A 60,948-nucleotide genomic window follows, 5' to 3' on the forward strand; every position below is an offset into this window, starting at 1 on the left:
GTATCAATATCATTGGTGCAAAATCCATACAGAACTTCACTAAATATCTAGTAATTCTAATTGATGGAACTGTTCCCTGTTATAAATAACCAATGTTTATCCTTCATTTCCCCTCCTGTCGTAGCTCTTTTTCAGATACCATCTCCAGCATCAATAAATACTTTCTGCTTAAGTTTTGTGTTGTTGTCTGTTGTCTATGTCAGCTTAGTTGAACTGTGTAGAAACAAACTCCGACAGAATTGTCTGCCGTTAGACCATAACAAACGTTGGGTACGAGTTACCCATCACTTTCACCGGAACCGTTATCTCAATACAACAAAAGGTTTTTTTTTCCGAATTAAATAATTTAATTTTAGATATTTAAAACCCACAATAATTGTACATGCAAAAATTACATTATTTCTAGTTAATATTAACTTTCAAGAAAAAAAGTTATTTTTATGGTGTTTTTTTTTTGTTTCTTGGCACGGTCTTAGCAGCAGTCATAACAACAAAAAAAACCAAATGTAGTTCCATCTACAACATTTATTCTGTAAGACTTTCGGAGTAATGTTTTATGTTTTGAATATTTAGAAGACCAAAACAACAATGAGTTTATGTAAATACTACATGGATCGCGTGAATTTTAAAGAATATGAGAAGACATCCTAGAGTACTACCGGTGGTAACGCAGTCCCCGAAATTACCACACAATGCTGAGGCTAATTTAACTCATATTTGTATTTCTGGCTGTCAGCATAAACAACTTTTCAACAAGATTTAGCCAACTACTGCCATTGTTTTTTATTCCGTCTGCTTTTAAGTGATATTGTTCCGGGTACATCGATACTGACTTATTAGGAGCAATATGATAATAATCGATTCCTATAAATACCCGTGCTTTCTCTCACCGACTCATTCGTATCATAATTATGATTCAATATGTTTCTCAACGCTCCCTTACTCTCGATTATTTATGATTATTAGTTTTTTTTTTCTTCCCAAAATAATTCCCCCATGTTTTTATATTACCAAGGCGTTGATTTGCTTGGATTCTTAATCAGTACCTCAAAGTATCAAAATCCAAATATTTTAATAACAGTAGTAAATGTAGTTTTTCATCAATAAAATTCTAATGACATGTCACCATGTCCTGTTTTGGATTCAATATTGGAATAGTTGGAAATGAGAAAGCTGATCAGGCTGCTAGGCATCACTTGACCTATAACAAAACGATGCTTGTCTTCGGCAGTATGCTTCAGTGAGGTAGCACTATAAATCGGGAAAAGTGCCGGCCTATCACAAGGAGACTTAACACGAACATACCGCAGCCTCCCACAACACACATACGCATTCACCACACGCATGCATGTCGCACGCACGGGAGGCCGTCCTTAAATGACCTTAGATGTTAATAGGACGTAACAAAATAAACCAAACCAAAATAACAAAACGACGTAAATTCGTATCATAATTATGATTCAATATGTTTCTCAACGCTCCCTTACTTTCGATTATTTATGATTATTAGTTTTTTTTTCTTCCCAAAATAAGTCCGCCATGTTTTTATATTACCAAGACGCTGATCTGCTTGGATTCTTTATCAGTACCTCAAAGTATCAAAATCCAAATATTTTAATAACAGTAGTAAATGTAGTTTTTCTTCAATAAAATTCTAATGACATGTCACCATGTTTGGTTTGGTTTATTTTGTTAAACGTCCTATTAACAGCTAAGGTCATTCACCATGTCCTGTTTTGGATTCAATATTGGAATAATTGGAAATGAGAAAGCTGATCAGGCTGCTAGGCATCACTTGACCTATAACAAAACGACATTAGACTTTCATATTCAAATTGTAATCTATTGATAACAAACCCTATCAAAATGGATTCGGAAAACAATTTGTACCATGGAAGATCAATGTTAACAAACAAATAACCGCGATGTTAAACTTGAAGTTGGCACGTATGGTAAAAGTGCATATTCGATACAGTTTCTGCATCGCTTATATTTGATTATTTACGTGCAATATCTTTATACCATAAAATGTCTTTTACAACCAGTTCTGTTTGAATGAGTGATTTGTGGATTTTAACTTTTTAATTTTGAATCCTTTTAAAAGTTTATAATAAATCCGATGTTTAGTATACTGCTTTCTCCCAAACAATGAATTGATGAATAACAGAGTATGAGGACTAATATTGATCAGTAATTCGTTTTAACAAATATTTCGGTCAAACGTTTGCTTCATCACATAGACTGTTGTAGAGACGGAATTAACATAGCTTCACTATCGAACCACGGCAATCTACCCGTCACAGGAGTCAATTTAAAAGGCCCGTCAAAGGTACATGTATATTTGTAGAATATGGAGAATACTACGTGGCTTCACCTGTATCTTGACAGCTTCGAGTCTATGTGACATGGCGTTATGATTCGTCTGGTATAGTTTTCAGCAATGGACTCGGATCGAAAGCTTCAAGAATACATATACCCCCACCTCCCAAGAAAAAAAATTACTATAGCAGAAATGCTGAGAAAGAACTTCGAACGATGACCCCAGAAATTGAAGAAATTGATAGTGCTTCAATATGCAGCCTGTCGTGTATGTTTAAGTGCAGAATGATTGTCTGAGAAGCACTGCTCGACGAAAGTGTTGGAGAAGTAACAGCAAGCATATTAATTGTCTTTCCATTTTTCTGTAAATACGAGCGTACGGCTGTATTTTGTTTCTACCTCTGTAGCCCACGTGATGACATATGTTCCAGGAGTTGTACATATAAAGCTGCCCGTCCTGGAATCATAATCATCCCCGAAATTTGAATAAATGTCATCAAACGTAAGTATGATTGGTGATTGGTTGACCCGAGTTGTTTCGAAATTTGACACAGAAAATGCCATTTTCGTACCTGGATAAAAAAAATTAAAAAAGAGTATAGATTAGGTTTGCAAATAAATTCGTTGCATTGATAAACAGTGATTTGACGAGGCGAATGAAAATATAAAAAATAAAACTCAATTTGGCATATGTTCAGCAACATCATATTGTGCTATTTCCCCTAATTTTGATTTGAAGAAACGTTTAAGGTTTTATTAGAAGCATGATTATTTAAATCAAAGAAAAAAGAAAGTACTGGATATTTTCAAATTTATCCTATAGATGCACGAAGATCAATGCTGAAAGAGTTGTCTTAAGACTAGCATCTCAATTAAATGGTTGTAAATCTGAAAGGAGACGAAAATAATACACGTGTAAAAAAGATGATGTGGTATCGGACACAAATTATAAGTGCATTACAACTCAGGTTGTTAAATATTGCTTACCCTTTGCTTCAACGGACCCAGGTTGTCCTGGTTCACCTTTATCTCCTTTTACACCTATATGCCCGGTGTGACCTGCAACAATTGGTCTACAGTAATAATGGGTAACACTACAATATCAACAAAAATAAGAACTAAAATAAATTCTAGATTCTAAAAATCATCACCTTGTACGACATGCACAAACCCATCCGGATCTCGAAAAACAGGTGAATTAATTTCTGAGAGAAATTATGTCAAAACTACAGAAATATCTCGAAAAGTATGCAAGAAACAATACCGTAAAACCGAGAAACTACCCAATGATTAAGGGGAAATTCTAATGCGGTGCCTCATTCTATATGTCACTGAAAGGAGGAAAACATGTCATATACGCTAACTGGTTTGTTTTGAAGAATGGCTGATTAGCAATCAAAGCCTCGCACCAGAAGACCAAAGTCGATCAGAGGTACTAGTCGTTGCCGTGAAGATTAAAAAACATCATCTATGACTTGAGACTGTTAGGCAAAATAAAGGATGGATTTAGCGTAAAAAGCTACAATGATCTCGCAGTGAAACTTATCCGTACCATGCTTTTCGTGGGATGTGACTAGGCGTAAGCAAAAATGGTTCACGTTCTGTTTTTAGATGTTTATTATTTACCTTACTTGCGAGTTGTTGACGTAACTGAACAGGTTTGACGGAAATTAAATGAAGATATACCCACATATGATTATGAAGTTTAGCTTGAAACATTTTAACATCTATAAAAAAACACATAAGAGACTTTGAATATTTCTATTTCCAATTAGCGACAGAAAGCACGCAAACCTGTCGGTCCTGGTACCCCCTGAGGGCCTGTATCACCCTTTGAACCATTTCTGGCCTGGTCTCCTTTCATTCCTTTTTGTCCTTAATAATGAAAACAAAGTCCAACGGTTATTTTTGTAGTCAAATATCAAAATGATGAGCTTGAATACCTTAGTAAATTATCGTCGAAAGTTTAAGTGACCTTTTGGCCATTTTGACTGATGAATATGTATGTATAAGTATTAGATCTTAATTTTATGATATGATGGCATACATATGAACCTATTATGAAATAGCTTGTACACAAGCATTTTTTTCAAAGTGAGAATAAATATTTCATCACTTGGGTCGTTCATGAGATACTTTGTACGCAATATCTATGCTTTGAAAAGACTTTGTACGAGTCCCCAACACAGTCCATAATTTATCATATAATTTGTATTAGCCCCCCAAAACACATACGCACTCACCACACGCAATGCATGTCGCACGCACGGGAGGCCGTCCTTAAATGACCTTAACTGTTAATAGGACGTTAAACTAAATAAACCAAACCAAACACCGGTCCTAATGAGATTGCAAGACATGAACTAGTTCCTTCGGAATATTCATTACATCACCGAAGAGTCAATATATGCTAGCTAAGGAATTAGCTTAATTCATGCTCGTAACTCATATCAAGACCTTTTTATAATATTGCCTTTAATTATGCCAATATTTCTAGGCTAATATTAATGGGAACGCGTATCCTTAATAGCGGTATAATTACTACATTTTCATTGGTTTCTGATGACGGAATTGGATAACAGGCTTCTGCTGGGTTGAAATGGCCTGAAGGACACATCTCTATTCTCAATCATCTGCCATATTGGATTTTTTAAACACACATACATACTGGCAAAGTTTTTTTCAATCCCAAACTCACCTTCCCCTTGTTTGTGGTTGGAATGAATAAGTGGTACTAGATTGTCACCTTGATAATTAATATAATAAGAATGTTGTAGTCTTTTTTGTGTTAATTATATTAGTGTAATTCCGAAATGTACGTCCTAAATTCAGTTCAGTCCACAGGTTTTAATATAGTCTTTTTATCTCTGTTTCTTAGCCCAGGACTGGATCTTTATTTTTTTTATATTGATTGTAGTTGCCATTATTGTACGGGTGCAACTACTTTGCAATCATAAGAATTATTTCTTCTTAGAACCCTGCAGGTAGGGCGTAAGAATTCTACCTGCTGCCCCCATTGCATGATCGTAAGAGGCGACTTAACTTGGGATCTTATCTTTTCTCTTCTTTCTTAACAGCTTTCCTCTTCCTAATGTCTCCCTTGACAATGCCTCACTTTTGCCTTTTAGTTTCATTCATTTCAACATATTTTATTGTATAACATCTATACAAATGGGTTAGACAGCAGGCTTGGCCTATATAAGTCTTCCCCAATACAAACAGAACAATAGTAGAATTAAACTAAAACAATTGAAAGTGAAAAAGTATAAGAAATATGTATATAAATTAAGTCAATGGAGATGAAATATCTATGGAGATGAATTTTTTTTTATGAATATATTGATTTTTATATATGGTCAAAGGGAGGTAATTACAAAAAGAACTAACAATTAGTGGAAAAGGGAGGTAATAATGTTCTAGTATATCCTTTGTCAAATTATGATCATGTTACAGAGTTATAAAAAGATTTTGTTCTCAGTTAATAGCTATTGCTTAGATACAGGATTGGCACCCAGCCTTAAATCCAGCAGCACTATAGATGTTCAGGCATAAAATGTCTTACTCCTTCTTCTGTAGCCATCCATCTTAGTGTGCTAGATTCAGACTGAATGCCCCTGCATCCAAGCAAAGCTTTCACATATTAGATATAATAAACTGTGTAATTATACTTTGGAATAAAAAGATTCTAGTTGAATATACTAGTTTTGAATTAAGTAAATCAGAGATATTCAGGGATCAGCTGACTTTTGAAGCAGGTCGCAGGTTCACCACATTCTTATATCAAGAATATGAACAATATAGAATATATGTAAATACAGGTAAAATAATAATCAAAAACTAATTGAGCGAGTCTGGGTCTAGAAAATAACATTTTGGTTAAGTATGGTTAATTTTGAGTTTAATCAAATCTCTTACTATCTTTAATGTATTTTTGAACGGCATTCAGAATGTTGATATTAATTTCATCAGACAACAAGTAATTTCATGTGTTAATATTATAGTGGTTAGATGATGCTGGTTATTGATATTTTGTTTCAACTCTTGCCTTTGCTGTTCATATAAGCAGCATTCAAAAAAGTAATGGTATGAAGTTTCATCCCCTTGATTACATCTGCACAATGGTGAATCTATGAGATGATCATTAAAACGGTCAAAATTTAAATTACTTGCATTGTTTCTAAGTTGCCAAATATAATATTGACGGGAGTGATAAATTTCTTAAAAACACCTAGGGATGGGTGATTTAGAATTTTAGTGTTAATGGAATTAAATTCACGTAGCATAGTTGGGGAAAAGCTGTTATAATAATTTTCTGATCTACATAGTTTCCAGTCCAAGTTCTCTGTATAATATATTATGTGCAGTTCCTTTCCTAAGTCCAGTGATAATACGTGTAGCTTCTAACTGTATTGATTCTATCAATTGTTTACATGTATTATTGCAATTATCCCAAACTACGGGCCTTTTAGTTGAGGGTTCGCCCCTGTCAGGAAGGCTTTGGGTTCTGTCCCCTGGCCGAGACATACCGTCTTTAAAAATGGTAGTTATTACTCCTGCTTAGCGCTCAGCATATTTGGAGTGGGACGACTGGTTAGCCCGTTGTCAGTATAATGTGACCGGGTGGGGTGTGCTGCTGGGTGTCTTCGGCAGTATTCTTCAGTGAGGTAGCACTTTTAATCGGCAAAAGTTCCGGCCTATAACAAGGAGACTTAACACGAACATACCCTAGCCTCCCAAAACACACATGCGCACTCATCACACGCATGCATGTCGCACGCACGGGAGACCGTCCTTAAATGACCTTAGCTGTTAATAGGACGTTAAGCAAAATAAACCAAACCAAACCTTAGAAGCCACTAGGTTGCTTTCTTAGTAATAAATTTAAATATCACCCTGGTGGGTGGCAATTTCAATTTCATATACATGTACTTGTTTGAGTTATTCTTGATATTTGGAGGGGCATAAAATGTTTTATTATGTGACTCCAGTATTTACTCAACGCTGATTGGTCTTAACTGCCCGCACAGGCCAACATAAAATGCGATATCCACCTGCAATGACTAAAGTCTGCACGAGAGGTTAATATTGAAATCCAAAAACCCCGCTGTAAGGCTCCAAGGTTAATAACTGAATCCAAAACCGCTGCTGTTGAATATTGACCAATCAGACGCCAGTAAGAAAAATACTTCGTGGAGTGTAAACATGGCAGATAACAGAGACGCCTCACCTCACAAGGCACGATTTCGAATTATTTCGGAGGAGGAAGTTGTTAAATCATTAAATGAATCAATTGCTCCACATGTTTCAAACGCGCAACGAGGTGAAAGGGTCCTGGAAGGATGTCGGAGCACCTCAATGTCGACCCCTTTCACCGTCTCCGTGTCATTAAAATGCATTAAAACAAGTAAATATCATTCATTTAATAAAATAGTTATCAACCTTTTTTCCGTGTGAATACGAGGATATTTCAAACTTCGAAAGAGATATTTCCCTTCGCCTGCGGCCTCGGCGGAAATATCACTTTCTCAGTTTGATAAATCCTCGTATTCACCTGAAAAAGGTCGATGATTGTATATTGTTACGTCGTGTTATCTTATATTGACTCCTGCTTGAATATTAATTATGTCATCTGTGCTGTGATGTGTTTTTTGTTTGTTTGTTTGTTGTTTTTAATGAATATAAATCATGTAATAAAGTAAATGGAGACTGTCGTTTCGGGCATTCCATGGTTTTACGGACCTGCCCTGAACTATATCCCCCTCCGAATTCGGCAAGGGAGGCCGTCATTAAATGTTGATAGAACGTTTAAAAAATAACACCAATCCAAATCGGAGAATGTTGTCCAGGTCAGGTCCGTAACATCATGGATTGCCCTCAACAAAGGTCTGCATAGAATTAAACCACTATATCATCATTCACTTAGCGAGTTTAAACAGGCATACTTGGCCATGGCATTGCATGTCCCTACCAGCCCCCACTGAAATAGTTACAGTGACTTTGACCTAAAATCACTGAAGTTCTAACTTGGCTGCGATGTTATCGTCATTTATCATTGTGTGAAGCTTGATTAAAATTCCTCAACGAATGTCGCCGTTAAAGCGTAAACTTTGGTGTTTCATATTTACCACCTACAGGATGAGCGGAGTGGAAACCTATAGCTCCGCATGACTTATCTTGAAAGTCCATCAACACTGAAATGTCGATATGACCGAAAAGGTGGAGTTTGAATTGCATTGTTTTACAGCCCATCAACACTTTGAGTCATTTAGGGCCAATCAGCATCAGATTAAACGGGGTACAAATGGATATCAATAACGTATTTCTACACACGTATAGAGTTTGAAATGAAAATTTTGGCTATGACTGCTCGTATCCTGTACAGACGAACAGCTTTTATATCCAATTAGTGTGTGTTAACGGTTTCGAAAATAAATTTTAGTCAAGGTATGCTGTTATAGAAACTTTCTCATGCAGGCTGTAGTATATCAAAACAAGCCTATATTGATTCCTGGTCATTTTGTTGGTGAGAGGAAGTCGATTGCTTAACATGCGTCTTTGACTACGCCTTCTGATTTTGGAGACCGCACCACGGCATAACACGGTCATACTTTGTCAGTTGGACACATCGCCGAAGTAGATTTACTTAGTTCCTTGGTTACTTCTGTCTTGCGGATAGGACGCAAGAATTGATGGAAATTTTGAATTTTTATACCCCCTTTGTTTTCAATTTTACTAAAATTTGGTATGTAGTTAGATGATCCAATGAGGCTTAGCTCTATGCAACGATGTTTGCCGAATTACCAGTTCTAATAGGGTTATGCCCCTTTTTCTAATTCTATTTATTGTCTTTATAAGAAAGGAATTTAGATTTAACACGGTTTATATAATTGAGTGAAAGTACAATATCATAATTTAACTTTTACTTGTATTTCTTATGTCAAGTGATAGGTCGTTTGAATGAAATTCTTTGGCGTTATGTTTAGGGTAGTGACATATTTATATCCGTAGCCTGTGGCGATCAGAAAGTGTCATTCAACCTTTTCTAAAGGTTCGAGTTTTGAGATTACTTGTTTAGCCATTTTCTTCAATTAAGTACTTAATTCAGGTTCGAATCGCCTTTACCGTCAAACCCATCGTCCCCATTGAATCCATTTGTTCCTGCTTCTCCTTTAGGCCCACGTTGACCAGGGTCACCTTTATCCCCTTTCTGTCCCTTTGTAACTGTAAAGGCGACAGAAAATGCAGAAATATTAATAGTATATAATTGTATATATTAGGTTTTTGAAAGATTCATTAAAGGAATATTTTTTTGCATTCATTGTATAGCAGACCAATTGTAGTGCGAAATTGCCGTTCAATACGATATATCAAACGTGCAATAATAATAGAAAATGTATTCGTAAACTAGCATAATCGCACGTGAAGTAATACATATATTAAACTCGTTTATTACTTCGTGGGACATTACCAATCGTGTTAAATCATATATTAAAGTGTACCCGGAACGAAAAACGATATTTAAATATGTTATTCTATGTAACCACCAAAGAAGAATGTCGCAAACTGTATCAAAATCGGTTGGCCGAGTGCCGAGATATCGCACATCGAAGTACGCGATTTGCACCTGTCGGCCGACTGCTAATCAGAGTATCGGTCAGTCACGCTAATTTGGAACTCTTCAGTTTATGACGTCACAGGTTTAACGGAGACACTGAAGTGGTGGCAAGCAGTATAGGCGGCAGTGTGAATAGTAGCAACACAGACATGTCTGAATACGATCTGGATATAAGATTTGAGGTTGATGACTTTCGCGAATATTGCCGACAAGACGTCGGATTCCAACAATATCAGTTTGAGCTTTAAAGACAATTAGTATGCTTTGTTACGCTTGATTACCTCCCCTTGGTATTACTCATTTCGCGTTCCGATCGAAAACGAGGCGGCCGGTGTTGACTTGTTTGTTGACAAAGATCAGTCATTTGGTTTGGTTTGGTTTGGTTTGGTTTATTTTGTTTAACGTCCTATTAACAGCTAAGGTCATTTAAGGACGGCCTCACGTGTGTGCGACATGCATGCGTGTGGTGAGTGCGTATGTGTGTTTTGGGAGGCTGCGGTATGTTCGTGTTAAGGTTTGGTTTGGTTTATTTTGTTAAACCTCCTATTAACAGCTAAGGTCTACGTCTCCTTGTGGTAAGCCGGATCTTTTGCCGATTTATAGTGCTACCTCACTGAAGCATACTGCCGAAGACACCCAGCAGCACACCCCACCTGGTCACATTATACTGACAACGGGCGAACCAGTCGTCCCACTCCAAATATGCTGAGCGCTAAGCAGGAGTAGCAACTACCATTTTTAAAGGCTCTGGTATGTCTCGGCCAGGGGACAGAACCCAAAGCCTTCCTGACAGGGGCGAACGCTCAACTAAAGGCCAAAAGTGAGGTATTGTCAAGGGAGACATTAGGAAGAAGAAAGATCCCAAATTTAGTCGCCTCCTACGATCATGCAATGGGGGCAGCAGGTACAATTCTTACGCCCTACCTCAAAGATTCGCTGTACCGGCTTTGGCAGGTAAGAGTATTTACGTGAAGAATAACGCACAATTTGGACAAAGAGATTAAATTCATTATTAATTAATGCATTAAAACCATACAAAGGTTTTTTGTTTAACATCAGAAGGTAAATAACAAAACAAAAAACGATACAATGTGCGTGTTGTCAGAGGGGGCGGGGTTGTTTTTGCAGATGTTTAATGTTCCTATCGGTCTTTTATAAGTAGGACAAGCACAATGTTCACTGTTGTTGGTCGGTTAACGACAGTTGTCTTGCCAGTAGACGTATCTACGAGTCCGATACCAGGAACGTACATACAGGGATTGGTAGCCTACCAATAACTGTCTCTGTCTATCTATATTGATAACGACGTATGGCGAGATGACATCGAGTAAACTACATAACCATTGCAGCCATTGTGACCACATTCCTACTTCTCGTCAAATCCTTTCAATTTTTGAATCAGTAAAATTTGAATAAATTCCACGTGCACTGATTAAGTCTCTGAAACATATTTTGTCATAAAGTTATTAAAATTTTGCCTAAGATATAGTTTATTTTTAGCAAATTTTCCAAAAGAACTTTTTTTCACTATTGAATCAATTAAAAACGGAATACATTTACATTGCTTGTGATCAATTTTAATTTTAACCTATTTTGAAAAGTTAACTTAATTGTACATCAATTATCAGACCTTTGATGAAATTATCCAAGTTTACCTAATTGCTGGTATAGTAGTAGCGATATAGTGGTAATCACACCTTCACGGTTCAGTGCACAAATACAAAACTCACCGTATGTCAGTATCCAAACTAGAAGAGTTGCTAATTCCTCTATGTATGTCCCTGTATATTTTTTTCTGTTATACAGAACGACAGTGTTCCGGACAGGTTGTATCCCGGGCCAATTTAACTATTTATAGTAACGTTTTTTTTAAATGCCAATTGATATAGGTCGTTTCCATTTTACTCCGTCCAACCTTTTTAAATATTAAGATCTATGCATTTACATATGCTTAAATATTTTCAATAATCCATATCCACGGATATGCCGAAATCCAAAGGGAAGCAGTGTTGTGTTTATGAATGTGACAACTTTGCCTTCAAGAAAGATGCGACTAGCACAGAAATACATTTTATTCAAAGACCAAAAAAAGGTTTTTGAAGACAGGAAATTAAAGCTGCGCTGGTATTCTTTGATAAATATATGAATTCAAATACCGTTTGAAGGAGCAAATTTCCATTGCACTTGTAAGTTAAAACTGGACATTAAAACCTGACCAGGCATCAAAAGTCTTCTCATGGATAACTGTACATACTCCTAGAAAAAGTTCATTGAAGAGGTCAACAACCATGAATGAGACTGGAATCGGTTGTGGATGATTCTGAGAATTTGCATGTTTCTGAACTACATGTATTTGGTTCGGTAAGTTTTTTATACCATTATTTTTTAATCAGTTTTAGATAGTACTAGTAGGCATGTACTAACAAGCTTAACGATTTTGTCGGGGGAAGGGGGCTGGTTAAAGAAGGCAGCATTTATTAGGGATCCATAGAGATCTAAACTAGCTAGAAGAAAGAGTTCGATTTACTTGGACTGCCCCACTTAAAATCCCCTACCCTCACCCAAATTTATTTTTGGTGATTTTGTGAATATTTTCTGGATGATTTTTTCCTGTATTTACATTACAATTCAATTGCACAAAAGTTGACAAGCACAAATTAAATTTATTTGGAAACCAGTAAGAATTTGTTGATAAAACAATGTCCCAATAATAGTAATGTAAAACGTTTATATACCATTTATCACAAGCATTAGACCAGTTCTAAGCTGTTCACAATTTTATTACCTGTAATCATTGGTCCATTTGCACCAAACAGAAGATTTCTCATTTCTGGGGAGTATATAGCCAAGCAGACGATATAGCACTTCACATTCACATGCCCAGCACTAGTACCACATAGCAATGAAGAGTGAAGTGACTTGCCCCATGCTGGGGCTTGAACCTAGGTCCTCTGGCCGGGTTACAAGTCACACTCGCTACCATTGTGCCTCCTCCCTCCTAAATTTCCAGTAGGGAGCTCGAGGGATAAATGCTGTAAAACTAAATGTAATTTACCTAATGTATATATGGAGTTTAGATTTTTTAGTTTTAAGGATACGAAAATTAAATGTATAATAAATTAATGCAAACTATATTTATTTTGTTTTAGGAAATTGGAATTCAAGCAGGTCCTGGCACTAGTGTTGTAGGCTGCCAGACAGATGATGGTGATGTGATAAATGTCTGTGATCATAACCACTCTACTTATAGCGATATACTTATAGCGACCACATTTACAGTTTTCATGTCGATGATGATGGCGAGAATGAAATTGAAAATCTACAGATATTAATTGAAAAAATGTCATCACAAATAAATGATATGGAATCAAAGATCGATTGAATGAATATAAAGGGAATCGTTTTTCCATTGAAAAGATTAAAGATGGCCCAAACATTGCTTTTTTATACAGGATTTATCAACTTTGTTTGAGTGTATATTAAAATACTTATCTCCAAAAGCAGAACAAATATGTTATTGGTGAGGTAAAGGTGAAAACATTGGTCCAATAATGATGCTAGACAAAATGAATACAATGTCCAGCAACAAAACTTTCAATTGAGGAATTTTCTAAGATTCTTGTTAGACTGAAAGTTGGACTTTTTGTTCGCGACATTGCATATAGATTTGGTATATCGCAGTCTCAGTTTTCTAAAATATTTACTACATGGATAATTCTTTTATATCTTGAACTACCAATGATGTTTCCTTTTCCATCACAAAAGCTTGTAAGAAAAAATCTGCTGATAGTTTTGTTTATTATCCTTCAACGCGAATTATCTTAGATGTACCGAAATATATGTCAAGGTTCCTTCTTCTATGATTGCTCAATCACAGACATGGTCATCATATAAGCGCAATTATCAATGCAAGGTTATTGTTGGCATCAGTCCAAAATTTGATTTAATGGAGTAATTACATTTGTTTCTGATTTGTGGGGAGGTAGAGTGTCGGACAAACAAACAACAAAAGACAGTGGTGTGCTAACATTGTTAGAATCAGGTGATAATGTTATGTGTGATCGAGGGAAATTATTAGGGCATTCCTAATAGCTATGTTGAATTCCAAAATTTTGATAATACACTGTATTTGTTTGCTCATCTGAGAAAATAAAAACTTTTGAATTTTAATTGAAGTTTTTGGTCATTCATTCACCTAACTTTGAAAACATTATTAAGGTTAAGAGTACCTAAGCTAGAAATGTACTAAAAGATGTGGGTATAATTATGTAATTATCTTATTGGTCCCCACAACACGTTTTGCAATTTTGTCATTGTAAAAGTTTTAAGTTACAAGACGTTTATTTTAAGAAATTATGGTGATATTAAGTTATAATATATATCACCGTGCATTATAATTTATCAATATATACAATACTAACTGGAAAATTTGATGTACCGGGTAATTAAAATGTTTTACATCAAAAAAATTATCATATCAGTGTTGACATGAAAAACTCTTCTTCGTTTTACAAAACCTTGGCTGCGGTACTTTTTACCTTAAATTTGAAATAATATAACATATACCATGTAACATATATGTAGTTAAACAATTCAAAATGTAACACATTGTATTAATTGTATATAATATTTAAAAATTATTTTAACTATAGTTTGTCATTACAAGGGCCCTCAGTACAACACATGAAGTCATGAATCACCGAAATTTATCTTGCAACAAGGCTTTCGATAACCTGCTGATTATTAAAGCCCTCTGTTGTAATTTTGACAATGAGCAGAATATATTTACTATTCAAACCATGAGCAGTGGCCTAACTATTTAACCACTTGGGGGTGTTTATTTAGAAATAACTTCATTTAACTAAATTAACTGCTTAGAAAGTTGTTTTAAAATGGAAAGATTATAAATATTCATTTTGGTATTTCTAATAAAGGTCTCTATTTTCCCCTCAGATTCTCAATCTTCTTCCAGTCCATAAGAAGAGGTAATCCCCGCTTTACCCTCCGTGTCTGTCCACGATTTACCTTTAGTCACAGGTGTCTGACTCGTTTTATAAAATATTAACATATAAGAGTACATATCAATATGATTATTTTATAAAACGAGTCATGTACCTGTGCTTTAGCACTGGAATGGGGCCTATAACGCGTCATAATCGACGTAAACAGTGGATCAAAACTTAAACTGTCAATATCATATTATCACCGACATTAGCGCTTTCTAACCGGGATTTTAAAGCGATAGAACGGACACAAGCATATTCTTATTTCCGGTAATACTTTCTTGATAATACCGCAATATATTTTTCAGGTTGGGAACGGAACTTTCAATTTACGCAAACTTTCGATATCGTTGTCACGAAGTTGCAATTGAACCTCAGCCTCAGCGTCAACAGTTTTGTCATCGTAAATGTCAACACCGATTGCCTCGTTTTCGAATCGGAACACTCCTGTACTTTCGTTTAGAAAGGTGGTATGAAACTAGCGCATTTGGTCAGAAACATCCTTGTGGAAAGGGGAACAAATTTTGCATAAATGACCATTCTGACCCCCCAAGGGGCCAGAGGGGCAGGGCCAAATAAGGGAAATTGAGGCAATTTCTTTAAACCGCTACTAGTCAATCAGTTTTTATTAGATGTTGACCAAATTTGGTCAGAAACATTCTTGGAGGAAGGGGAACAGATTTTACAAAAACGGTGACACTGAACCCCCACGGGCCACAGGGGTGGGGCCAAATAGGGGAAATGGAGGTAATGCCTTGAAATCGTTACTAGTCATAAAGTTGTGAATGGATTTGAACCTAATTTGGCCAGAATCATCCTTGGCAGAAGGGGATAAGATTTTGCATAAATAGTGACTCTGACCCCCAAGGGGCCGGAGTGGCAGGACCGAATACATCCTTTAGGGAAGGGGAACAGATTTTGCATAAACGGTGACGCTGAACCCGAAGGGGCTTTAGGGGCGGGGCCCAATAGGGGAAATTGACGCAATTCCTTTAAATTGCTACCTTTAAATTGCTTCTTCTCATAAAGTTATGAATGGATTTGAACCAAATTTAGTCTGAAAAAGCCTCGGGGGAAGGGGAGCAAATCCTGCATAAATTACTAGTCTGAGCCCTAAGGGGCCAGAGGGGCGGGGTCCAATAGGGAAACTAGAGGTAATTCCTTTAAATCGCTACTTACATAAAGTTATGAATAGATTTTAACCCAATTTGGTCAGAAACATCCTTGGGGAAGGGGAACAGATTTTGCAATAATGAAGATTCTGACCCCCAACGGGCCAGAGGGGCGGGGTCGAATAGGGGGAATAGAGATCATTTCTTCAAATCGCTACTAGTCATCAAGTTATTGATGGATTTGGACCAATTTGGTAAGAAACATCCTTTGGCAATGGGGAACAGATTTTGCATAAACGGTGACACTGACCCTTCAGGGGCCAGAGGGGCGAAGCCCAATAGGAGAAATAGAGGTAATTTCTTTAAATCGCTACTAGTAATAAAGTTATGGATGGATTTTAACCTAATTTGGTCAGAAACGTCATTGGTTGAATGGGAACAGATGTTGCATAAAAGGTGACTCCCAAGGTTCCAGAAGGGTTGGGCTCAATAGTGGAAATAGAGGTAATTTCTTTTAATCGCTATAATAGTCATAAAGTTATGAATATATTATGGTCAGAAACATCCTTGGGCGAAGGGGAACAAATTTTGCGTAAACAATGACACAGACCTCCAAAGGACTGAGGGGATGGGGCCCAATAGGGGAAATAGAGGTAATTCCTTTAAATCGCTACCTGTCATAAAGTTATAAATGGATTTGAACCCAGAAGCATCCTTGGGGAAAGGGGAACAAATTTTGCATAAATGGTTGCTGTGACCCTCCATCCCATAACCATGTATAGCATCGCTGGACGTTAAGGGATAAACACAATCATGTTGTAAAAAAACAATCCCTGAGGTTTTTTCACATCCTTACAGAGTCTGGACTTCGTTATTTCTTTAAAGCAGTTGGGATACCACACTATAACCATATATAGCATTGTTCGAGATTGACAAATAAAGCTATGTATTAACGAATTGAACATGAACATTATTTTGACATTTGGACAAATTCAACCAGGTGAGCGACACATGCCCCATGGGCCTCTTGTTTTAAATAAAATAATGTGCCATTTTATTTGCAAATTAATATTCAAATAAACATACCAACAATACAACAAATCTGCAGCTGGATACTATGGTTTGTGAGACAAGATGATATACACGTAGAGTAAACGTATGCATTGCATTCTATACAAAACCTGCTTTAAGTCATGAAGGACACTTAATTCAGGAAGTAATATATTATATAGAGTCATCATGATCTACAATAGACTAAATATCTTCCGTATGAAAACCAGTGTTGGAGCCTACAACGTACTTCTACATGTACAGATTGTATCCCTTATTTCACATGTCAAGGTCTCGGAGATTACCGACGATTAAATGCTTGAGAAAGATATAATTAGTATACGGTCGTTGTCAGTGAAATTATATAAAAGTGCTTAATATTATTGATAGTTTAGGTACAGGTACATATCATAGGTACTTATTAAAACCATAATTTTAGCTCCATTTTTTATGATAAAACATACAATTTAGTTCATCGTAACATCATTATTAATACTAAAACTTATTAAACTCGCCATGATAAAAGTGTATGATTTTTTTTATTTATTTATTTATTTTTAATTATTTTTTTTTAATTGTAATTATCGTGAAGTGATTGAGATCCTTGTGATTTTACTTTCCATTCCTGTGTCGCAAGTCATGTCTTCTTTTTAAACAGGACTTTAAAAGATATACAAACATGTTCGGAGAATTTCGAATTCTCAAGTTTGAGTGGGTAGGTATACCGCTAAATAATTACCAGGTGTGAAATTACGGTCCACAAGCTCGTCACACCTGTTCCTGCACCACAGGTGTCTGTGATTTCTGGTTTTCTAATCGGTACGTGCCGATAATTGCTTGTGAGTTGACGCGTTTGGTTTCCATGCACTTCAAAAAAGTTCCGAAGATATGCTTTTACTGGTTGTACGTAAATTGAGCTTGAATTTGGTTAAGAATTGCGTTTATGCTATAGGGAATACATTTTCAAGTTGTTGAAATCAAACACATTATTTTTGGAATTCAGTGAGTTTCATTTTCCCTACAAGCAAAAATTTGTATCTCAAAGGTTTGCCTATAAAATAATTAACCTAAGTTGGCTCATTCATATACCAACGATGTTGAAAATTTACTCTTTGAGTCTTGTCTGGGAGTTACTAATCTTTTATGAACAAGTTTTATCAATTTTGGACAATTATCCGAAATGTTATACATGTTACAACGACCCGTAAAAATATAAAATTATTCAAATTTTACATGTTATGTACGACCCGTTATAATAGAACATAAGGAATCGAAGATGATACACGTTGCATGCGGCTCGTTATAATAGAAAATTAGCAAGATGTTACATGTTGTTACGGCTCGTTATTATAGAAAATTAGTAAGATGTTACATGTTATATATGGCCCGTTATAATGGTTTCGGTAGCACTTGTTATTACCTAATTCACAAATGTAACACAAAAAAAGTTTTTTTAGCACTTGCATTATTGTTGTCTAATTCGCATTAATTGCAGACACGTGTTCACGTTTGTTTCTATATATTTCCTATATGGCGGCTCTGACCCGTTAAACCTGTGACGTCACAGGTCAGAGGTCACTGTTTTCGAGAAAAAATGCAATTACTCTAAAACTAAAGTCGCTATGAAAGTCGGACTTTCGGCATTTTTAGTTTCATCCTAAATCACGTTTTTTAAGCTTAACATAGCAAATCGTTCCGGGTACATTTTCTGATATACATTTAAACACTTCAGAATCATTAAAATGTTGCAGTTGTCCAGATTTTGTAAACAGGAAATATTATATAGAGGATATCTAACAGTGTCTTCAGTATGTAATAACAAATACATTTTACGAGTGGTGCTAATATGTTGATATATTTCATAAATGCGCAGCACGGGTGAAAATATAATTGAAATATTAGCTCCAAGAGTGCGCATGGATCAGTTTTTAATTTTACCCATTGTCGTTTGCAAGTAGTGTTTTGATTGGTTAAATCAGAAGTAATATTTTCACCAATGAAAAATATCACTTATATAAAATGAATAATTTTCGATATTTCACTGGTAAAAATGTAATAAGAACATGTTTATTCTTGTTTACTCACGTATACTTCGCTCATTGTAATGGGAAGTTTCTGTGGTCATTCGTGAAAAGTTGATCCGACTTTCCTCTCCTGAATCGGCCCTCCTGAAATTATTCCTTATATAGATTTTAAAGTATATAGCGGAATAATAGATAACGTACATTAACAATACTTTCGGTACGCGTTCCGTTTGTCTTGTTTACAATATGCTGATTTTTTTGATTTTATTTTGATTTATTTTTTTGAATTAGACCATTCCAATTTGAAATAGCTTTAAGTTAGAGCAAGTTTACCTGAATTGTTTTATCTCATCTGAAAGCGCTTGGTATTTATATTCCAAAAGAGTATGTTGCTGTTCCAGATCTTTGAAATCGGCACTGATTTGTTGGACGATTCGTTCTAGAGAGATAATCCGATTTTGCAAACTTTGAAAATTCGGATCAATATCTGCATCGACGAAAAAGGCGATATTTAAAAACGACGTTAACACAGAGAGGAACATATCTGAACTTCCCGATCAGACTATCTGTTGTGTAATATTCATTATAATAACTTCGAAGGATTCACCGGTATGCTGAACTGTAAGTAGGTTAGATAGATAACGAAATGACATCGGGGTCACGTTACTGGTCATCTTATCTCGTATTTGAGACTTCCCCACATAAATTCGTTATGTTTATAACCTAGAATATGTAATCGTTGAAACATTGAAATCTATTACAAGTGTGTAGAAGACATCTGTCCAGTCTATATTTTCAATAGTTTAGCACAAATCGGTTCATGTGCTGGTAGTAAATTATGTAATACAAAAATGTAAAATATATACTTATAGAAACTAATAAACAAGTTAAAAGAAAAACGTTTCAAGAGGCTCTCGAGCTAACATCGCAGTGGTAAATTATGATAGCATAACACGATGCCTTAAAATACATTCGTACTATCAATCTCTACTGACTAATATGGACTGCCCTTGCAGGTAGGTCGTAAGAATTGTACCTGCTGCCCCCATTGTATGATCTAATATGCGACTATATTTGGGATCTTATCTTTTCTCTTCTTCCTGAACAACTTTCTTCTTCATATGTCTCTCTGGACAATGCCTCACGTTTGGCCTTCAAATGGGCGTTCGCCCCTGTGAGGAAGGCTTTGGGTTTTGTCTTCTAGCCGAGACATGCCAGAGTCATTAAAACTGGTAGTGCTACTTAGCGCTCAGCATTTTGGATGTGGAACGACTGGTTTGCCCGTTGTCAGTATAATGTGGGCCGTCCTTAAATGACCTTAGCTGTTAATAGGACGTTTAACTAAATAAACCAAACAAAATGCAATTTGATTAAAATCTATCGGGCCGTGCAGAAGTACATCAAGTGATTTATCTATTAGATTCTCTTGGGACTAGGCCAATTATTTTACAGTATTCAGACCAAATCCTTTCATTCCAATAGAAAGTTTTTTAAGACTCGTCTTTTATAATAAAAAAAGGGGGGGAAGGAGGGGGTCTCTTTAAACCTAACTAAGGATGCTTCAGAAAAAACTTAGACAAGGTCCATTCTCGTCCATGGCTATTATTAGAAAAAAAGAAAACAGAAGGGCGGCGAAAATATCAGCACAAGGACTAGGAAATCAGTGTTCATGTATGTTTTTTTTTAAATCTATATATAGTTAAATTATAGGGGAAGTATACAGGAACAGCAGAAATCCTGCACGTAAAATTGTTGATCACTTTTCTGTCATCCCTATTCAATGGACTTTCTACGTATCAGTTATAGTAAAGATGGAGAAGTAAATAGTTGTTACATATTTAAATTTGTCCACTATCAAAAGATTATTGAAATAAGAGATCGTTTTAGCCTGTGATTGCAAACTGGTGCCGTGATTATTTGCTCGGGTAATCCGTTGTTAGCCTAATCAGTATTTTCTTTATTTTTGTAGCATTTTTGTAGAATTTTTTTGTTTTTTTTGTTTTTCTCCCAAGTGTTAGCCATGCAGGGTAAAGGGTTAGATAGGCCTAGTTGGTCGGTACCTACATGTAATGCCCCTAATTTTACAACACCTGTAACTAGTCATACGGACACATACTTGCCTCGTATGAGGACTGACCCGTATACAGATTTGTACAGTCAGTCTAATTATTCCACAGGTAGCGAGTTCGTCGACTATAGGCAGTACGATACAGTTGACATGACTGGTACGACTATGGCTCACAGGGTGCACGTGCTACTGTTTTGACAGGTGTGACACCTATAGCTACGTATAGTATGGATGACAGAACGGAGCATGACTTGTTAGATTCCATTGACAGTAGTAAACAGTCAAACATAGGGAAGTCTGTGTCATTTGTTGATAATTTACCTAGGAACCTAGTACAAAGTACACCCATTACAACAAGGCCTTATTACCGTAATTACTATGACAATTACGACGACGTGTCTTGTACATACAGTCAGGCAATCTCGAGACCTATTCCAGCGACAATGGTTACAGTCTAGGAAAGATCCATGGAGGGTTGGGTCAGATGATATTACTAGACATATGCAGGGGTCTCCTGGTGTGTACTATCGGTATGCTAGTGAACCTCTATGGGATACACCTAGTCAGAGGGAGGTTGATGGGCAATATAATTACCGTACAACAGGTAGTTCAGGTGCTAATAGAAAAAGGCGACAAAAAGATCCCCAGGCATTTGATGGGTCCTCAAATTTGAAAGATTTCATTGTTCATTTCGAGCAAGTATCTAAATGGAATAATTGGGAGAAGGATGAGATGGCCCAACAACTTAGCATGTGTTCAAAAGGGAAGACACAAATGATACTATCAGAACTTACCCCTAGTCAGTTAGAAGATTACTCACAACTTAAGTATGTACTATACACAGGATTTGCACCACCGGGAAGGGAGGTTGCTCACAAATGTGAATTCAGGAGTAGGATAAAGAAGGAGGGTGAATCTATAGTGGCTTATGGGGAACATCTTAGGGCTTTAGCAGCACTAGCTTTTCCTACATTATCAGGTTAATCGCCAGATTAAACATTATGATTGTGGGCTAAAACCTAGGACTTACTCTGTAGGCAATTTTGTATGGAGGTGGTACCCTGCAGCCTTAGCATGTAAACTAGGTCAAGGTTGGACAGGACCTTCCAAGGTTATCAAGGTCATATCAGAAGTAACTTATCAGATACAAAAAGAACCTAAAGGTAGATCCGTAAGTGTTCATGTAGACCACTTAAAACCTTATGAGGGGGTAATTGTTCCGAAGGCCTGGATGGAAGAGAACGAGACTTGTTCATCTGATTCAGAGCCTGGAATTGATGTAGATGTAGGTGACATGACATCAGAAATGGGGAATGTTGAAACTCCAGTGAAAACTCCAGTTAAAACTCGTGCTGGTCGGGTGGTAGTCCCCAAGAAAATATTTTCACCATAAGTACAGGGCCCGGTTCCACGGAATGTCTTCTACCATCTCCTTTTCTTTCCTCTCCTTTCTTTTTCTTTCGTTCAATTCTCTTTTCCTTAAAAAGAAGTAATAAAGTAACAGTGAATTATATGAGCATGTTTGTTTAAGTTGAATAGTTTATATATACCATATCATTATTATATAATGGTTAGTTTATATTATTATACAATAAAATTAACTGTGACTAAGGGAAGTTTATATGGATTATAAATATAAATATACACTTTACGTCTAGTATTGTTTTATCAGTACTAAATTTGTTGATAGCTAGCAGTATTAAATTTGAAATTGACATACCTGAAATTGAGTTGAATATGAGGTATTATCACTCGGTATATACTATAGCGAGCACATATATATGTATTATATACTAACTGATAATTATTCATTTTATAAATGCTTACCATTTTCTTGTAATTTTTGTGTCTTTAGATATGGATGTACTTGATTTGACGGTTGAAGTACGTGAGGTGCAGGCCCTGGACAGGGATTTAAGACCTGTCTGGAGGGAGTCTGGCATGCCTTGTCCTGTGGCATCATGTAGTACAGACATGATCTACACCAAGTACAGGAATCTGGTGGCGCATTGGGTGCAGATTCATCGTCCTTACATCAAAACGTATCCTTGCTGTGTTGGCACCTGTGCCAAGAGTGTTATCAACAAACAGCAGCTTCAGAGGCACATGACAAAATCTCATCATCTACCTGTTGATGTGGCGAGGACCAATGTTGGCAGGTGTCAGGGTTCTATGGAGTCTAATTATCGGTACATCTCACCAGGGGAGCCTCAACTTCCTGTGGCTGAGGTTTCTCGTCGTACAGCCAGCTTCCGGGAAGTTGCAGCTCTCCGCCGTAGGGAGGCTGAAAATGTGTCAAGTGTGGAATCTGTGAAGCTCTTCCCGGAAGTACATCAATCACGGGACGAGACCGTCGACGTGGACATCGATGGAGATGAGGTCAAGGTCACAACCTATGTGAGGGGATGGGGGCAAGACCACACACCCAGGGAAATTAACTTGCCAGACTTCCTGTGGAATAGTCAATAAAATATTAGAATATATACAGGGTGGACTTATTCCTTCATTTCTTTTTTTCTTGTAAATACTGACTGTTATATACCCTGTTGGACGTGGTGTCACTTGTAATATTTTGTGTACATGTGTTAAATAAATTATTAATATCGATGCAACTGTGCTACCGCGTCGCGTGTGGTGTGGACCCTGATGTCGCGATCAGTTGGACTTGGACAATATTTTTTGATCATGAAATAATTGCCTTTTTTTTTTAATGGCGTGATTATGTTTGAATTTAGTAACACTTTGATACATTTTTATATATTATATTATATTGTTACCGTTATATATTTACTTGAATGTGTGTTAGTCGTTTCATATTCCATTGCATGATCGTAAGAGGCGGCTAAATTTGGGATCTTATCTTTTCTCTTCGTCCTTAACAACTTTCTTCTTCCTAATGTCTCCCTTGACACTGCCTCACTTTTGGCCTTTAGTTGAGCGTTCGCCCCTGTGAGGAAGGCTTTGGGTTATGTCCCCTAGCCGAGACATACCAGAGTCTTTCAAAATGGTAGTTGCTGCTCCTGATTAGCGCTCAGCAAATTAGGAGTGGGACGACTGGTTCGCCCGTTGTCAGTATAATGTGACCGGGTGGGGTGTGCTGCTGGGTGTCTTCGGCAGTATGCTTCAGTGAGGTAGCACTCTAAATCGGCAATAGATCCGGCCTATCACAAGGAGACTTAACACAAACATACCACAGCCTCCCAAAACACACATACGCACTCATCACACGCATACATGTCGCACGCACGGGAGGCCGTCCTTAAATGACCTTAGCTGTTAATAGGACGTTAAATAAAATAAACCTAACCTAACTTTCATATTCCTGATTACATACTGAGGCAGCAATTATAGTTATTTCTATTTGTTGAGATCAGACTCTGCATTTTTGCATGAGATGGTTTTAGAGAAAAATGTTGTTCAGTAATGTAATAGGGATAGGCATGATATGTTTGTGTATATAAATAGTTATCTTATATGTCGTATATATATATGTTATAGGCAAATGTTACCTAGTTTAATGTTTTAGGTTGCCATTGGCCTATTTTTCAAAGAGGGGGGGGGGGGGGGGGGGGGAGTGTAGCAGGAATGAATTGTGTAGGTTATATATATTAGAACATACCTCGTGTTTCACTTACCGTCGTTAGTTATATACCGGAAGTCTAACTACTTCCGTTAATCTATTCTAGTCTGCACGTGTATTTCGATAGCCAGACGGGTGCGTTTAGTCGCAGGTCAGCTCATTCTTTAGCTTCTTCTCTCTCTCTAACTCTAACCGTGATGTAGTAGTGTAGGGTACTTTATATTATTAACATTGTAGTCACATATTCTGTGGAACCGGGATGGGGTGGTTAATTACACACACATCTGTATACCGGTAGGCGAAGTTATAAGTAGCTACTGAGTAGGACAGGGTTATATATTAGGTGATAGGGTAGTAAGGGTACGTATATTTCTAGGTATTATTGTTTGTATTTGCGTATGTATAAACTCGTCAAATGTCCACGGGGTATACTAAATGTGTTATTGAATGTTTATCTGCCTTTCTTGCTTATTCCACTTATAGGCTATATATTACTTATACACAACGGAACCTCGAGTACAGAACCTGGGTACTATACTTCACGACTAGACAGGTGTACCTCGCCTGTTACAGATTACAAGACTAGGAAATCAGTGTTCATGTAAGTTTTTTAAAATCTATATATAGTTAAATTATAGGGGAAGTATACAGGAACAGCAGAAATCCTGCACGTAAAATTGCTGATCAATTTTCTGTCATCACTATTCAATGGACTTTCTACGTATCAGTTATAGTAAAGATGGAGAAGTAAATAGTTGTTACATATTTAAATTTGTCCACTATCAAAAGATTATTGAAATAAGAGATCGTTTTAGCCTATGTCGGTGGCATATTACGGTGAAATTATTTTGAAACAAAAAAACAGTAGCCAGTCTCCCTTCAAGTACAATTTAATAATACACTCGTATTTTATGATTTGAAATTGTATGTTTCACCCTGTAAGTTTCCCGCTACATATAACATCATTTGGTCTTCTGGGTTGAAAAGTAGCATACAGCCACGTGTTGGTTAGTGTCTGTCCAGTGATTTTCCAAATACAGTCCAGCACATAAAGCTAGAGTCCGTATTTGGTCAACATTGTATTTACAGCTTACTCCTTTGCCTTCATGGAAATAAAGGCGGTCATCCTTTGCTAGATTTAAGGTAATCCCAAGTCCAGCTGCAATACACAAGATAAACATGTTATTCAAATCATGATTCGTGTAGTTCACAGCTGTTTTGGTTCGAATATTTAGTCGCAGGGGTCAAATATGCTAGAATCTTGATAACCAACTGGTCCACAACCTATTATTTGGTTCTAAGCATGCTAGGGAAAAGGGCTATCAACTTTGTTCAAATTAATGAACGTCCTATTAACAGCCATGGTCTTTTAAGGACGTGACTGGTTCGTGAGGTGGAGGAAATCCGCAGTACCTGGAGAAAACCCCACGGCTTACAAAAGAACCCCTTAACAACGCAACTCTATTTCATAATGAATATGTACTTTTCTATCAATCTTTCATCGGTCAGTTGTATGTGGTCGGTGTTTTTATTGGTGTTCGGCTTTTCTTTTCACTGCAATAATAACTTAGTTTTGTTGTCTCCCTCTACCCTGAAAATAATCTTAAGATTATTTGCATACGTGTAAATAAGCACCAATCCGTGTAAACGAATAATATTTTCAAAGAGGGATTAGTTGGGGATTTAATTTCGTTTATTTCGAGGTTTTAGGAAACTCACGAAATAAAATCCCGACGAAATTGTGACCGTACGAAATAAAATCCAAAGTAATATATATGAAATAAATTAGAGATCTTAAATTGAAAGTCAGTGGTATGTCCGTATCAACATAATATAGACATATATATCATTATCTGAAACAATGAATGTCATTGATTATTGCATTGCCTGAACGACACAGCTGAAAAATTCAAATTTATCTGTACTACCGGCCTGCCAATGTGAGTATAGTCTTACAATGCCGCGTTCATTGTGTATAACTATCAGGCCTGACTGATATGATCGACCTCTATCCAGTGACTAAATCTCACTCCACCCATGATTATTTACCTCTGTTTTGTCGCATCACCATCCACTCGAAAAATTTTACCTACCATACACACAATTACTAGTATATTACTCGTTTATTATAAAACCTTACCCCACCAAATGTATCCCAAAAAACTAGCCACTCTTTAATAGCTTATATATGGTCAATGTACGTATTTAGAATACGTACGTATATGATGGAGCTGATTCTCTTTGGATATCCCATACAGCGTGACGAAGCTAGTTTCCTTGTGATTGTCATTGTGTATATACTCTGCCTCCAGATTTAGAGTGTCCTTGTTTATAGAACAGCCAAACTCCCTATTTAGGCGGGTTATCGCATTGAGGTATAAGTCTGCAGATATTCCTGGTGTACATAAATAATAAAATCTTCATTTAAATGTTAAATCGGACAGGATGTTGGATGTTTAACTCGTTCAGATGTCTGGCAGAAAAGTTATTTTTAGATGATTGTAAACGAGATTATATAACAAACAAAAACAAAATGTTATCGTATATTAAATCAAACGTGTTTGATGTTTCTTTTTAGCCTAGTAGTTTCTGTGTCACCAGCCTAACTCTCATTTTGAGATTGTGACTTAACCAGGATTTGTATGACGAATATGATCGAGGATGCAAAAGACGCTTAACGCTCTGGAACAACGGGCCTTACTGTTTGCAAGTATCCTAGCTATTCTTAAATTTACTGCTGGCGCATCGCGGTTGGAAACGTTCTAGGTTGATAACGTACTACGAATGTTGAGCCAACAGATATATCGGTGTGCTAATTGATTTGGAAACAATACCCGATGATAAAAAGAAATACAGAACGTTATGTAGTTCGGTGTAGCGGGACGTAAGTCGTTCAGTATTCAGTAATTATTTATCATTTGTACGACGGGTTCATTTTATAGTTGGGTATAAATTGTGACAATGGGCAATAGACGAAACAACATCAAACTATTGAAAATGTAAATATATATATTGGTTCACTCGCGATTAGTTAAAATGAAAAAGTTGCAATTTTTACTGGAATCTTATGATACAGACCAATATAATTATGTTGGTTCATCATTTTGTATGTGCTTTTTTGAAGGTTTTAAAAGATCCTTTATACTAGATATGCTGTTGTATAAACTTTCTCTTGTAAGTAGTAGATACCCTCTCTGAGTTGTAGATCAATGTAATCGAATAAAAAGTGTTCAGCGGTAAATGGTACCATGCACGCTATGCGGGCAAAGGCAACCTCGTCTCAGCGGTTGTCTCTGGAGCAAGGTGACCATTGACCGATATATACTTTGAGTGTAATTTATTATCTACGCATTTACTCTATTCAGTTTGCCACTGTGACAATAAACTTTAAAGGAAATTGTTTCATATCGGTAAAATGAATTTTAAAATTGTAATCGACTACGGTATACAAAACGTCTTCAGGCAACATCTTAAACCATTAAACAAGTTGGTAGCATCAAAGAAGATATGTTACTATTTGAACATAGCTGGCGCTGTGGACGTACCGGATGAAAAGGACAAGGCCCACCTGATAGGGTTACAACACCGAGAACACAATCACCGCCCCCTTACAACCATCGCAACCGCCGTGAAATGAGACGCAAGACCAGTACACCATACACCTCTGGAGTGTGTGTTCGTTAGCCAATAAAAGATCGGAGGAGGAGCCTAAAGTCTGGTGCCTGTCAAATATCGTACATACCGACCGACTGAACAAAGGTACACCAGGGATATTCATAAGAACTTGTCAACCCAAACGGTTATGATTCGTGTTGCGCCAGCAGTAAGAATATCAATGTGCATAAACTACAATGTTTTTTATATATATGTTTGTTGCCTTGGAAACAGGTATTTGGCAAGCTGCTGTTTCGCAAGTGTGACACATGTACAAGAACAATGATACAAAGTGATGCTCTTACAATTTAATAGCGGAAAGTTTTTAACTGGCTTACGTAAATTTAGAGATCAATAGTCTTACTTGCATGGACTGATGAGGGGAACATAGTTTAATTTTGTATTGTTTTACGCCATATTAACAGCTATAAAATTTTGTAAGGACGACCTCCGCGCTGTTAAAGAGATTTATGCGTCGTGAATGCTTTGTGTATTGGGAGGCTGCGATATGCTCGTGTTTGACTCATTCAGATAGAGCGGAACTGTTTATGAGCTACCTCGCTGAAGGATACTACCAAAATCAATCTCGTGCAAGTGAAATTCGGTGATTATTGATGAGAAGTAATGCTGATGAAAGTGTTACAAAACTACGTGGCAGTTAACTTCTTTTGCACGAGATTAACTTCCTTTCCTCTTTCCAGTAAGCACCAAAATTCTAAACATGACCGTGCTCTATACCTGTAGGGTCAAGGTATGCGTTTTCTATCTGCTCCTTATTTTGTGTGATATCCAAACTTATGATGAGCCGACATCTGTCTGAAAAAATTGCAAAACAACTTTCATATTGAAGCAATATAAATAATACCATCCAGATATTGTTGAAGTGCTATATATCCCTGTGCTATCCACATGAATTTGCATGCATCGCTTTGTCGTAATTAAACCGGTGCTGCTGTTTCTTTAAACCCTTTTGGGCGTTAATTAAATTTTGTGTCGAACGTTGCAAAGACTTTGAGGAATAGCAAATAAGCAAATCATGAACACAAATGATTTATAAATTGAATAGTCTGTACACTGTCTGTGATGTGTGGAAGTATTACAAATTGACACATAATAAAACGTTTCTAAAATATCACATCATTGAAGAGAAATCCTGATATTGCATCGGTTGTGAAAGTTTTGAAAAGAGGACCTATGATAATATGATATGGCGATATTAGAGTCAATACCGGATGTAAAATTTCAGCCTGAGCCTTGGTAAGCAAGTATTAATGTTATTAATCAAATAAATTGTGAAGTGGACGTATATGTTACTCCTGAAAAAAAAATTTATTTACGATTTGGAAAATTCAAATTGTTGCATTTTTCATAGACTTAAGATCGCTAAATCCTTCACATTTACCGGTTGTCTAAACATTCTAGTCACCACGATCCTATTCGAGTGACCAGATACCAATCAGGGAATAACATTTGGGTACAAAAATAGTGCTATATTGCCAGAATACCCATATTTCATGTATCGGAATAGTCAATATTCGCAGACAAAAAGTAGGATAGCCTGGCCATGTGTAGCAGACAAGGCAGAATTGCAGAAAAATCTAATTATGGTCATTATACTCATATGTCAAAACAAGATTAATTCTGTCATTGGGATAAAGATACTTGATTTAAAATAGGTTTCCGAAAAAAAAAATGTGAAGACATTTTGTCATTTTTGGTATAAAAAAAATATCATATTTCGCAATGTTCGAGGTTTTTTGAAGTTGTTACCATATTTTTCACATATCTGAAAGAATCAGTTTACTTGAATATCACTGTTGTGTTAAAATTATTATATAGATCACAAATATACATACTTTTGTATCGGTAATATGTAGTGTTAACTGGCTTTGTTTACATGTCTTTTCAGAATGTGACACTTCAACTGTACACTGCAACTATGAAAAATATTTACCTGTCATAACGTTTGATAACAATTTAAGCCGTCGTATTTGGTCCTGATATTTCTGGTTCTGGAATCCACCACCAAGCCACATGATAACCTTTACCCCTGGCATATCCCTAAAGGGAGACAATTCTTAATTGACATGACAAAATGAAACGCAAACATTCCATGACCGTATAAACATATAATTTTTTTACTGTTATGTCACCATTAACGAAACAACCAGATCGTATACAGATGAAAACTTGTGTTTCAATACAAATACTTTGTGAAACCATTCGTATTTAAATTTCAACATTCCTCCTTACCATATATTAAAATACGGGTCATGAAGATGACTTTAGGATGTACACCTTTGTTGTTTCAATCGTGTTCGATACTCGTTTTGATCTTGTTTAAGTTTGTTTTGTAGTGTTTTGACAAAATTTTACCTATCTAACAAAGACGAATCTAACGAAATCAATAAGGTAAAGAAATACTATTTGTGTCGGTACTGCTAGCATCCATACTTATCTGACAACATATAATAAAACTGTATGGATTCGTCCTGTTACATGTCAAAACAGCAAAATCAAAATTACATATTATGGTAAATTTCAAATTTCCAGAAATGCAAACGAAAAATTAAATAGTTATGAAATAAAAGTTAAATACGGGATTTTTAGACATCACAAATGTGTACATCCTTTAATGATTTTCTCGTCTCTGATTATAACTTCATCCTCCCTCCTTATCAAAATAGATGTTAAGGATCACATTTTGATTTGAAACTTTCATGAAGGCTCATTTGTTTACTTGACAAAGGAAATGTACGTTTCCTGAGCCTTGCAAACAGTTATCAATAGCACGTTGTGTTGAAGATAAACATCTTTCAAAATAAGTATAACTTTCGTTGCTAAAAAAGCAAATTACTTATGTGTGAACATTAACTTAATACAATTTATCAAGCTGAAAATTTCCAAAGAGAAGGAAAAATGAAACATGCGGTCTATTGCACTATATATTACCTTAGTCGTTCTATTCCTACGTCGTAATCTCCTGGTATACTTTTAATGCATAACTTGTTTCCATATATCCCGAACAACTGGTCAGATGTCTCGGCTAGAAATTCTACAAGAGCACATTCTCCATTAAAAATTATTTTGCATATTTAATGTACAACATCAAAGGTAATGTAAAGAAGGCCTTCCCTGTTTACGAGATGAGTGTGTGCAGTGCGTGTTTTAGAAGGCTGTAGTATATTGGTGTTTGTCTCCTTGTGATAGCACGAAATTGATATCTCCTTAACTTAATTAACCTGCAGTGATCAAATAAAGACAGTTTAACAAATTTATGTTTTGATTATCATTCAATATTAACTTATTACAATGTCATTTGAATAATCGAAAAATATCGTCTGCACATGTAATCAAAGATTACCCGCTACCTGCTCAAGTGAGGTTTTATTTATTTACACATTTGATTCAAAGTACGCTCAAAATTCTAATTGTATCTTGCAGACAAGAGAGGCCGTCCTTAGCTTTTGATATTACAAAGCCAAACATTGCATTGAATGTGGTGCGTACGAATTAAAATTGCCTCACCACATTGCCCGATTGCCCTACGGAAAGGGTGTTACCTGCTGCCCCATTGGCAAGGTGGCGAAAGGGACGAAATTGCGGATATTACATGAAATATTTTTCTAACCAACTCTTTTTTTCATGATGCCTCCGTTGACAATGCCTCACATTTGAACGTTCGCTCTGTGACGAATGCCTTTTGGGTCTGTCCCTTGGCCGCGACATAACTGAATATCTTAAAATGGTTATTTGTACCCTTGCATAGGGAAAAGGTTGGTAACTTCGGACAGTTTTCAGAAAGTCAAAAGCTTGCACGTGTAACGGTTCGAATTTCCCTTCAACCCAGGTTCTTAATTTACTTAATAGTACCTTGCTTTGAATATATAAGCCACACAAAAACTAGGTACAGGTCCTACATTTATTCAATAGTCCATCATTGGCAATATAAAACTAGTAACCATAACTATTTACAGCACCACAGAATAAAACCATCTTCCACACTATCATACACGAGGCAGCTATTACCCGAAAACATAGACTGAAAGACAGAAGGAAAGTAACCAGCCAATGGCTTCTGTTAAGTGTAAGGAAAGTATAGAAAGGAAAGAATAGAAAGGAAGTAAACAACCAACTTGCATAGAGATACCAGCCAATGGCTTCTATATCTTCATAAACTTCCCACACATACTCGCTACATTCACACATATAAACTAGCACCCTTTTCCATTCACAATGGTGCACATATATTAGCTTACACTGTTTCCAATATAAAATACACAATCATAGTTACACGCACACATTCCCAAACTATATACATACTCTCATACTACATAAATTTTACATTCTGAACACATATATTCACACTCACAATTAATAATTAAACTATAATTCAACAAAATGCTCTAATACATACACAAATATATACTTCTACTAAGGGACACAACTCTCAAACAAAGGTACATAACTCGCAAAATCCATTCCTGTTACACACGTATACCTCTAAGATAAATACAGTCAAACACGAACGGGTCCCCGCTATGTTGTTTTGTTACAATCATCGCGTTTTGATACACGAATTTTGAATGGCTGGAGCATAATTCGACTATAATATACAAAACACAAACCGGTCAGGTTGAGGCGGATATCCTTATTTTCTTTATCCTTATTATTCCTTATCTGTCATATACCCGTTTTCCTGCAATGTCCAGTGGGGCCTTGCATTCACACATGCCATTACGGTTACGGTCGTCCTGTTCTTGGATGAACGTCCATTAACATTTCTCATGGACTTGTCTGCGATAACTCTGGGTGGGTTGTGGTTAAAACTCCTACTTCCAGATATAGGCTGGTTTGTCCTTCAAGCCGTGGTCGTTCTGCAGATTTCCAAGATTATCAAAATACTTTTTGACAACGACAGGGTTTATCTTGACGCCCTCGATGCTGCTAAATTTTCCGGTGTTCTAATTGTCAATTCTGGGTGGCGTTTTTTACACCTGCCCACCAGTCCTTTGTAGGATTAATATGTTTAAAGGGTGTTGTCCTTAACCTTCTGCATATCTCACTGTTCGGGATAACAGTTGACTCATTGTTACCCCGACACCGATTCGAGAAGCATCTTTCACAGCATCAACGATTTTCTGTTCTACTTGTTCCGGGAGTGCAGGTTTTCTCCCGGGTTTATTTGGGCTCCAATCGTTCACTGATCTGGTCCATTAATGTTGATTTCGGAACACCGTACTCCTTAGCAGCTTTTTTTTTTTTTTATAGACATTCGTATTTCTTGTACTGCCTTTACGGCTAGCAGTTCCTTGTTGAAGGACAAGTATTTTATTTTCGATTATTTTTTTTTTTTTTTTTTTTTTTACTTTGACTTTGGCATTTTCTGAAATAAAATTATTGGTGTTTGATACAACTAGATTGACATGAACCCAAATCATATATGACAAAGAACACCCCCCAATTAACGATATGTTATATCATATGATAGATAATAAATTATAATATATATATGTTTAAGTCAGTAACATGTAGGTACCAATGACAAAAAAAAAAAAAAAAAAAAATCGTATTAATTTGTAATTTAAACTATTTCATGGATAATATGCACCGAGACAACCGGAATAGCGGACATTTTTGCCAAAATGATTGCAATTAATAAATGTCCGATATTAAACTCCTTGGTATTTACTGAGTAGTCTAATTTCGGACACCTTTATTGGTTTTATTGCGATAAATAATTAAATTTCATCATTTAATCAAATTTTATATTGTAGTTAAATATACAATGTCACAAACATTTATTCATTCATTTCAGACACATTGATACAAACATTCTTATATTAATAACTGTGTGAAGAATTTTGAATGATACTGAACTTCAAAATTTCCCGGTCACCGAACTCCAGGCCACCAACACAAAAATCCGGAATAAATTACCGTCATGCCGTTTTATACATTCGACATTGAGGTCTTGTAAACGTTTGTTTTGACGCGGAAGTTAGCGAGTCCGAGGTTGCCAACTTCTCTAATATTCAATATTTACTGCTACTACACTGATACATGCTACAGTGGAACTTCGTTAATTCGAACTCGACCTGACCACGAGAAAACTTCGAGTTATCAGAGTGTTCGAATTAAGAGAGTTGTCATTCTTGGTGCAAAGTTTGGTCAATATTTGTAAACACAATATAATCATTATAACTCCGCTCTGTCGCTCATCAGTTAAGTGCAAGGACTGGTCAATACATGTAAATGTATATGTAATATTTCGTTCGGTCACTCGTAGTTTGGTGTAGTTTTGCCGATATACAGTCGCGATAAAGTTTCTTTTGCTTAGTCTCTTCAATAGCGATCTGATGTACATGTCATGTTTGCAAAAGGAATAACTATAAAATGGTATTCAAGTGAATAACAATTTATCAATGTTATATTAAATAACCGTTTAAATTTTAACAGATTATATGTAAAACGTAACAGAACCATTACCTTGTATTGGACATATAAAATACTGTTTGATAGTCCTACTTACGTTTTACCGACAACCACGCCATTTCAATGTGTATTAGCACAGGAAGTCGGGCTGCGCATGCGTATAAAATGTTATTATTACTGAGTTGGCATGTTATCCGATGTAATTGACAGCGCTGACCGTTACAGACGTACTCTGAACACCTTGGTAGTAATTGCGCTATTGTTTCAGCAGTTTACAGATTTGAGAGGCACCGGTTTTATTTCTACAACTGTAAAAACATCCGCCGACTAGATCTACCGGTGTGTCAGAGATTAATTCCGCTTGAGTGAGCGGGAAGATGAGGTGTTGACTATCGTGTGTACTGTTATCGGCAGAAATTATCTTATGTAAGTAAAACAGTGCTTTTTATCACCTACAGTTATTGTTATAATATTCCACCGACAATTTCTTTAATGAATTTATGAAACACTTATAATAGAATATAATAATCGGTAGGTTTGTAGAACCCATACAAACAGAATTTTGATGTTGAAAAAATGCCGGCGTTTACCACAAAAATGATACTTCTAGTTATTCGATAATTTAGGTAGGATTTTTATTGTTGGGACCAAAATTTCACTTCGTATTATCCGAGTTTTTCGAGTTTGTTTTACTAGGATAAAGAGAAAATTCGGCCGGGACTGACGAAGCACTTAGAGTTACGCGGGGTATTCGAGTTTTCCGAGTTCAAGTTAACGAAGTTCCACTGTACATGATACAACCTGGACACTCAATCCGGTCATATTATATTGACAAGAGTCGAACCTGTCGTCCCACTCCATCAATGCTGAGTGCTAAGCAGAAGTAGCAACTGCCATGTTTAAAGACTCCAGTATGTCTCGACCAGAACTGAAAGCCAACCAGGCAGGGGCCAAACGTGAAAGGGAGACATTAGAAACAAGGAAGCTATTAACAGAAAGAAGAGAATAGATAAGATTCCAAATTTAGTCGCCTCTTACGATCATGCAATGGGGCAGCAAGTACAACTCTTACGCCCTACCTGCAATGTATTGATTAAGTGTAAAAGTTTATATGTTACAAATATGACCTCTTCCTATCGCACGGTCCAATACTAACATTTGATATCTTGATTTCTTCGAAATATTAACGCGGTCCAAAGGCGTTCGATTTAGCAGAGCTTTACTTATTTCATTTACATAAAACAATGGAATTAAACAATGTTCAAGCAAACACGTTATATCCACACATGCAATATATAAATATATCCTAGTATCGTTTTATTTAACCAGATGTAAACCAAAATATATATACATTTATACTAATCGCTTTAGTAAAACTAAGCAGAGGAGTTCTTTGGGCTTTAATATTGATTGGATTTTATATTGTTTAACGGCTCATCAAGATACGTTGGTTTACGGACGGCCTCCACATTTGATTATGGTGAGTGCGTTTGTACCGATAGGAAACCGCTATAACAGGAAAACAAGAGACTCAGAAGGCCTGTATCGCTCACCTGGATATTTCAGTAATCATGGCAAAATAATCTCAAGTACCATCATAATTATTCTCCTACTCTTTTGCTGATTCTACCAATAATGGTTCACACAAAGTTTCATCAAGACTAGTAGCGATTTAACGGGAATGCTGACGGACACTGCGCGATGACATAAGCTCGCCGGCCCTTCGGGTCATGTGATATAAAAACAGAAGTGGCAAGTAACTCCATACCTTTTGAAATGTCAACCGGAATATATGTAACACTTTTATACTTCGTAAGCAGGGCGTCGATAAATCCTCTAGTTTTCTCGCTGTTACCACTGCCCATATCAACAAGAGTCGGAACTTCAGATACATCTTGTAGTATTTCCTACTCAAAAATGAGCCTTCGTGAGTATGTCATTATCTTACTTAAATATCAGTAATACAACTGATTTACTCATATTACTACCAGAAATAAAAGCAATGAAAATTAGTCAATTACCAAAAACGTCTGGTAAATAAAACCAAAAGATATAAATTTGCTTGTTAAATTATTACCAAATAAATGTTATGCAAATGTCATAAAAAACGTCTTTTTTTTTTTTTACGTAACAACATGCCTGATTCCCGGCGTGTTCACTTTCTTCAGATAAAGGAATATTTGAGTTGTGTATCATATTACTCCCGATGAAAAATATGAAATTTTGTGGGTTTTTTTAGTTGCTAACAAAAACGAACACATCGCCTCAATTAAAGTTTCAATATACATGTACATATCCAATTGATTAAAAATGATTTGTTCACCAATCATAGGATATATTTCTTTTATTCGCGAGATTTATCTTACCTCGATGTTGGCGGAGAGAGTGCTTATCTCTGACCTGTAGAAGTAGTAGTAGGTGTTGTCAGAGAGACATCGGTCATTGAAGACGGACCCTGCCTTATCATAACGGTACCAGACCGGAAGATACTTCGGGGTTGATGTCAGACCCACACGTAATGCAGCCGCATTATCCATAGGAACGAACACGTCACTGCAATGCAGAATTCGATATTTAGTAACATTTGTAGCATGTGAATAGTGTAGAAGCATTAAATTAAACACAGTTGTGTTTTTGGTCCAACGAGACACAACAAAGACAGAATGACTGAAGGGAAAGGGATATGTTATCCCAGGCAATTAAATGTCTCAATTGGTTCTGATAAGCATTTCCATTAACTGTCGGATATGCAGGTGAACTGTGAATTCGAGCTTTATTTTTTGGGTTCATCTCTTAACTTTCTAGGTGCTTAACGGATAACTATGTCCAAATGCGGTAAAATGAGCCATACATTTCCAGCAGAGAAAATATCTCGAAAATAAGACTGTCTTCCAAGCTTGAGATTGGTTGGTCCGATAAAAATACCAGGATGTGATCACATGTCCGTTATGTTACTTATGTCTTATACTGTCTTCGATACCTTATTCAGGTACATTTCTATAGTCACGAAGTTGGGAGATAGCGGTCGTCAACTTTTAACGTCAAATATAACGTCAATATAAATCCTCTTGAAAATAAACCAGCATCAAAAGAATAAACGCGAAAAGATATTTTATTTTTTTATAAAATCCCCGAGAAGAATAAATAAAATTGACGGCGGTGAGTACTACCTGTCGTAACGCGGTCCTCAACATTACTACACACTGTGATAAGGCTTATGTTGTTATGAGAAATGAATAAAAAAATTCGCAAATGCTTCCAAGCATGCTGAATGTACATGTGTAATACTACCGCATTCGTGCAAATTGTCCATTAGGAAAACTTCTACTTTACTTATCGAGTTATCTAGGACAGTAAGGTCAACCCCTGGGGCCTCATGATCAAAGTTTTCCTTGGTTTTACATATACAAATATGTAATATCATGTCCAGATATTAAAAGCAAAACCTATGACGAATTAGTTGTTTATGTAATGAATTTAGCTAATTTTCTGTTTCAGTTTGATAAATTCTAAAGAATTCTGCAAAACATTCCCATAACGGATATGTTTTCTGACGTTGTGGATCTTTGTCCGGGTGTGTTTGTATGGTAATACAAAGTTTAGCATATCACTCATCGCTATAGTAAATGGATAGGGATATAAATGGCAAAGTAAATATGAAGATTGGCTTGTATAGCTGAATACCCTATTAACAGCTTTGGTCACTAAAGCCGGTATCCCATATTTGACGAACTCACATACGGCTTACCACTTTCAAGCTACTGCAAAACGCTTAAGATTGTAGAAATGTCAGTGTATTCTCATTATTTTTTCTAACTACGGTTAAAAGACGTTGTCAAAGTCAAATTTGTATCCTCTCTACTTTTCAAACAATTGTCAAAACTAAAACCCACGCTTTCATGAAAAAATGACAAAAGGGGTCAATATAAAGCACATGTTCAACATATGTCAAAAAATACCAAGGAAATAATCGATAGAATTTGATCATATACGTAAATGTGCTCAGGATAAGGGAAAGTGTAGTGTTGAAAAGTATAAAAAAAAACTGGTAACACATAACTTACATAACTTACCTGAAACCCAGCTACGCTATACTTGTATTGTGTTCATTATACCAAATTGAATACGAGCACAAATGTTCAAATGACGTACACTTTACCAGCAGTGTGAATACGTGATTGGTGGAGTAGGTCGAACTCAGAAAGTATATGCGTAAACTGTAACAGCCGATTCATTCATGTTTGTTTTTGTACTTGTAAAGTGTGTTATTCATACGAATTATAATCTTGGATCAAACTTCGGCCGGCTAAAAGATACCGATCACAGTAATGTATTTTCCCCTGTGTAAGCTGCTTAGACAGACCTATAATAGCGAATAATATGTAAACATCGATGGTACTTAGGGCACACAGTTTACAGTTTAATCCATCTTCACAATTACATATGATTAAAATATCACCGATGGTAGTTGTGGCAAATCCTTAGACAGTTGTTAGGTCAATATCTAGGTTACAATTTTAGAAAGGAAAATCCTTGTTAACTTTCTAGCTTCTTCAGTCCCTTTAGTATTTATAATATCTAGGGGGCGGTGTTGAAAGAGGTTGATTGATTATAGCTGAATAGCTGGCCCGATGGTCCAAGAACAGATTAGACCTATGACATCAGAATCTCCAGTAACACAGTATCGTGAGGTAATAGGCTTCCGGTACACTGGTTATGGGTAGTGAGTGATTGGATTTATTTAGTTGAGCGTGAGGATAAAAATACAGTTTTTATAGTTGGGGGCGGTGGGGACAGAGGCAGAAGGACAATTGGTTGTCCTCGGGCCAAGACATACCAGAGTCATTAAAAATGGTGGTTGCTACTTCTGCTAGCACTCAGCATATTAGGAGTGGAACGACTGGTTCGCCCATTGTCAGTATAATGTGACCGGATGGGGTATCCTGCTGTGTGTCTTTGGCGGTATGCTTCAGTGAGGTAGCACTATAAATAGGCAAAAGGTCTGGCCTATAACAGGGAGACTTAACAAGAACATACCGCAGCCACCTAAAACACATATACGCACTCAACATACGCATGCAAATCGCACGCACGGGAGGTGGTCCTTAAATGACCTAAGCAGTTGATAGGACATTAAACTATAATATTTTATCAACAGAAGATACTGTACGATCACTGCGGATGTGTAACAAGAAAATGTTGTATATGTACGTGAATAAACAATGTCTGCTATCACTGTTATGCAAGAGTTCACGCCTTGTTGACGTTAACGACGGAGGCTGAACCACTAAACATCAGAATGATAGATTCAGAAGATGACGTCTATATGGAAGACAGACTACAAAGAAAGAGACAGCGCATATATTTATATATATACATACATAAACAAGTAATTCTCATTGTGACAAACATTGATGCAAAATTCTGTTTTTCATGAAATTAATGCACAACCTTCGAGTCTATGTTCTATGATAGGTGTACAAAATATTACTCAGATTATTAAACCATTCTCAGGAAAATCATATTTAAAGATTGGAATAGAAATAAAGAAAGATATGCTAATTCTGGTAGCCTAGCAAAGAACAAAGGAAAGACATCTTTTTTTAAGTACTTTTTTTAGTTTGATGGTATGCCTTTTTGGGCTTAGATAAATTTGCTATAGCATTGAAGTTTTCTCTAGGTTGAAAAAAAAACCAAGTTGAAAGTTGAAATTGAAAAAAATGCTATTTTTTTCAAAGCAAAGACAAAAACCCTTGGTTTTGTTAAAAATCAGAAAGATACATATCCGGATCAAGAAAAGGTCGAGGCCGTGTGAAAAATAGTAGCTCTAAATTGTGTTGAGGAACTAAGAGAGTTTATTGGAATGTGCAGTTACTACAGAAATTCTGAAAGTTTATATAAAATTTCTCAAAATTGCCGAGCCTTTAATTATTCTGACAGACATGCGAATTCCCATGGACGGATAACTGTCAATCAGCATTTGATCAATTGAAGGGAAGTCTTTATGTAGAACCCTTGCTAGCATACCAAGACGTTAACAAACTTTATAGGATGTACACAGATGCTAGTGATAGTGTGTATTGGGGCATTTTTCATCCAGCCTTGTGAAGAAGGACTGAGCATATTACATAATGTAAGGCACATGAAGCCATTATATTATCTGTCTTGTAAACTATCTGACATACCATCTAGTTAGTCCAATAGATATAGAGAGAGCTATTCATGATGCAATACAAAAAATAGATCACTTTTTGGATAACGCTAAATTTGCAATAAGGACTGATCATAAACCAACAAAGTATTTGTTGGAGTCGCCTATGCAAATGCAAGAAAATTAGAATGATGTATACATATATAACTGGAGTTGAGAACACATGCGCTGAATGGTTGTCAAGACCCCTCCCCCCTCCCCTCAGGATGATAGAGCTAATGAGGAAGTGACACCAGATTTCAGTGATATGACTTTTGAAATAAATACATTCCATTCAAATGGATTCAATCCAAAAGACTATGTTAATCCTGAAATGGGTTAACCTATTATGACAACTCCAGAGACAGATATCCGGTTGCCAGGGGAATATCTTGTATTGTATATCCAATCCAGATATTGACCTAGAAGTGTCAAATTTAAGATTGAGCTTCAGAATAGTACCGCAATACCATGATTTGGTTTGTTTTTGTTTAATGTCCTATTAACAGCCAGGGTCATTTAAGGACGTGCCAGGTTTTAGAGGTGGAGGAAAGCCGGAGTACCCGGAGAAAAACCACCGGCCTACGGTCAGTACCTGGCAACTGCCCCACGTAGGTTTCGAACTCGCAACCCAGAGGTGGAGGGCTAGTGATAAAGTGTCGGTACGACTTAACCACTCGGCCACCGCGGCCCCCGCAATACCATGACGAGAGTGGACAAGACATTTGACGCCATAAAGACTGAAAATTGTTGGCCGAATATTACAAGCAGCTATAAGAGTATCTTCTTAGCTGTCTTTTGCCAGAGGCGTAGTTCGAGAAAACAAAAAAATATGAGAGAAAAGAGAAACAAAAAACATGCAGCAAACGTACTTTCGTATCCTTTTGCAAAAATTTGGTTCGATGTCGGTGGTTCTTTTCAGAAAAACACATCAGGAAATAAATACATAATCAGTTTTGTAGATTCGTACAGTGGCTCAACAGAGGTATTCGCTGTTGCTGATAAATCACCATCAACTGTGGCTCACTTATTACTTGAGTACATAATAACTAGATATGATTGTCCATTACAAATTATCACAGACAATGGGAAAATGTTAAAAAAGTGATGAAAGAGACTTGATAGGAAGCATATATATCAATATATGTCAGTTGATGAGGAAACGAAAAAGAAAGATTTCCCCCATACCCATTAGCGCTGATGACACGTGAGGTTCTATCTCGTGCTCAGATAACAAGCTGTTAAGATTATGTGGGATTGCTTGTTAAATATAAATTCATTATTCAGATAAAGATATTGAGAGATTATAACACAAAAAAGTTTGGAAATCAGAAATTGAATAATTTGATAATTTATGAAGAGCTGAATGCATCAATGTTAATACACGTGACAATGGGAAAAGGCCAGGTAAGATAATCACTTTGCTAAGTTATGTAATGGTATCCAGCTGAAGATGGGAGAACATCTGTAGAGAATAACCTCTATACCAACAATAGATATCAACGACAATCTACACCGTTGATCAATTAAACAAGAGACATTCAGGTAGGTGTTTGAATCATTTGTATTTAAAGAGAGACAGAAAATACTTTAGACGTATTTATTCAAAAGTTGAACAAACATTCCATTTGCTTACGTCAGAAGTGGATTATTATACGGATGAAGTTCTTAAAATTCGCTTTTTTGGTGAGTAGTAGTACGTGACCAGAATAAGCTGATAATACTATTACGACAGAGACTCAAGTTCAAGTTCAAGTTTTATTTTATGTGAGTTTCACATGTCAATACAATACCTGATTAAAAAAAATGTACATCAGAACAATAAAATACATATTGACATCCAGCCATTATTGGCTTATGAGACACTAATTACGATTAAAATCTATTAAAAGCTATCAATTATGCTATCCGTTATTGTTAAATTATACAATGATTAAAATATATAGATTATCAATGTCACATACTTATTTTTTGGAGTTCAGAGACTAACGCTAGTCTGTAATAGTTATGGTATTATCAGGCTACACATGAGCCTTGAATTAATTAGTAAATAATTGTGCTGCATATTAATGAGCAAATTGCTCATCTTAATAATTAATTAAATTTCACACTGGATATATGAAAGTGTAGAACATGGTTAGTCTCTGGCTAACCCTCATATATAACAACATACAAGATATTACTTTTAGAAGAATTAAACATACCAGGGTTCACGCAGTATGATATACATTTGTATATACTATAACAATGCTATTGGCATATTTTTCCTGCGATTGTACATGTTAAAAATAGTAGATGCTAGAAAATGTGGCTCTGCGCTCTGCATTATACAATTTAACTTTTCTGTATCACTCATATTATCAAAAGAGCCATTTTCCAACTGCATTTTGGTAAAAAAGCTATGCCTGATATCTGAATAAAAATCACAGCTTATTAAAAATGTTTTTCATCCTCCACCACCCCTTTTTTACAACATATACATAATCGTTGGCATAGAGGGGTTATCGGTTTGGTATATCTGCCAGTTTCAACTGCCAGTGGTAAGTTACCACATCTTTACGAGGCTAGAATGCGACGGTGGTTTTTTTGAATATTACATTCTACATATTTTTCACGTGACAATACATGTTTACATAATCTGTATGTTCTCAACTTATTTCCATTAATATTACCACTATCATTCCAAATTTTATTGAACCAGTTCATCCTATCAACACTTTCTAATTTATTTATTGAATTTATTAGGAAACATTATGGACGCAGGCTGAAACCCTCTATATCCATATCCAGTAAATTACAAAGAAATAATAATTAAATAATATCAGTCCGGTGCAATGTACATGTAGCATTTGGAGATTATTGTTCTTTATATATAAACCGGTTATTTTTCCAATAATTGTCCAACAGGATTTCAAACTGATAAACAGTTTCTGCATTTATGACATGTTGGGGAAGACTGTTCCAGAGATCAACAATTCGATAGCTAAAGAAGTGTTTCCTTGCATCCCGTCGACATCGTTTTTTGAAAATTTTCTGGGAGTGACCTCTAGTTCTGTTATTATTGTCCATTTGGAAAAAGTTTTTCGTTACTCGACTATCATATATATTGTTCATTATTTTAAAAACATTGATGACATCTCCTTTAGTTCTCCGATGTGAAAGTGTTGGAAGATTTAATCTTTCCAAACGTTCCGAATACGATAGCGTTTTAAGTCCTGGGATGAGTTTAGTTGCCCTCCTCTGCACAATCTCAAATTCCAATCAGATCAATATCGTTAATTCTGAAAGGGTTCCAGACGCTCGCAGCATATTCAAGATGGGGCCTTACTAGTGCTTTCAAGAGTAATGTAAACATTGATTCATCTGACATGTATTATTGTCTTTTCTCAGAAGATTTAATTGAGAGAACTTTACACTTCTTTGGGTGAAATTTCAGTAGCCATGTATTTGACCAAATTTGGAGTTTGTCCAGATCATTTTGAAGTATTTGAACATCATCATTGCTGTTTATCTGCCTGTATAGTTTAGTGTCATCTGCAAATAATGGCGACTGGGAAGCTGTTATCTCGGGAAGATCATTTATATATATTGCAAACAGAATTGGACCTAGTATACTTCCTTGGGGAATACTGCTGATTACTGGGTAAGTTTTCGATGATTTGCTTTTGACAATTACACGTTGGCAACGATTACTAAGGAAGTCCTCAATCCATTTAACAAGCTTTTGACTAATTCCGTATCCTGTTAATTTCTTTAATAAACGTTGATGTGGTACTTTGTCAAAGGCCTTCATGAAATCCATATATATAACATCGAGTTGACCGCCTTTGTCTATTATATCTGTCCATTCCTCGAGTACTGCAAGTAGCTGGAGTTGGGTTGATCTGCCTGATATAAAGCCGAACTGTTTAGAGCTTAATAAATCATTTTTGTCCATATGTTTAACAATACTATCCCTTACTAGCTTTTCGAGTGTCTTCACAATTATACTAGTTAAACTCACTGGTGTATAGTTTCCAGGATCAGACTTTGCTCCCTTTTTAAAGATTGCCGTAATATTCGCTTCTTTCCATGCTTGCGGTAGCTTTCCATCTGATAGAGATTTGTTGAATAGATCGGCCACGGGTTCGCTTATATTTTTTCGTAATTCCTTCAACACTCTTGGATTCATATTGTCTGGGCCTTGAGACTTATTTTCATTTTAATTTGAAAGTAGTTTTTCTACGAGTTGAGAATTAACGATAATGTCCTCAAAAGGGAAGGTTATATTTCTAGGCTTAAATTCTGGTAGATCTCCTTGTTAAAATCTAGTTCAGTTAAAACAGTTTTAACTCTTGATTCCCATGATCGACCTTTAGATAAAGACCAAGTATGAATATGATACAAAAGTCTATCGGTTCTGGTTCCCTTCAGGCGTAGCCAGTATCTTATAACTTCAGTTTTTTGTTTGGTTCCACACGAGTTCCGTCCAAGATTACCACGGAGAGCGGCTGACGTTGCGTTTTTACTTACTCCTAGGAAAAAGCGACTGGCACGGTTTTGGACAGCAATAATTTTAGGGTATTTAGTTAGTCCCCAAAGCGATGCACCGTAAAATAATACTGGTTCTACTAAAGTAGTGTATAACTTTTCAAAAACGTTGAACAACATACCTCCTGCTGCGTAGCTTTTTGATATTACTGCACTGAGCGCTCTACTGACCGACTTAGCTAGTTCGTTCGCAGTATATTTCATGTCAAAGAACTCATTCAACCAGAGTCCAAGGTACTTGTACGAGTTTATAAATTTAATATCCGTTTTACCACATTTAAAACTGAAGTCTGGACGGTCTTTTCCTTTTGTGCGGAAATGTACAATATTGGTTTTATCAGTATTAATAACCAGTCTCCACTACACCAGGTATTTACTATGTTCAGCATGGATTGCATGTCTTCCTCCGACTCTGACAGTAGGACAATATCCTCTGCGTACATGAGTACATGATGATTTCGTCTACTGATATACCGAGTTGCGCGTCCTTAATTTCCTGCGCTAAATCATTAATATAGATGGAAAAGAGCGTCGGTGAAATATTACACCCTTGCTTCACTCCGTTGTTGACAGCGAAGAAGTTGGTTAGATTGTTGTTAACACGCACTGAACATGACATATTGTCATAAAGGGAAGTAACTGCACCGTAGAATTTCCCATTGATACCTATAGAATAAACAATGACGATTCACCGAGTCGAATGCTTTCTTCAGATCGATAAAGCAGGCAAATGTATGTTTGCGAGATTTCCTTCTATTATTAATAATACTATACAAAGCATAAAGATGATCCATGCAGCTCCTCTTAGCCCGGAATCCATTTTGTTCATCCACTAAGATATTATTAGTATCCAGCCACTTTGTCAGACGCATATTTAGAATATGTGTATAAATTTTACTAGTTAGTGGTAATAAGGTAATCCCTCTATAAGACATAGGGTCACGAGTGTCTCCATTATTACTTTTTGGAATAGGTTGAATAATACCGCGTTTCCATACATTAGGAATTTTTCCGGAGTTAAAACAATACCAGATAATACGAAAAAGTAATTCGACACATACATCATTCTTTAAAACTTCTGAAGGAATACCATCAATCCCGGCTGCTTTGCGATTTTTAGAATGACATATTGCTTTGTACACTTCCTCTTTTGATATAGGTAGGTTTAAAGGACTGGAATCGTACTCAAGCATATTGGGTATTGTACCATCCCTCATATTCCTTTCATTGGAAAGGCCTAGCTTACCTATTTGTTTCCAAAAACCACGGGAGTCTACTTCATCGCACATTGTTGATAATTCATTTTGTTTCTCCATCTGGTATTTCCTCTTATATTTACGATTTATGCTATCAAAACATTTCCTTTCAGTAAGGTATATATCCTTAAGTCGTTGTTTTTTGGTTCCCGAGTGGGTAGAAATCCATAATTTCTCCTGTTCTTTGACTTTATTCCATTGCTGGTCAAGTTCGTCATTCCAATACGGTTTGTAGAAAGATTTACCTCCCCTTGGTCGATTTTATGCACTTTAGGTTAACTTCCATTTCATGATTTATAAAGTTCGTAAATTCCTTATATGCTCTGTTAGCTGAGTCTTCCTCTGTATAAAGAGCTTCTATCCGTTGAATAGTATTGTGTAATAAGTTCAGGGTATCTGGGTTGTTCATAAAACTTTCCGGAATGTTCTTAGTATTATATCGTTTGGAATCCATTGCTGTATCCGTGTAATGTGTAGTGTCCACATGTTTTGGCATAGAGATATTCCAAATTAACATAGAGTGTCCTGGTAGCTTATCAGGAGCATGTATATGTAGATCCTGTATTACTTGGGTCATCCTCCTTACATGGAATGACTGTACATAATGTAACTGTTCATGTGGCATAATAACATAGTCTATTACAGATAAACCTCTATGCGATACACTTGGAAAATCATTTGATGATCCAATACGTCCATTTAGCATACAAAAATTTGTGTCTACTAAAAGTTCGAGAAAGTGATCTCCATAATTATTACTATTGTGGTCCAATATGGATCTTGGTGAAAGATGATCTACTCCTTCAATGTAATCCTGATCCTCACCGCATCGGGCGTTAAAATCGCCGCAGATGCAGATAATACCTTCTGATTGGTACATGTATATTTGTTGAAGTAGAATGTTAAAAAAGTCAACATGATCCACATTACGGGTAGAGTTAATTGGTGGTAGATACCATACACAAACACATATAGAGTATTTGTTTATAACATCTGTCAGTTTTATCCATAGTATTCCCTCTGCTGTGGTATCCATAATATGCAATGAGAAATTATTTAAAAGTGTTTGTTTGATAAAAACACCTACACCTCCTGATCCCCTTTTAGCACTGCGGTGAATATCCTTTCTATTATGACTAATGAATTTATAACCGTCGATTTGTATCCTTTCAAATTCACGTAGAAATGTTTCCGCAACAGCGAATAAATCAAAATCATAGTTATCAACGATTGACTTACGGAAATCCATGTTGTTCTTATCCTTCAGTGACCATCCGTCACAATTCCAGAAACCAAACTTCAGACCTCCCTAGTGCCACTCATCTCTTTGTTGATACTGATGGTTCCGCCGGTTGTTTACATGTTTATTTCGACCACCGCGCCACCTGTCGTGGTTTCCCTTGGACTGCCAGCTGTCACAGTTCAGTTCAGTTCTTTATTACTTTAAACCATTTGGTTTATCAGTACAATGCATATATATACAGTGCAGACAGGAAAAACAATACCATATGTACAGACACACAACACACTCGCAGCGTACACGTTTGTATAGTGTAGAGAGACATCTCACATAATTATTCTCGATACAATATGTTCTCACATTAAGTTTCTATGTCACACATGTTTCATTATTCCCACCTTACACTATACGTTACTTACTTTCTATGTCACACACAACGTTATATTCTCAATTTACATTTATACGTTACTTACGTAATTTTTCATTATTGTTCTCACAATATATTTATACTTTCCTTACAATACATTCATTTATTATACTCCATTACATTTAAACGTTAATCAATTTACATTCACTAATTTTCTTACATTACATCTACCCGTTTCTCACCTTACATTCAATAACCATCTCACAATACATTGAGACGTTACATTATATTATCTAATCTAATTATCATATTTAATACAACCACGGCTTCGATACTACATTACTATTATTACGATATAAGACTATTTGTGCTCAACTCTCTCGCTTTTTGTTGCTCAATCTGATAAATTTTGCTAAATTTGACAAATCTTTTCTATTATCTGTTTTCATTAATTGCACAAATTTAAACATACTAGGATTTTGAGTATAATACCTCTTAATACACTTACTTCTTATATCTTTAAAACATTCGCATTTAATAATAAAATGATATTCGTCCTCGATATCCCCGCTATTGCACGATGTACAGATTATACGACATATATCTGTATTATTATAACGACCTCTCTCAGTATTTAACTTCTGTGACGACAAACGAATTTTCGATATTTCTTTCGAATTTTGAGTCCCTATAGATTTTGTTAGATATTTCTGTAAACCAAAACCCTCATTAATATATTCGTATAATGAACACTTAGAAGATGACTCTATCTTTTCTATGCAGTCTTGTTGGAATATATCATACATTCTACGTTTTATAATAGCAATATCTTTGTCTATTATATTATCACTATGCCAGATATATCCTAAACCCATTCTATATAATTCTTCTCTGATATTATCTGACCAATCACTTCCCTTCTCAAGCATTTCTTGATAAATAGCATTCAAAATACAGTTATTTGTAGTCTTTAATTTAATCCAATATTTAAAAATTCTCAATTTCCTTACAATTGCCATCGGTATTCTTCCTAATTCCTGATATATCATATAATTTGCTGTACTTTTCTTAACTCCTAATAATCGTTTACAATAACTCAAGTGCAATTTTTTCTATACTTGGTGCTTTGTGAAACCCCCACACTTCACTACTGTAATTTAAAATAAAAACGCGGCTGGTGTCCTTGACCTCGATCGCGATCACTAGTGGTGTGAAAACCCGCATTGTTAGCTTGAATGTTGTCGCGTCGTATTGTGTTGCTTACGGTTTTGTTCTTCACCGGTTTTGTTCCGTATACTCTGTAGTTGTCAAATTTTCCCATTTCTCTTAACACTAGTATATGTTCTCGACATGCTTGCACGTGTGCCAAGCAACAAAGACACGGTAACGGGAGGGGCCTATAACATAAAAGACTATTGTACTGTGCATGGAACATTTTACAGGAACACGTGATGTTAGTTAATATTAGTTTTCAATTATTTCACATTTCATAGATTTTAATGATTACATTCTTGATTGATTCTGTCTTATATGACATTTCGAGAAGACACTATTTCCTTAATATGAACAATACTATTATTATTGTGTGGTGTGATAATAATACTCATTTTATAAGGATGTGTTGCTAATTATCAATAACTATGTGATGATAATTAGTAGTGGTTTTCTTCTTGACTTTTAGAGTGGTTCTAAATCTACTATATGAAAATGATAAATGTGTGTTATTTTTATTACGGCTTTTCACCAACACTCTTTAAACGACTTCTCAATAGCCAAGAGACCAGGGAACTTGATCGGCTACCAAGTATGTGCAAATGGCTAAATGGTGTATAGTTGGATAAAAAGACTGGTTGTATAGTTCGGGGGCAGAGCCGTGTCCTGATGTCATTGTACATGTACTATATATACAATGTGTGCTATCAACTGTTATGCAAACGTTCACGCCTTGTTGTGTAACAGCCACAAATTGCCTTTAAATTCAGACATCTGTAAAAGTCTGTACTATAACCGATATCCTATAACAAAATGCTGTCGATAGAGTTTGAAATGTGCTAGGATAATTACAATTAGAGTTTGTAACACGCAAAAAAGTTATTGTTTTGATTACATGATAAGCAGTAAGAAAACCGTCAACGACGTTACCGCTGTGACAACTACTGTATACTAAGCAATTAGTATGATTATTTAAACACGCTCCGAAGCGTAATGCTTTCAAACATTGCAAAACAGGTCTTGCCTGTTGAGACCTGTCATCTTCAAGACATTGTGAATAAATGATTAATTTTAATGTCTTTTAGTTACGTTGAAACCAACTCGCCTCATTTCCAAACATAAAAGCACATACATCGTTCACAGGTTTGTAGGTTTTGCTCTCAAAATAGCGGCCAGTACGACGCAATATATTTTTTCAGAGTACATGTCTCTTATCGGTCAGCATTTACAAAATTGAAGTCATTTTTGAATCAGCGTTCGCGAAATCTAAGTGATTGAAAGTATTCCTATGCAGTCCTAACATATTTTTTGAAACATTCAGACCGCTTCTTCTCACAAACCAAATTGGCCTAGAATCATTTATTTTCTGAAACAACAATAACAACAACATTTATTACCACAGACATGTGTAAAAGTTCAAAGGAGCCACGGCACCCATGTAAAAGTTCTGGCTCCTGAGACCAGTGTATCCTCGTATAGTGATTTAAAGTTAGTCAACTCTGGTTCTGTCTCGACTTTTAAATATACCACCCAACCCTGGATAATTTAGAGGTCTAAGTCCGAAATATACTATATACCTGACTCTATGAAAGAGAAAGACGAGCCGGCCAGCTGCATGTAAGCCTCTGCCAGACTGTCGTATAATACTAAAATTCCCAGCTATATAGCTAAATTTAATTGTATGCCTCGAAATACACGTGCAGTTTGTCCTAAAACTATAGATAGACCGACACCTGAGCGTAGAGTAATGTACATGTAAGGTGGTTATAAATAAACACATACCCCGAACATTAGCCAATCAGAAACGTCGACAAATACAACCGGAAGGGATTCCCCAATGGGTAACCCCAGATAAACAATATGGACCGATGATCACAACAACACGCACTCTGGTTTACAGGATGTAAATATGGTATTATAAACAAAAGGTAAGTGTTCAAAACCCAAATTTTTTACACATGTAAACATTGGAAAGCTGTCAAGGTTGGGGCCACGAATACCATACATCCAAACTAGTAAAACACTGTTGAAATAATTTATAAATTAACACATACAACAGACACACACACACATTAAATATTAGCTGCGATGACGTAGCTCTGGACGACGGACGGAAATTTCTGACAGATGGTCGTCGTCAGAGCTACGATTCCCTCCCATTGCTCGTAATGTAGCAAAACAGTGAACCTCGAAAATGCTACAAATAGCGGATATCGTTTAACTTTGGAGTAATAGTTCGTATAATTAAACATTTCTGATACAATTTTGCAATGTATTAGCCTACCGTCTAATCTAGAAATCTTTAATTCGCATATTCTGATATCATACTGCTCGTAGTTGTCTCCGCCATGATACTTCTCGAAGAACTCTCGCGAGGATTATAACCCAAATATATGTCTCTGCCGTGATCCATATATGGATGAAGCTACTACGATAAATAAATACATAATCAGAGATATTTAAAGAGGCTTACCCACAGACGGACCGGTAAACGGCACATCTCCGATCACTAAATAAACTTCAGTACACGTTTCTATGTGACAAAATTAGAGGCTTTCTGACTTTATTTCTTGAAAACAATTACAGAATATGTATTTAAAAGACGTTTTAAAACTCAACCTGAGAGGGAAATGTATGGAATATAACGGCAAATCTTTGTAAATCGCCGCTGCCTTTGAAGTTATCACTGTGCGGCACTGTGCACGTGCTTGTTTCTTTGATGTGTCAATCAAATTAGACTTATTGCGGGTTGCGATTAAATAAATAATATTTAAAAATGAGGTTTTAATATCACTTTTCAGCGTTTTATAAGGAAAATAAAATGAAAACTCAACAATTCCAACAATCTGTCATGTGTAAAAAATCTTTTTCTATTAGCCAATTTTTCTGATCTCTCTGCGGGCAAGCCTCTTTAACCACTCTTTTGTAACTCTTGTGAAGAAAGCGAATCTTACTATGCGTAATTAAATAATTTCAGAATGAATTGACTTTCCTTACCGAGATATATTACTCCGAATCTGTTTTTCTGTTGAAATCTCGCGGGAAACCTCATTGGCATCAATTTATTTTGATTTCCTTATAAGGAAATTGACCTTTACACTTGTATCAAAGATGGCGGTATGTTTGAACTGATATCTCCGTGTGTCTTGCTCGTTTTGGATTTTACTATTTATTGTCAAACATTTGAAGTAATGTGCAGGTTTGTTGCTTGAATATTCATAATAGATACCAGAATCATCAATTTACATGTGTTTTTTTTATCCGAGAAAAATTTTACCACTGCTAATACTGCCCCGATGTGAATCACATCGGGGCTTGCTACACTATCGGCAATGGGAGGGACTTCATACCCTGCCGGAGAGCATTGTAGGCAGGGTATGAATATTCGTTCTAATTAAATATATATATACAATTATACATACAAGACAAAAAATACACAAACATCTATACATACATATGTACTCATACATACATATGTGTAAAACAGACTGGTTACATAAATGCATATGATCCCAAATATAGAGAGTATAGCTATACACACACTTTGATCAATAATTTACATACATATACACAAACATACACATTTTTCTCACACGGTAACACATAAACGTAAACGCTATCATAACAGGCACATGTAAAGTCCCATGAACGACATGAACATGTTTGGTCTTTTCTTGTCTTAACTATATAGGATAACATACATATTAATTTTGATACAATGATAAAAATATAAGTCTTCCTGAAATATTTACTGTGTCGAGCAGTTAATTAAAGTTACAAAGGAACAGTAAAATACTATAAAAAATTATACTACCACCATTCATCCAGGGAAATATAAGATGTGTTATATCAAAGTTTTACATTAAAATACAAAATATAAAAAAAAAAATTCACTAGTGTCAACTAGGTGAGCTAGGTTCTATTTTTTTATCTTGATCACCCATAGAGGATTTGTTACATTGTTTTATTTTTTTATTATAGAGCAAAAATACTTGACCATGCTATCCAAGTGTTTTAACATTTTCCCATGCTATCCAAGTGTTTTAACATTTTCCCATGCTATCCAAGTCTTTTCAAATTTTTCATTTGGGCTATAAGCTTTGTCAATTTCATAAATATGTGATCAATATAATTGGAACTCATTTGCAGTGGCTTTTCTTTTCTGTCTTCAGGTATAATATATAAAAATTAGCATGTATCAAAATTTATTTTGAAGAGATGTCTTATATTTTATATTTGCAGGAATGCATTTTTTTTAAATTCATTAGTTTCATGCAATAAAATGATTCCTTTCCTTAATTTTAAACTTTTGTTAAGTTACTATGTATGTCCTGTCAGTAGTTCTGTGTTACATGACATTCATAAAAGAGGTGCTCTATGGTTTCTTCGTTGTCTGGACATAAATAACATAATTCTCATTGTCTAATTCCAGTTATTTTTAGATAGTAGTTTAATGGAAGTATTCTCGAAAGAAACCTGAAAATGAACCATGGAATACTGCTGTTTTTAATAGTTAACAGTGAAAAAAATGTGGTTTAATAGATAATCATTTATCTTTTAGCTGTGTAAGTAAGATTTTTAATGTTAATTAGAGTATTATGTCTCTACTTCCTTTTCTATTTTGTAATACTACTTTAATGTGAAAAGGTTTTTGAATCAATGTATGATGTTGTCTGATGTCATTATCTCTCATTATTGTTTTTTATTGACACGCACATGCTTCTATATTTCAGGTTTCCAATGGTTATGTTAAAAGTCTGCATAGGTTAAACAGTTACAATCTTCTTGAAATAAGTTAACGATATAAACTACCTTGTAACAAATCATTATAGCAAAAGTGGTCGTTATTAATTGTAAAATTTTACCAAATTGGGGATTTTAAAAGATCTTTTATTCTTAACATTTCTCCTGCTTTGGTCCATGCTTCAAAGACGTCTCTTCAAAATAAATTTTGTGTCCGAAAATCTTGAATAAATATAATTCCTGAATCATCTTTTTTTTGTTTTTGTTTTTGTTGTTGACATATTTCTCCAAGCAAGTTTAGCCATTACTCATCTAAATAAATAAGCATTATCTTGATCCATGTAGTTTTTAGGCTATATATGAATTTTTCGAGACCAATCATTTTAGGCCGCCTTCGCCGTAGCCCTGAATAATTGCTTAGCGCTTTCTTCGAGATTAAATTGCATTTATTTATTCAATGAATCAATACGGTCTTTGTTGGAAAAAGGTAGAGATATAAATAAATAATTCAGTTTAGTAATAATTAAATATTTAAGAAATATTATTCTCCCTATAGGTGTTAAAATTCATTTTTTAAAAGCACTTTGATACTTATAAATCAAAATATTATGAATAAAATTTGTTCAAATATGATATAAAACACTTCTTCTAATTATCCAAAAGGCCTAGAATCGGGTTATTGTTATAAAATGAAAGACAAACGAAGAGATATGTGAGCGATGCAGGGTCATTGGATCTCTTGCTAGAAAAGCAATGTAAGCGCTCACAGTACTGTACACATATTAAGTAAATACCGTCCCATTATCAAGTATGACATCAGTAAAAATATACATTTTTGCGAGGTGCAATTTAATATGCGAAAATCACCGTCACGACTGATAAGTACCGAACACATCACTGTTGACAAATTATTACACGGTAATGATTCAAAAGCTTCGCGATTCCCGCTGCAATCAATTAATTACTCTGGTTAATTTCCGATCAAACGACCTTGGCATATATGTGTTACAGTCGGTTATAATAGGTGCACTATCCCTGCAATACTTAAAATTCTTTCTGCAATGACAATGTCTTTCAAACGTTGGGTCAGGCCAGGTAGACCCGAACATGGTCGAATCAAATGCACAGTCTATTTGAGAGCGCTCATCCACGACATTGTAGAGATTGTAATAGGTATGTCGGTGCATACAGTTATTATGAAGAAGGTAGGTAGGCAATATAGTACTGGACAAGGGAAATAGCTTATTTCAGTACTTTCGTTTCTTGCGTAATTCGTTACACAATGTGGTATATCAAATCAGGTCAAAAGCAATAATTCGTTGTTTAGAAGATGATGGCTACATGTACAAACACTTGTATCTGGTAATTCTATGTAGGTATGGGTTATGTCGTATAGCGGCGGTAGTGAACGTTGAAACAAGTTTAAAACAATGAACGTATCAATACACATACATACTCACACACGCATGCACACAAAACATTTTTTGTGACTTTATCTTCAATATCTGTTCGTAATACATGCCTAGCAAATGCTTTTCAACACTTACCTCATTTACCGTGTCGACTGCAATGTGGCGGCCATGACGCCCTATGTCATTCAATAAAGAGTACTAAGGTATGGTAGTACGAAAGCCCAATGTTCTCCAATCAGCGTCAAGAGGATTAAATTACACCAAATTCAAAGGGACAGTCCTTCGTTCCAATGGCAGATATGACATTTATAGTGATCAAGAAATGTTTGCACTCATACCTGGGCCGAACTAATGAAATACATGTCAGGTTTGCATAGAAAATCCGTATCTTATTGTTGCGAGTAGAATACGGTGAGCGACGACAGGTTACACGGTTGACATGTTTATTTGAATTGTTCCTTTAACTAGATGACGTCACATTAATCAATCGTACGTGACGTAAAAGAAAAATCAAGGTTGAGGTCCAGTTTAACAGTATCATTAACACTATGTTCTCGACATCCACATGGCTGCAGAAAGTGCTTTAGTTTGGTTTTGTATTGTTTAACGTCCTATCAGCAGCCTGGTCATTTAAGTACGGCCTCCACTGTGTGCGAGATGCATTCGTACGTTAAAAGTGTTTTGCGTGGTTGCAGTATGTTGTAATGTCCCATAAATATATAAAATAAAATGGTGTGCTGCGGGTTTACTTTATAATATTAAAAACCAGTGTACGGACAAATCAGACAACACAGGATCGGGACAGATAAATAACTCTTATACACACTCACACACACCAAAACAATGCATCATCTTTGGCAATCATCCTCAATCACTATCATGGTCATTATAATCGATGTCATCATCGTCATCATCATGACAATCATTATCTTCACCAAATCATCATCATCATCATCATGACAAGCATTAACATCATCATTATCCTCATCATCAAATGATATCAGTCTTTATAGGTATAATCAAGATGTACCTGTACAGATACTAATTCAATATTATTGACCGTGTCTATTGCTTGATTTTTTCACCTGCTGTGATGTTTAGTGTCCTTTGAAATCTCGGTATTTTCCCTGTTGACCTTTAGTAGATATAACTTACCTATCGATCGTTTTGTGATTTTGAATGTAGTTTCACTTTTGCCGACCTAGCATATCCGTCGTTGAATTGTACTTGTTTAACTTATTTCTAGAGGAATCGTCATGTGTTTGAACAAAGTTTCCTTCTTTAATTGTTTGTATATGTCCAGAATTTGAATTTACGTAATGATGCGACAAATTCATGCTTCATCTATGTCAGAAATGTTATAAAATCATTTTTCCTTGAAACATCGTGGATTAACTAATTGTGGAAAGTGTCTTCCACCACTTCGTCGTCGTTAGACATAATCTTAGCTGGATAAGGAAGTCCACCAATTCAACTTCCATACCGAAAATGCAATGGACTAAGTGGTTCTGGGTCGCTAGTATCCGACGAAATATAATTGTATTAATGGTCTTTCATTTAGTGAAGCCTCAACCTCTGTGGTTATTGTTAAGATGTACTGTGACATAAGTGCCTCCGAGAACTTTTTTGATACATTCCTTTGTTATGCCGATCAGCCGTTTCTAAAAACTGTCTTACCATGGTATGAATTAATACAAATTTCCGCACAGTTCCCGCTTCACGAAGTGAAAGAAACAGAGACTGGCTTAGACGTAGAATATCCTCAGCTCAGTAAGTTTGACCTTGACATTTAATCTTCAAACATGAAAAACAATCGCAAGCAAACACTTTAAGAAAGAGAATTTTATGAAGTATCAGTTTGATTGGCAAAAACAAACACAATTCATTGCATGGAAACTGATTTTTTTTTATATTTAGCAATAGTAACTTCGATCTTTGACACAGAAAAGCTATCCCAAGCAAACGTTTTAAATAAAAAAAAGCACTATGGAATTTGAGTACGATCGGCCTAATGGAAACTCAACTTATTACGTAGAAACTTATTTTCTTTTTATAGTAGGTAACCTTGACCTTGGACCTTTTACACTGAAAAGTAGTGATTTGAACCCAATTTGGTAACTCGACCCCCAAGCGGCCAAATGGACGGGGCCCAAAACATAAAATAGCGGTTATTGATTTAAATCGCTACTTGTCAAAAAGTCATGTATGGCTTTAAACCAAATTTAGTGAGAAGGATTCTTTGGGGAAGAATGAGAGATTTGGCATAAATGGTGACTGACTCTCTGGGGCCTGTGGGGCGGTGCCCAATAGATCCCTGGGGTAAGGGTTTGGTTTGGTTTGGTTTATTTTGTTTAACGTCCTATTAACAGCTAAGGTCATTTAAGGAAGGCCTCCCGTGCGTGCGACATGCATGCGTGTTGTGAGTGCGTATGTATGTTTTGGGAGGCTGCGGTATGTTCGTGTTAAGTCTCCTTGTGAAAGGCCGGAACTTTTGCCGATTTATAGTGCTACCTCACTGAAGCATACTGCCGAAGACACCCAGCAGCACACCCCACCCGGTCACATACTGACAACGGGCGAACCAGTCGTCCAACTCAAAATATGCTGAGCGCTAAGCAGGAGTAGCAACTACCATTTTTAAAGACTCTGGTATGTCTAGGGGACAGAACCAAAAGCCTTCCTCACAGCGGCGAACGCTCAACTAAAGGCCAAAAGTGAGGCATTGTCAAGGGAAACATTAGGAAGGAGAAAGTTGTTAAGAAAGAGAAAAGAGAAGATCCCAAATTTAGTCGCCTCCTACGATCATGCAATGGGGGCAGCAGGTACATTTCTTACGCCCTACCTGCAGGGCAGTGGTGTGTGTAGTGGTTGCAGGATAAAATATATTAAATCAGGCATTGCGAGAAATAAATATGTAAGTATTTATAATGAATGTGAAAGAGTATGCGTTAATTGTGTAACTTGTTATTGTATATAATTATCTTGTTGTCAATACAGGTTCATGATTGCACCAATATATTTTATGGCTTACACTATTTAATGTTTATCATACAATGTTGTTGGACCATTCACAGTGAAATAATCAAGTAACTAGTAAAGTCGTAAGTGATTTGCGACCGCCTTTTGTTCGGCGTGGTAAATAATTTACATTTTCGACATATAAACCAAGAAAGCCACAACAATCAGTGGTTTGGTTACCATTATTTTACAGTCACATTTGGCTTTTCATTTAGGGAAGTAATTACTACTTGATATACATTAATATTATTACAATTATATATTAACACAAATTACTTTTGTTAAACATAAACCACGATATTCAATATTTAGATGTGCCTGTGCAAATCAATATAGCAATATGCTTACGTTATTTTATTATATAAACCATTAATGAACACATGTATGATCATTAACCTATTCTGAAAAGGGGCCGAGGGTCTTGAAGAAGTTCTGTCTGCATCACCCAGGACAATATGTGCGGCGATATACTGAACACCTAATACGAAATTATATATTTGTATACATCTTGTACATGTTATATGTATTTTAAACTGATAATGGAGTTCTCCCATAAAAATCAACTTTATGAATTTTAATATATATCAAAGTTTGTTAAAAGCACATTTCATTTCAAATAGTTTATACCGGGTTTCTACAAGTATCACAATTGCACGTACAAATACGTTCTAATATAAACCTACCTAAAATGAGTCTCAAAATGACCACGTCGACTGTGTGTAGGCAGTGGCCGTCTCAGCTATCCTCCCGTCGAATGCAGGACAGAGATAATGACCACAAGATCTAGACAATACCTGGACACATACAAAGTTGACGTCACACAGGTAAACTGGACATACGTGCACAGCTATAACATGATATAATGAATGGCTCGCCATATCAAACAGAACCGACCGATTTCACACAATTTGTTATACTGTACTATATGCATATGTGTAACAGGGGCCGGACGCGATAAAAAAAGGTAGACGAACATACTTAAAACCCATTCCTTATCATAATTTAGAATATACTATTGCAAAAATGAAGGGTGAACCGGTAATAAAATGTTCATATGATAAAAATCTAAGTAATAATAATACCATTTAACATGCAAAAATAATTTTAATGGCCACTTTAATTATAACCAGTATAATATTTGATTGCATCCTGAATGCTAAGTCCGGACATGTGTATTGGTTATGTATTAGAAAACAGTTATAATGTTATTATGAGTTATAATAGCAAGCATAACATTTAACGCCGACAACTCATTTGGAAGCGTTTTCCTCCTAGGGATATTCGGCGGTAAAAATGACCAGATAAAAAAACTGGCCGTAATATTTTTGTCAGTAGCATACCAGGATGAAGGGATACTAAGTTTTTTCAGATGAATGAATATTAAGGTCAAAAGGGTGATTTTTAACAGCTTCCCATTATCCAAAAGGTCAAGGGTCATGGCATTAGTACTGTACCACCTTGACCTACTTTCTTGAAGACAGGTGTCAAATGTATTAATTCATTTTTCAAAACAAAATCATCAGTGTGGATTTCAGAACTCTGGGCCTGCTGACTGTCTAATTTCTTTGAGACTAATTATACATTGATAATCACATCTACCATTCTATAACCCGTCAAATTAATATGTATTCGTTCGTCCGTCCGTCGTTAACTTTCGTTTGTCTGGCAATTCCTTTCATTTTTCGACCGATCACTTAATTTTTTTTTATTTTTTTATTTTTTTTTTTTCAAATGTCTAGACATAATCTCAAAACAGTACAGGGACAGATAAATAAAATACATACACACACGTGATGGTGTATATACAACACATACACACCAACAGTGCATATGTGATCCGTGATATAAGTTTAACACAAATGCTTCTAGTTGTATTGTGCAAAATCTTACTGAAATTGGATAGCAATTATAGCGAAATCCCATAACACAAACACGCTTGAGCAATTGTGGCATGAAATATTTGTAGTAAGTTTCATAAAAATCCGTTGATAAATAAAGGCTAGAGAGTGCTAACAAGGAAAACAGGCACAGGCGGACGGACAGCGCAGTGTATACCATAATAATAATAAGTATATATGATAAGAAATGCATGAGCGAGCATATATTTCCTTGAATGAGCA

General features: G+C 35.9%; 2 protein-coding genes across 5 annotated transcripts; both read right to left on the minus strand.

Moving 5' to 3' along the window:
- Nucleotides 1-510: 510 nt before the first annotated feature.
- On the minus strand, nt 511-19,954 carry LOC117319922 (complement C1q and tumor necrosis factor-related protein 9-like). The gene is made up of 6 exons (XM_033874632.1): nt 19,457-19,954; nt 19,185-19,267; nt 9,442-9,540; nt 4,114-4,194; nt 3,307-3,378; nt 511-2,891 (listed from the first exon to the last, which is right to left on the minus strand). The coding sequence occupies exons 1-6, from the start codon at nt 19,663-19,665 to the stop codon at nt 2,662-2,664; spliced, it is 774 nt and encodes a 257-aa protein (XP_033730523.1). The 5' UTR covers nt 19,666-19,954; the 3' UTR covers nt 511-2,661.
- Nucleotides 19,955-25,645: 5,691 nt separating this feature from the next.
- LOC117319931 (histidine N-alpha-methyltransferase-like) lies at nt 25,646-59,649 on the minus strand. 4 transcript variants are annotated; one of them, XM_033874655.1, is made up of 8 exons: nt 59,512-59,649; nt 37,227-37,413; nt 36,629-36,767; nt 31,378-31,480; nt 30,380-30,486; nt 29,164-29,241; nt 26,990-27,166; nt 25,646-25,930 (listed from the first exon to the last, which is right to left on the minus strand). In XM_033874655.1, exons 2-8 carry the CDS (start codon nt 37,395-37,397, stop codon nt 25,734-25,736), a joined length of 972 nt encoding a protein of 323 aa, XP_033730546.1. In that variant the 5' UTR covers nt 37,398-37,413; nt 59,512-59,649; the 3' UTR covers nt 25,646-25,733. The 4 variants fall into 4 exon arrangements, with proteins under 4 accessions (XP_033730546.1, XP_033730532.1, XP_033730540.1 ...); XM_033874641.1 differs by lacking the exon at nt 59,512-59,649 and adding an exon at nt 55,946-55,984; XM_033874649.1 differs by lacking the exon at nt 59,512-59,649 and adding an exon at nt 38,934-39,081.
- Between the last annotated feature and the right edge of the window lie 1,299 nt (nt 59,650-60,948).

Source organism: Pecten maximus, chromosome 2 (assembly GCF_902652985.1).
Source record: "Pecten maximus chromosome 2, xPecMax1.1, whole genome shotgun sequence".
Lineage (NCBI taxonomy): Eukaryota > Metazoa > Mollusca > Bivalvia > Pectinida > Pectinidae > Pecten > Pecten maximus.

Coding starts and splice junctions, on each gene's coding strand:
- LOC117319922 (XM_033874632.1), bottom strand. CDS start 19,665: ATGTTCCTCTCTGTGTTAACGTCGTTTTTAAATATCGCCTTTTTCGTC. Junction 19,268..19,456: donor GATGAGATAAAACAATTCAG/GTAAACTTGCTC, acceptor GAATAATTTCAG/GAGGGCCGATTCAGGAGAGG. Junction 3,379..4,113: donor GGGGGTACCAGGACCGACAG/GTTTGCGTGCTT, acceptor CAATTGTTGCAG/GTCACACCGGGCATATAGGT.
- LOC117319931 (XM_033874641.1), bottom strand. Junction 30,487..31,377: donor GTAGGAATAGAACGACTAAG/GTAATATATAGT, acceptor GTCTCCCTTTAG/GGATATGCCAGGGGTAAAGG. Junction 27,167..29,163: donor CGCATACCTTGACCCTACAG/GTATAGAGCACG, acceptor TATGTACACCAG/GAATATCTGCAGACTTATAC.